The following is a 72,089-nucleotide window of genomic DNA, read 5'->3' on the forward strand; positions in this document are numbered from 1 at the left end:
CAATCGCATAGATATGGGCTTCCCAATGTTCAAATTATTGAATTTGTGGGTTCAAAAACCAAATGTGGGTAACTTTTCAAACTTGTTCCATTTGTTAAACAGTTGAAAAACTACATTACCCATGATGAAGAAGAAAACCTGAATATTAAATGTCACAAATGTATATTTAATTTGTAGACGAGGAAAAAAAAAGGGAAATAGCACGTATTGTGTTTTTTTCTTCTTCATTCATAATGTGGGTAACTTTTCAAACTTGTTCCACTTGTTTAACAGTGGAATTTCCATTGAAAAACTACATTACAGTTTATATTGATGCAGTTCAGATAAATTCAAGACTCATGGCGAGCAAATGACATAATCTGGTAATATTTGTGTGTATATACAGTGTAAATATATATATTTGTAATAAACTTAAAGGCAACTTTAAATGGATAGTTTTATATTCCTCCATCATTTTTTATTTGATTGTCATTTGCAATGCACCATGGGATTGTAGTTAATAAAGCTGTTAAGTACACAGTCTTGTACCTTTGTCTGATTTTCAAATGCTTTTTTGCTTCAAATAAAAGTTTGTAATGTTGTGATTCGCCTAGTAGCTGGTTGGTTTGGTTCAGGGCTTATAACACTTTAACAAAGTTTTTTTTATTTATTTTAAGCCACTGAAAAAGTGGGTGGGTACTAATGCACTCTACACTACTAATGGAAGTGACTTAATCTGTAATTCATGGACTGGCCACTAGAGACAGACTCCAGAAGGAGCAGAATCTCATTGAGCTCATGTTAAAATGCCCAACTTTACAGCAGAAGAACACATGTTTACAGTGCTTTTGGTCTATACGGCTAATTTTGCCCTTCATGACGACTGTGAGGGGGGGGAATTATTTTATAACTCATCTGTTTAAATTATATTAAGCCTTAAAGATCTGCATAATTAAGGGCGTGGCCACTTTGAGTGACAGGTTGATTGCCACTATGGTCGAGCTAGGTGGGTGTGGTTTCAGCAACCAGGCACCTCAGCTCCACCCACGTCCCGCCTCTTTGCCCATTTTCGGTTATCGTGCGATGACGCGCTTCAAAACAGCTCTTCGGAAACCTACGGGTGACGTCACAGACACTACATCCATATTTATTTTACAGTCTATAATTGGAAGAGCTGCCGCTTTTGCATAGTTTGTGCTGTTTAATAATCATTTGAAACTTTCAGAACTGGCAGCTCCAGTAGTAACGAAAATATTTATCTTCAACTCTGTCATGGAAACTGTATAAACCTTAATTAAACAATTTAGGTCATTTAAAAAATAAAAAAAACCCTGGTTACAAGCATTCAAACACAAATATTTTATGTCACCATGAAACAGGAAGTGAAACTGACATTATAAGCATGCAAATGTTTTTTTACCATAAAGTGCAACAGCATGTCAGAGCATTCACATCCTTCCTTCATAACCTCATAAATGTACATTTAAAGACTCAACCACAACAATGCAAATCCTGTCATCATTTCCTCACCCTTCCAAACCCATATGGCTTTATTCTTCTGTGAAAGAGGATGTTTAGGGAAGTGTCCATGCAGAACCTTCCTTTTCATAATGGCGTCTGAAATCTGAAATTGACAAAAACCATAATCATAAAAACACATTTTAAGGGTCTATGATATCTTGCTTGTGAATAACCCTTTCACCAATAGAGGTTACTACACTGGAGAACTATTAAAAAAGACATGTCTTGCGTATGCATGGGTTTTGATGGCATAGTTGCACATTAACCCCTACAGTGGACTCATCATCCTATACATTGCCATCAAATGCCAAGCCTTTGTGGAAAACCAAGATAATGCCAAGAAATGCCAAGTTGCTCTGGAATATCTATCCATTCCTCCCAAATATCCAACATCTAGTAACATCTAAGAAGTCACATCATGAGGAGGAAATTCTGATTAATCATCTGTCCACTAAACTGGACATCATGCATCAGCTATATTTCAGCTACAATTCATACTCTTACTGTGACTGTTGTTCTTGATACTTCATCTGCAGTAACTTTTTTGGCTGTAAATAAATGTGTATATATATTATTAGATTGCAATTTGCAGTTACTTCAAAAAAGTAATGTGATTATGTAATGCAAGTTACCAGTACTTCACTCATTACATCAAAAAGTAATCTGATTACATTATGCACATTACTTGTAACGCGTTACTTTACTTGTTACATCAAAAAATTAATCTGACTACATTAGGCAAGTTACCTGTACTTCACTCGTTACATCAGAAAAGTAATCTGATTACATTATGCACATTACTTGTAATGTGTTACTTTACTCGATACATCCGAAAAGTAATCTGAAAACATTATGCAAGTTACCTGTAATTTATGCATGACGTCAAAAAGTAATCTGATTACATTATGCACATTACTTGTAATGCGTTACTTTACTTGTTACATCAAAAAAGTAATCTGATTACATTATGCAAGTTACTTGTACTTTACTCATTACATCAGAAAGTAATCTGATTACGTTATGCAAGTTACTTGTACTTTACTCATTACATCAGAAAGTAATCTGATTACATTATGCAAGTTACTTGTACTTTACTCATTACATCAGAAAGTAATCTGATTACGTTATGCAAGTTACCAGTACTTTACTCGTTACATCAAAAAGTAATCTGATTACATTATGCAAGTTACCAGTACTTTACTCGTTACATCAGAAAGTAATCTGATTACGTTATGCAAGTTACCAGTACTTTACTCGTTACATCAGAAAGTAATCTGATTACGTTATGCAAGTTACTTGTACTTTACTCATTACATCAGAAAGTAATCTGATTACATTATGCAAGTTACTTGTACTTTACTCATTACATCAGAAAGTAATCTGATTACGTTATGCAAGTTACCAGTACTTTACTCGTTACATCAGAAAGTAATCTGATTACGTTATGCAAGTTACTTGTACTTTACTCATTACATCAGAAAGTAATCTGATTACATTATGCAAGTTACTTGTACTTTACTCATTACATCAGAAAGTAATCTGATTACGTTATGCAAGTTACCAGTACTTTACTCGTTACATAAAAAAGTAATCTGATTACATTATGCAAGTTACCAGTACTTTACTCATTACATCAGAAAGTAATCTGATTACATTATGCAAGTTACCAGTACTTTACTCGTTACATCAGAAAGTAATCTGATTACGTTATGCAAGTTACTTGTACTTTACTCATTACATCAGAAAGTAATCTGATTACATTATGCAAGTTACTTGTACTTTACTCATTACATCAGAAAGTAATCTGATTACGTTATGCAAGTTACCAGTACTTTACTCGTTACATAAAAAAGTAATCTGATTACATTATGCAAGTTACCAGTACTTTACTTGTTACATCAGAAAAGTAATCTGATTACGTTATGCAAGTTACCAGTACTTTACTCGTTACATCAAAAAGTAATCTGATTACATTATGCAAGTTACCAGTACTTTACTCGTTACATCAGAAAAGTAATCTGATTACATAATGCACATGACTTGTAATGCGTTACTTTACTCGATACATCAGAAAAGTAATCTGAAAACATTATGCAAGTTACCTGTACTTTACTCATTACATCAAAAAGTAATCTGATTACATAATGCACATTACTTGTAATGCGTTACTTTACTCGATACATCAGAAAAGTAATCTGAAAACATTATGCAAGTTACCAGTACTTTACTCATTACATCAGAAAAGTAATCTGATTACATTATGCAAGTTACCAGGACTTTACTCGTTACATCAGAAAAGTAATCTGAAAACTAGGGCTGTAATCAACGAAAGAAAATCTTGGTCGACTGAAGTCCTGAAATTTTAGACTAAAAATCGACTAAACATGACGTTAGGAAAAAAAACGTTAAATGAATTAGCTGCGCACTGTGCGCAGTACTTGGTAGCCTTGTTGTCTGCCTAAATTAATTATAAATAAACATAAAAACTAGTAGGCTATTTGCAGTATATTAAAGAGTTTTTGAGCTGATTATTTTGCACTGAAATGAGTCTGACACACGAGTCTGTCGGCTCTGACAGCGTTGCATCACGTGCACCTGTGCAATATCACAGCCTATGATTTCCAAAAATATAGTACTATGTTGTCAACTAGATATCATCACAAGAACTTTTGAGGAATAAGCAACATAATTTAGACAATTGTTTTTGTCATATGTATTATAATAACTGACAGACAGTATCATTTCAGCCGCTCTGTGCAGCTCGAACTAACGTTAGGAGCTCAGCTTCGCGGCTGAGACACGAATAGACTATTAACTTAAAGCTTTTACTCTTAAACACAAAAGGCACGTCCACTTTAATAAAAAAGGAATATTTATTAAACAAGCCAGATCAAGAGCAGAAAAAAACGCTCTCACAATTAAATAAATAATATACTGCAAACTAGCCTTCTTCAATCTGTCTCTCTTCGCCAGTGGGTTGGGCTAATCCAAAAGAAGTGAAAACAATGGGGGTGTTCTGAAGGCAGACTGTTACCTGTGAAACAGGGCTGCTCTCAAAACACCCCCATTAGCAATTAGTGCTTTCCACCTGATGAAATGAACGCGGCAAAACTGACAGTACAGATCCACTTAGCGCGGTGTTGTGGCGCTTCCCCTCGTGTGTATGTTGATGGCCGTTCCTCAAGTTTACCGCTATGGGCTTGCGTTTGAGCCAGCGGGGAATGAAAAACGAAGGACCAGCGAGAGACTTCTCTTCTCCAGTTGGTTGGGCTAATCCAAAAGAAGTGAAAACAATGGTGGTGTTCTGAAGGCAGACTGTTACCTGTGAAACAGGTGTGCTCTGAAAACACCCCCATTAGCATCGAAATGAACGCAGCAAAACTAATGAAATGAACGCTGCAAAAGAATCAACCAATCAGAATTTTGGTCGAGCCAGAACGTATCGACTAATAATAATCGACTAATCGACTGGGAGATTACAGCCGTACTGAAAACATTAAGCAAGTTACCAGTATTTTACTCGTTACATCAGAAAAGTAATCTGATTACATCAGAAAAGTAATCTGATCACATTATGTAAGTTACCAGTATTTTACTCGTTACATCAGAAAAGTAATCTGATTACATCAGAAAAGTAATCTGATCACATTATGTAAGTTACCAGTACTTTACTCGTTACCAGAAAAGTAATCTGATTACAATATGTAAGTTACCAGTACTTTACTCGTTACATCAGAAAAGTAATCTGATTACATCAGATAAGTAATCTGATTACATTATGCAAGTTACCAGTACTTTACTCGTTACATCAGAAAAGTAATCTGATTACATCAGAAAAGTAATCTGATTACATTATGCAAGTTACCAGTACTTTACTTGTTCCATCAGAAAAGTAATCTGATTACATCAGATAAGTAATCTGATTACATTATGCAAGTTACCTGTACTTTACTCATTACATCAGAAAAGTAATTTATTACATTATGCACATTACTTGTAATGTGTTATTTTACTCATTACATCAAAAAGTAATCTGATTACATTATGCAAGTTACCTGTACTTTATTCATTACATCAAAAAGTAATCTGATTACATTATGCACATTACTTGTAATGCGTTACTTTACTTGTTACATCAAAAAATAATCTGATTACATTATGCAAGTTACTTGTACTTTACTCATTACATCAGAAAGTAATCTGATTACATTATGCAAGTTACTTGTACTTTACTTGTTACATCAGAAAGTAATCTGATTACATTATGCAAGTTACTTGTACTTTACTCATTACATCAGAAAGTAATCTGATTACGTTATGCAAGTTACCAGTACTTTACTCGTTACATCAGAAAAGTAATCTGATTACGTTATGCAAGTTACCAGTACTTTACTCGTTACATCAAAAAGTAATCTGATTACATAATGCACATTACTTGTAATGCGTTACTTTACTCGATACATCAGAAAAGTAATCTGAAAACATTATGCAAGTTACCAGTACTTTACTCATTACATCAAAAAGTAATCTGATTACATAATGCACATTACTTGTAATGCGTTACTTTACTCGTTACATCAAAAAGTAATCTGATTACATTATGCAAGTTACCAGTACTTTATTCGTTACATCAGAAAAGTAATCTGATTACGTTATGCAAGTTACCTGTACTTTACTCATTACATCAAAAAGTAATCTGATTACATAATGCACATTACTTGTAATGCGTTACTTTACTCGTTACATCAGAAAAGTAATCTGATTACGTAATCCCCAACACTGCTCATTTCAGATGAGATTTGAAAACACCTGGATGCTAGTTTTCCACAGTCTGAAAACATCAATAGATCACTGTAGATTTCAGTCTGAGGTTTTCTCAGAGAGGAGAGACAAATTTGTCCATTTTGAACATAACCAGAATTATCAGCTAATAAGGGTAAATTAACGTACACTGTAGACTGGAGGGCGTTTTCTACAAATATGTTACATATTAGATTAGTGAGAGAATCCTCACAGTGCAGGATCTTAGATATATTTCTTTCACGTTATGACACTTTTTTAAAAATCCCTTAACTTTCTGTTTACCTCCAGGTTTAAATGAGATTATCGTGGTGTTCTCAGACGCTTGGACTCGCTGTATATTAGACTGGACGTTCCCTCTGTCAGGCGCTTCCCTATAGTCGCTGTAATTGATTTACTGGCATCGGGCCAAGTGGAAGTGAGCAGTGCTGATCCTGAGGGAACGTTTGGAGCACATCTCTGGGAGGAGTAAGCTACAGGATTTTTGAAAGATATGTCACAGGGCATTTTGTTCTTTCCCTGTACAGCGTAATATCGGCCTCAGTCCAAACTGGGTGAGCAGAACAAGCAGGATTTATGATGTTCATCTTCTACGTTATTACTTTTCCTGACATCGCTCGAGTTCATTCTGCTGATTGAAGTTGAAAAATGCCCAATATACCTTTTGGCACTGCATTGAAAAGCATTATCCAAATCATTTCTCATCAGTGGCTCGAAAACCAGGGGTTTTGAAACCACACATATAAACGCCATATATAATTCGATGCAAATGACAACAGCTGTGAGGGAGAGATGTATAGCTGCTCGATATGCTGTGCGATGGTTCAGACAATCTGATGTAATATACAAAAATATTACGCTTTTTTTTTTAATTAAAGAAACCTTATGTGTTAAACACAACTACATTTTTACAGAAAATGTTTGCTGTTTGCCCACAAAAATCTTGCCATGATGGTAATCTTTGCCATGAAATTCTGTGTTGTTGCTAGGGTGGTTGCTTACTTGCTCAAATCTTGCCACCACATAGCAACACCCTAGCAACCACACAGCAACAACCTAACAACTACCCACAATTCCCCAGCAACCATTCACAACACTATGACCGTGGCAGCAAGATTTGAGCAAGCATCCAACCACATAGCAACACCCTAGCAACTACCCAGAACACCCTAGCAACTACACAGCAAAGCCCTAACAACTACCCACAATTCCCCAGCAACCATTCACAATACTAGCATTGTGACTCTGAGATTAGAGCAAGCCCTTAGCAACCACCTAGATAACCCTAACAAGCATATAGCAACACCCTAGCAACTACACAGCAATACCTTAGCAACTACCCAAGATTTCCTAGAAACCATTAGCATCACGGTGGCAAGATTTGTGCAAACAAGCAACCACATAGCTTCACCTTAGCAACTACCCAGAACACCCTAGCAACCAAACAGCAATGCCCAAACAACTACCCACAATTCAGCAGCAACCATTCACAGTACTAGTATTGTGACTGTGAGATTAGAGCAAGCTCTTAGCAACCACCTAGATAACCATAACAACCACATAGCAACACCCTAGAAACTACATAGCAACACCTTAGCAACTACCAAAGATTCCCTAGTAACTATTAACAACAATAGCATCATGGTGGCAAGATTTGAGCAAGATCTTCCCACCATGATGCTTTTGTTGTTAATAGTTGCTAGGGAATCATGGGTAGTTGCTAAGGGGTTGCTATGTAGTTTCTAGGGTGTTACTATGTGGTTGCTTACTTGCTCAAATCTTGCCACCATGTTGCTAGAGTTGTGAATGGTTCCTGAAGAATTGTGGGTAGTTGTTAAGGTGTTGCTATATGGTTGCTAGGGTGTTCTGGGTGGTTGCTAGGGTGGTTGCTTACCTGCTCAAATCTTGCCACCATGATGCTATTGTTGTTATTAGTTGCAAGGCAATCTTGGGTAGTTGCTAAGGTGTTGCTATGTAGTTTCTAGGGTGTTGCTATGTGGTTGTTAGGGTTATCTAGTTGGTTGCTAAGGGCTTGCTCTAATCTCTCAGTCACAATGATAGAGTTGAATGGTTGCTGGAGATTTGTGGGTAGTTGTTAGGTTGTTGCAAGGGTGTTCTGGGTAGTTACTAGGGTGTTGCTATGTGCTTGCTCCAATCTTGCAGCCACGGTCATGGTGTTGTGAATGGTTGTTGGGGAATTGTGAATAGTTGTTAGGGCATTGTTGTGTGGTTGCTAGGAATTTTGGGTGGTTGCTAGGGTGTTACTATGTAGTTGCTTGCTCAAATATTGCCACCATGATGTTATTGTTGTTATTAGTTGCTAGGGAATCTTGGGTAGTTGCTAAGGTGTTGCTATGTAGTTTCTAGGGTGTTGCTATGTGGTTGTTAGGGTTATCTAGGTGGTTGCTAAGGGCTTACTCTAATCTCACAGTCACAATGCTAGAGTTGTTAATGGTTGCTGGAGAATTGTGGGTAGTTGTTAGGTTGTTGCTGTGTGGTTGCTAGAGTGTTCTTGGTAGTTACTAGGGTGTTGCTATGTGCTTGCTTGCTCCAATCTTGCAGCCACAGTCATAGTGTTGTGAAGGGTTGTTGGGGGATTGTGAGTAGTTGTTAGGGCATTGCTGCGTGAATTCTGGGTAGCTGCTAAGGTGAAGCTATGTGGTTGCTTGTTTGCACAAATCTTGCCACTATGATGCTATTGTTGCTAGGAAATCTTGGGTAGTTGCTAATGTATTGCTGTGTAGTTGCTAGGGTGTTGCTATATGCTTGCTAGGGTTATCTAGGTGGTTGCTAAGGGCTTGGTCTAATCTCACAGTCACAATGCTAGAGTTGTGAATGGTGGCTTGAGAAGTGTGGGTAGTTGTTAGGGTGATGCTGTGCGGTTGCTAGGGTGTTCTGGGTAGTTGCTAGGGTGTTGCTTTGTGGTTGCTTGCTTGCTCCAATCTTGCAGCCACGGTCATAGTGTTGTGAATGGTTGTTGGGGAATTGTGAATAGTTGCTTGCTTGCTCAAATCTTGCCACCATGATGTTATTGTTGTTATTAGTTGCTAGGCAATCTTGGGTAGTTGCTATGTAGTTTCTAGGGTGTTGCTATGTGGTTGTTAGGGTTATCTAGGTGGTTGCTAAGGGCTTGCTCTAATCTCACAGTCACAATGCTGGAGTTGTGAATGGTTGCTGGAGAATTGTGGGTAGTTGTTAGGTTGTTGCTATGTGGTTGCTTGCTTGCTCCAATCTTGCAGCCACGGTCATAGTGTTGTGAATGGTTGTTGGGGAATTGTGAGTAGTTGTTAGGTTGTTGCTGTGTGGTTGCTATGTGGTTGCTTGCTAGTTCCAATCATGCAGCCACGGTCCTAGTGTTGTGACGGGTTGTTGGGGGATTGTGCTTAGTTGTTTGGAAATTGCTGTGTGGTTGCTAGGAATACTGGGTAGTTGCTAAGGTGAAGCTATGTGGTTGCTTGTTTGCACAAATCTTGCCACCATGATGCTATTGTTGCTAGGAAATCTTGGGTAGTTGCTAAGGTATTGCTGTGTAGTTGCTAGGGTGTTGCTATATGCTTGTTAGGGTTATCTAGGTGGTTGCTAAGGGCTTGCTCTAGATCTCACAGGCACAATGCTAGAGTTGTGAATGGTTGCTTGAGAATTGTGGATAGTTGTTAGGGTGTTGCTGTGCGGTTGCTAGGGTGTTCTGGGTAGTTGCTGGGATGTTGCTTGCTTGCTCCAATCTCGCAGCCACGGTCATAGTGTTGTGAATGGTTGTTGGGGAATTGTGGGTGGGTGTTAGGGCGTTGCTGTGTGATTGCTAGGGTGTTCTGGGTAGTTTCTAGGGTGTTGCTATCTGGTTCTTAATGTTATCTAGGTGGTTGCTAAGGGCCTGCTCTGATCTCACAGTTACAATGCTAGAGTTGTGAATGGTTGCTGGGGAATTGTGAGTAGTTGTTAGGGCGTTGCTATGTAGTTTCTAGGGTGTTGCTATGTGGTTGTTAGGGTTATCTAGGTGGCTGCTGCTTATTGGGACATTGAAGTCCCTGTGATATTCAGTGTCTCTATGTCTGGGCTCCTCCTTCAGTGTAAGCTCATGTCATGCCCTTTATATGAGAACAATAGCTTGTATTTAATTGCAGACATTATTAGAGCACTTATCCATCATGGCGTAAACAGATTCATTATTGCTCTATGCATCATGCTGGTTGTGCGAGGCACATTTATTGCTTACCGCTCAAGTCAATAGTCGTATGAGGCAGCCTGAAGCTTTATACACTGATCTCTCTTCAATTAGATGACGGCATACATCAACTCAGGGCTTTATGGTTCTCTAGTCACTCGAAATCTGGAAAGACGATTATGCTTGATAAGAAGACCCTACCAGAAGGTTTGCATGATGCTTTCAGCTTGCATTTGCAATATTACTTACCTGTTTTACCTACTGTAAATTGTCCATCACATGCAAACAATGGTAAAGACTAGTATTAGGGTTCACTGCTTATAAAGTAATAGCACAACATCACTTCAACACAAATGGTGCAGGACTAGACACTAATGCACAGTATGAGCAAATCGGTAAGCCCCTCCCCTCGAACGCAGATGAGCCAATCGCAGTTGAGTATCAGTTGCGCTGGGACCGGAACTCGGACATCTTTAGGTTTCAGCGTCATAGAGAAACAGTGGAAAATCCGAGGCTCTCATCGATTTGATGGTGTTTATGCTACACAAATGCTCAAATGTCGTGCCTGAGGTACTGTAACACTGACTCCAGCGATCCTGAGAGGATTTTCTGTTTGTCAAACTCTTACGATTAAAGTCCCTGCTAACATACAAACTGAAATAACTAACTGTTCTCACGTCATGTGACACTGTAGGTCAAAAACACAAAGGTCTACATTTCAGTGCCTCTCCATATTAAATTAATTTAATTTTAGATATTTTTTAAGGTCTACATTATCTGTCCTACTAATGAGGACTCCTATTTTGATGATCTATTTTGTATTATAGTCTACGGCGCTATGCAATTCTACAAGATGTCCGCGAGACGTGTGTGTGGCGTTCTTTAACGGTCCGCCTAGAACAGGGGTCTCAAACTCGCGGCCCGCGGGCCTGATATTTTGTGGCCCCCTACTTGACATCAAAGTTTAGTGTTAGTGCGGCCCACGCATTGCTCTGAAAAGCACCTTTTTGCGGAGTCGTTGCGTATGCAGCACTTGCCACACTTGCTGCCTCCTTTATGTGTGTGTGTGTGAGAGAGAGAGAGAGAGAGAGAGAGAGAGAGTTGGCCCCTCCCTCATGCATTATAATTGGTTGACACCACGTGATTGACAGGAACAGACGGATGAAGCTGATCTGACAGTAGAAACGAATGCGGTCTAACAGCTCGTCAATGTCAAAATGATTGAGATGGCCAATCAAATCAAAGTGGGCGGGGTTTACGTTGTCTTTTGGCTCAGTCTTCACATACAGACGAGCGCTCAATCTATCGCTTAATGCCGTTACGGAGAGAGACTCGATTCTTTCCGGTGAAAGCACAAAACAAAATACACATAAACGTGTCCATGCTCTGAATATACAATCATCGATGAACATCAATTCTACCACCAGACCACTAGAGAATTCGCAGATCTATGCATTTATTAACTTATGCGAAGAATCTCGGGCCTAATAATATATTTGACGCAAATTAATGCAAATATTGTTTACAAATAGTCCCAAAAAGATTTCCCAACTAGAATTAGACCTAGAATTTCGCTAGGTCTACGGCCTTGCTTTGAATTAGTCTATTATTTAAAATAAAATTTTAATAATTCATTATTTCATATTACATGATTTAATTTCTATAGGCTATATTTAAAAAAATAGAGTAGGCAAGAGAAGCTTATATTCTGAAGAACCGTTCATGTTCAGAAGGAAAGTTCATGTTGAAGAACTGTTAATAATAAAGATTGAGAAGATTAGATCAGTTGTGTAATACTTGATTTTTAATACTTGATATTTGTAAACAATATTTGCATTAATTTGCGTCAAATATATTATTAGGCCACAGCCTGACCCAGAGTCCACCTCCAGCGGCCCCAGGTAAAATGAGTTTGAGAGCCCTGGCCTAGAAACATATCCTGTGAAGAAAAGTATGTGAAGTTTGCGGTTCCATTTTTTCAGTAAACTTGCACAACGTTCTTGACAGTGTTTCTGTCTCTCAAGGAAGTTTTCATTCAAAACCAGTTTCCTTATCGAGAAAATGGATGGATTGTTGCACTCTATTGTGCTGCTTGACTCTATCTAGCTTGAAAATATCATTAATAATAGTAAATCTAAAGTGTTGCTTTTCTTTGGAATGACATTTAGGTGTCTGCAACATCTTAATGGAATGAAACTAATCAAAGAGATTGCCATATTAAGAAAACAAAAGCACAAGAACAGCACTTTCTTCAAACATCACTGCGCTAGACAGTCTTAAAATGCTTGAACATCCAAAAAGAGCATTTGAGAAGATCTTGGCAAGGCGGCGCGCCATTTAATTCCATTATGACACAGCTGTGGGGAATACTTGATTTTGATTGGTCAATCGTTACATTCTAAATCAGGGTTTCCTTGAGTTGATGGAAATTATAGCATAAACATTTAAAAAAAAAAAAAGTAATATAAACAAAAAAATAAAACACTAAAAAGGAAGACATAGTTTGTTAACCTCCATGTTATGTGACCATTAACCAACATTAGAGACCAATCCAAAGCAAATGTGTTGTGTAATTATTGAAATCATTAATGAGACCTCTTTAATGTAGTTGTATCTTCTAGAAAATATTAAATGGAGACTTAAAGGTGTTAGTTCACCCAAAATTAAAACTATCCCATCATGTACTTGTCCTAGGCATATATGACTTTCTTCTTTCAACCAAACACAATCAGAGTTATATTAAAATATCCTGGCTTTTCCAAGCTTTATAATGGGAGTGAATGGAGGCTGAGATCTTTAAGCCCAAAAAAGTGCATCTATCCATCATAAAAGTCAAGTCAAGTCAACTTTATTTATATAGCGCTTTTAACAATACAGATTGTTTCACAGCAGCTTCACAGTGTTAAACAGGAAAATAATGCAGCATAATTTTATTCAGCCGTCTAGCCATTCTGGAGAAAACGGTGATGTCATCAGTTCATTTCAATTATCTTACAGTGACAGTGTGGGCTTTAGAACAATAATTAGATCAGTAATTTAGTTTATATGGTTAATTTAGTTTAATAATTAGATTTATTTCGATATTTAGTTGAAAAATTTAGAAAAATTTAGTGCATTTATCCATCATAAAAATGCCTCCATCCATCATAAAAGTGCATCTATCCAATATAAAAGTGCATCTATCCATCATAAAAATACATCTATCAATTATAAAAGTGCATCTATCCATCATAAAAGTGCATCCATCCATCATAAGAGTGCATCTATCAATTATAAAAGTGCATCTATCCATCATAAAAGTGCATCTATCCATTATAAAATTGCATCCATCCATTATAAAAGTGCATCCATCCATCATAAAAGTGCATCTATCATTATAAAATTGCATCCATCCATTATAAAAGTGCATCCATCCATCATAAAAGTGCATCTATCATTATAAAATTGCATCCATCCATTATAAAAGTGCATCCATCCATCATAAAAGTGCATCTATCATTATAAAATTGCATCCATCCATTATAAAAGTGCATCCATCCACCATAAAAGTGCATCTATCATTATAAAAGTGCATCTGTCCATCATAAAAGTGCATCTGTCCATCATAAAAGTGCATCTGTCCATCATAAAAGTGCATCTGTCCATCATAAAAGTGCATCTGTCCTTCGTAAAAGTGCATCTGTCCATCATAAAAGTGCATGTATCCATTATGAAAGTGCATTTATCATTATAAAAGTGCATCTATCCATCATAAAAGTGCTTCTGTCCATCATAAAAGTGCATCTGTCCATCATAAAAGTGCATCTGTCCATCATAAAAGTGCATCTGTCCTTCGTAAAAGTGCATCTGTCCATCATAAAAGTGCATCTATCCATCATAAAAGTGCATCTATCCATTATAAAAGTGCATCTATCCATCATAAAAGTGCATCTGTCCATCATAAAAGTGCATCTATCATTATAAAAGTGCATCTATCCATTATAAAAGTGCATCTATCCATTATAAAAGTGCATCTATCCATCATAAAAGTGCATCAGTCCCACGTAAAAGTGCATCTATCATCATAAAAGTGCATCAGTCCCACGTAAAAGTGCATCTATCATCATAAAAGTGCATCCATCCATCATAAAAGTGCATCCATCCATCATAAAAGTGCATCTGTCCATCATAAAAGTGCATCTATCCATCATAAAAGTGCATCTATCATCATAAAAGTGCATCTATCATCATAAAAGTGCATCTATCATCATAAAAGTGCATCTATCATTATAAAAGTGCATCTATCCATTATAAAAGTGCATCTATCCATTATAAAAGTGCATCTATCCATCATAAAAGTGCATCAGTCCCACGTAAAAGTGCATCTATCATCATAAAAGTGCATCCATCCATCATAAAAGTGCATCCATCCATCATAAAAGTGCATCTATCCATCATAAAAGTGCATCTATTCATCATAAAAGTGCATCTATCATCATAAAAGTGCATCTATCATCATAAAAGTGCATCTATCATCATAAAAGTGCATCTGTCCATCATAAAAGTGCATCTATCATTATAAAAGTGCATCTATCCATTATAAAAGTGCATCTATCCATTATAAAAGTGCATCTATCCATCATAAAAGTGCATCAGTCCCACGTAAAAGTGCATCTATCATCATAAAATTGCATCCATCCATCATAAAAGTGCATCCATCCATCATAAAAGTGCATCTATCCATCATAAAAGTGCATCCATCCATCATAAAAGTGCATCCATCCATTATAAAAGTGCATCTATCCATCATAAAAGTGCATCCATCCATTATAAAAGTGCATCTATCCATCATAAAAGTGCATCTATCCATTATAAAAGTGCATCTATCCATCATAAAAGTGCATCAGTCCCACGTAAAAGTGCATCTATCATCATAAAATTGCATCCATCCATCATAAAAGTGCATCCATCCATCATAAAAGTGCATCTATCCATCATAAAAGTGCATCCATCCATCATAAAAGTGCATCCATCCATTATAAAAGTGCATCCATCCATCATAAAAGTGCATCCATCCATTATAAAAGTGCATCTATCCATCATAAAAGTGCATCTATCCATTATAAAAGTGCATCTATCCATCATAAAAGTGCATCTATCCATTATAAAAGTGCATCTATCATTATAAAAGTGCATCTATCCATTATAAAAGTGCATCTATCCATCATAAAAGTGCATCTATCATTATAAAAGTGCATCTATCATTATAAAAGTGCATCTATCCATTATAAAAGTGCATCTATCATTATAAAAGTGCATCTATCATTATAAAAGTGCATCTATCATTATAAAAGTGCATCTATCATTATAAAAGTGCATCTATCCATTATAAAAGTGCATCTATCATTATAAAAGTGCATCTATCATTATAAAAGTGCATCTATCATTATAAAAGTGCATCTATCCATCATAAAAGTGCCTCTATCATTATAAAAGTGCATCTATCCATTATAAAAGTGCATCTATCATTATAAAAGTGCATCTATCATTATAAAAGTGCATCTATCCATTATAAAAGTGCATCTATCCATCATAAAAGTGCATCTATCCATCATAAAAGTGCATCTATCATCATAAAAGTGCATCTGTCCATCATAAAAGTGCCTCTATCATTATAAAAGTGCATCTATCCATTATAAAAGTGCATCTATCCATTATAAAAGTGCATCTATCCATCATAAAAGTGCATCAGTCCCACGTAAAAGTGCATCTATCATCATAAAAGTGCATCCATCCATCATAAAAGTGCATCCATCCATCATAAAAGTGCATCTATCATTATAAAAGTGCATCTATCCATCATAAAAGTGCATCTATCCATCATAAAAGTGCATCTGTCCATCATAAAAGTGCATCTATCCATTATAAAAGTGCATCTATCATCATAAAAGTGCATCTGTCCATCATAAAAGTGCATCCATCCATAAAAGTGCATCTATCCATTATAAAAGTGCATCTATCATCATAAAAGTGCATCTGTCCATCATAAAAGTGCATCCATCCATCATAAAAGTGCATCTATCCATCATAAAAGTGCATCAGTCCCACGTAAAAGTGCATCTATCCATCATAAAAGTGCATCTATCCATCATAAAAGTGCATCTGTCCATCATAAAAGTGCATCTATCCATTATAAAAGTGCATCTATCCATCATAAAAGTGCATCTATCCATCATAAAAAGTGCATCCATCATCATAAAAGAGCACCTATCCATTATAAAAGTGCATCTATCCATCATAAAAGTGCATCTGTCCATCATAAAAGTGCATCTATCCATCATAAAAGTGCATCCATCCATCATAAAAGTACATCCATCCATTATAAAAGTGCATCTATCCATCATAAAAGTGCATCTATCCATCATAAAAGTGCATCTATCCATCATAAAAGTGCATCTATCCATTATAAAAGTGCATCTATCCATCATAAAAGTGCATCTATCCATTATAAAAGTGCATCCATCCATCATAAAAGTGTATCTGTCCATAATAAAAGTGCATCTGTCCATCATAAAAGTGCATCTATCATCATAAAAGAGCACCTATCCATCATAAAAGTGCATCTGTCCATCATAAAAGTGCATCTGTCCATCATAAAAGTGCCTCTATCCATTATAAAAGTGCATCCATCCATCATAAAAGTGTATCTGTCCATAATAAAAGTGCATCTGTCCATCATAAAAGTGCATCCATCCATTATAAAAGTGCATCCATCCATCATAAAAGTGTATCTGTCCATAATAAAAGTGCATCCATCCATCATAAAAGTGTATCTGTCCATCATAAAAGTGCATCCATCCATCATAAAAGTGCATCTGTCCATCATAAAAGTGCATCTATCATCATAAAAGAGCACCTATCCATCATAAAAGTGCATCTGTCCATCATAAAAGTGCATCTATCATCATAAAAGTGCATCCATCCATCATAAAAGTGCATCTGTCCATCATAAAAGTGCATCCATCCATCATAAAAGTGCATCCATCCATCATAAAAGTGCATCTGTCCATCATAAAAGTGCATCTGTCCATCATAAAAGTGCATCTATCCATCATAAAAGTGCATCTATCCATCATAAAAGTGCATCTATCATCATAAAAGTGCATCTGTCCATCATAAAAGTGCATCTGTCCATCATAAAAGTGCATCTATCCATCATAAAAGTGCATCTATCATCATAAAAGTGCATCTATCCATCATAAAAGTGCATCTGTCCATCATAAAAGTGCATCTGTCCATCATAAAAGTGCATCTATCCATCATAAAAGTGCATCTGTCCATCATAAAAGTGCATCTATCCATCATAAAAGTGCATCTATCCATCATAAAAGTGCATCTGTCCATCATAAAAGTGCATCTGTCCATCATAAAAGTGCATCTGTCCATCATAAAAGTGCATCTGTCCATCATAAAAGTGCATCTATCCATCATAAAAGTGCATCTATCCATCATAAAAGTGCATCCGTCCATCATAAAAGTGCATCTATCATCATAAAAATGCATCTATCCATCATAAAAGTGCATCTGTCCATCATAAAAGTGCATCTATCCATCATAAAAGTGCATCTGTCCATCATAAAAGTGCATCTGTCCATCATAAAAGTGCATCTATCATCATAAAAGTGCATCTATCCATCATAAAAGTGCAATAACGGGCTTCCAATAACGGCCGAACACGAGTCTACTTCCGGCCGAAAAGTGACCTCTGACCCCACAGTAAATGTGCCTCCTCTTAAATTTGAGAAATCTCAATAACATCAAACACTGTGCTCAGATTTTGCCATATGAACTCATTCATGAACAAATTCTCCCACAAAGAAACAATCTGAGCTATGCTATCCACGTTCATTATGTTTATATTCCCCAAAGAGCATTTTGTAGAAACATGACACAGACAAAGCTGATATTGCAATGAAGCATAAGCGAGAATTCCTCTGAGCTCTGAAAGTGCAATAAGATCTTCCTCTGTGTTATGACTCAAAAAGGAAATCTTAATTCTGCATGAGAGGACTAAAATAGACATGATAAGCACATAATGCTGAGGAGCCCGGGGAGCAAGATAAAACGATCATGGAAGGCAAGTGCTCTCCTCAATACAGAGACGAATCCATTACCACACTACAATGAACATTACTGAAAAATTAATTTGATGAGGATGATGTCTGATTTCCTGGGAAGAAACGTTTGAATAATCAAATTATGTCTCAGGAAACAGGATTCTGGGACAGTTCAAGAGTGTGAATTTGAGTTGAATTAGCCACGACCCACAGGATGTTGACAAGGAATGGAGGAACAGAATATATTTCAATAGAAAACAGCTATTGTTTGTTTTGGTTTCCGCCACTCATCAGTCACCATGGACACATTTAGCTCATCATCTCTGTGTGTTTAGTTCCTGCTGTGTTCTGTGTAGTTGTCCGCTATTGTTTGTGTGTTATGTTGCACGCGGTGTGTATTATAATCATCATCTTCTTCTTCATTAGAGCCTTGGCGCTACAGAATTTCACGGAAAGATTTGGCGTCTCGCCATCACCAGCCCCAATGACGTCGAGGCCCAGAAGTCATTGTTCTGGATACGGGTTAATTACCATTGACCTCCCAGACATCATGGAACTGAACTGGAGAGAAGCCCTGGGGAGCGTCTGGAGAGCGTCCTTCCTCCATCCAGGTCACCACCAGAGCTCGAATCACCACCATTGACCACAGATAATTCGTGTGAGCATGGGCATTAGAAGCCAGAAAAATGTGGGTGGGTCCTCCCACAGAAAAAGATGCCATTTCCTGTATCCTTGTGCCTTTTAGAGTGTTTTTTTATCTGCCCACTGACGTCTGATTGGGCCAGAGAAAATTACAGAAGACACTGATTTTCCCGAACTGGCTGGACTCCCTTATCCCATCACATATAAGATTGTCAATAAAAATGAAGAAAATATTCGACAAGTGGAAATAAAGTGTCTAACGTGTGTAATAATAAAGTGTTTATTGGTTAGGGGTAGGTTTAAGCTTTCAGTGTTTCCCACAGATTAGAAACCAATTTGTGGTGGCGGGCTCGATTGGCACAAATATCGATTTCGATCTTGATTCAGTATCCATTAGTATGTATATATCCTACTGTACATAAGGAAAAATAAGTGTGTCTTTTTAGCACTATTTTAAACTTAAATTACATGCACTCGCATTCATTAATATTCACTCATGTTTGCTTATATAAGTATCATTAAAAATATTAGGATGTAAGTTATTAACTTTTTAAAATTTCACAGTTAAAGAAATCTAGTGTTTAGTCATGTCTAAATATGTATTCAAATGCAAAACCTAAAAATAAGTAAGAAGCAACTAGACTAGTTATATTTATTAAAGAGCCATACAGGCACTTATAGTGGGTAATGGCATTACAAATGAAAATTATTATTTTTCCAGCAACAAAATGACTCTAATTTGCCTCTTTGCATTGGAATTCTCTATTTTAACCTTAATTACTACACTTATTGTAATATAAATAATAAAAAATATTTTAAGTGGTCATTAATGGACCATAATTATTGCACAAATAGTAGGCCTATTTAGTGCTAAAAGATATCCTTCAATAAATATTATTAAAATAAAATATAGAAAATGTATTTAATTGAAAAATAGTTAAGGTGTATGGTCACATTTGACCATTAATGAGTATGAGTGTGACCAATTAATAACCAATGAGGGCTAAATACAAGAAAAACATTAACATTGATGCTAACAAATGTCGCATCTCCATCACTCTACATAATAAAATAATCCTGTAAATATGGTTGACGTAATAAAAAATTGATGCAAATACCTGCTTAGTAAAACTGTTGTGTATCCGCTTAAGCCATTCAAATGCATTTATTGTTTGAATTTCATATTCAATTTTAAAAGCTTAGACTTTCATATCAAAAGCAGGTTTGGCAGTTTGGCGCGAGATTTAAAAAAAGTTAATGAATAACGACACGCAATATGTGGCGGCCGGTGTTGATTCTGTGGCGCACCGCTACAAATTAGTCTGTGTGTGAAACACTGGCTTTGTTGTCAGTAATTATAGGGCATTCCTCAAGTCGAATGGATTTGACTGACTGTGCTCTGAAAAGTGAACACATATGCGCTAGAATTAGAGATGGTTAAAGTGAGTGGGTGGATATCATTGGTCTTAAAAAGTGGGTGGGTCTTTTCCCACTCACATACAATGGTTCCGACGCCCATGAGTGTGAGCCCACCGCAGACGGAGATCAACCACCCGCCGCGACGCATCAGCCAGAGCCAGAGGAGAAGAGGACAGAGCTGACCTTCGCCCCGGAAGTGGAGCTCCATCGTGAGTCTGACCAGGGGTGTGAGCCCGCGACATCAGTGGAGCAGGAATGACTATGGAGAATGAGGACTGGCTGATAGACTTCATCAACTCCCACCCTTTCCCACCCAGTACCTTCATCATCGCTGTTATTGGACAGCACCCAATGACTGTACATGGACTGTGTCATCCTTACCGCTGTCCTATCAAGTATTCTGTCACTGCGAAGTCCTCCAGTCCCAACGGTGCCGGGTGTTTACAGCCCTGTGTCTCCGTGGAAGCCCTGTTATGACACCATCTCGGCCCGTCGACCTGTCTGCTCTGTCTTGGCTCCTCCCACCTTCGGCTTAACTGGAGACACTCGGCCTGGCGGCTCCACCAGGTTCACTCATCCTGCCGGCTCCACTGGGTTCTCTCTTCCTGCCGGCTCCACCGGGTTCCCTCATCCTGCCGGCTCCACCGGGTTACCTCATCCTGCCGGCTCCACCGGGTTCCCTCACCCTGCCAGCTCCACTGGGTTCTCTCTTCCTGCCGGCTCCACCGGGTTCCCTCATCCTGCCGGCTCCACCGGGTTACCTCATCCTGCCGGCTCCACCGGGTTCCCTCATCCTGCCGGCTCCACCGGGTTCCCTCACCCTGCCAGCTCCACCGGGTTCCCTCGTCCTGCCGGCTCCACCGGGTTCCCTCGTCCTGCTGGCTCCACCGGGTTCCCTCACCCTGCCGGCTCCACCGGGTTCCCTCGTCCTGCCGGCTCCACCGGGTTCCCTCATCCTGCCGGCTCCACCGGGTTCCCTCGTCCTGCCGGCTCCACCGGGTTCCCTCACCCTGCCGGCTCCACCGGGTTCCCACATCCTGCCGGCTTCACCAGGTTCCCTTGTCCTGCCGGCTCCACCGGGTTCCCTCACCCTGCCGGCTCCACCGGGTTCCCACATCCTGCCGGCTTCACCAGGTTCCCTTGTCCTGCCGGCTCCACCGGGTTCCCTCGTCCTGCCGGCTCCACCGGGTTCCCTCACCCTGCCGGCTTCACCAGGTTCCCTCGTCCTGCCGGCTCCACCGGGTTCCCTCGTCCTGCCAGCTCCACCGGGTTCCCTCATCCTGCCGGCTTCACCGGGTTCCCTCGTCCTGCCAGCTCCACCGGGTTCCCTCATCCTGCCGGCTTCACCAGGTTCCCTCGTCCTGCCGGCTCCACCGGGTTCCCTCGTCCTGCCGGCTTTACCGGGTTCGACCGGTTACGACCTCACTTCAGATTCAAAATTAGGGGTGCTCCGATTGATCAGCAACCAATCTCTATCGGCCGATAATCGCTTTGGGATGATTGATTGGCGGTCTCTAAAAAGGCGGATCTCATGAACCGATCTCATGCTAACAACACATAAAACCCCGGTAAAATAATTATAATGCTGAAGGTGAGGTACAATTCATATTTCCGTATTAAATAACTTACAAAGTCATTTGAAAACTTTCTGTGAGACGCAAGTTCACAAACAGCGCGAGTGAATCACCGTGTGCGCGCGCTCTCTTTCCCTCTCAAAATGCTCAAATGGCTTCACATCAGCGCATCGCATCTGCACTAAAATCCAGCTGCACAGTTGACACAGGATTTGCCACTTGCACAATCGAGGCAGTGTCGCATCGTCACTAAAGTTTATCATTTGCATTTATTTTTAAGTCTTGCCAGTGTTCAAACCGCTCAGCACACACACACACACACACACACACACAGGCCATCTCACAAAAAGCTTGCAAGTACAAATTGCGCTGAAATGGTCAAATACACACAAATGTATGTACTAAATTACCGTCTTGACGAGTGTGCGCGTAAACCCCGTCGTGACTCGCGAGTGAACGTTTGTGCAGCTGCATGTAACCGTATCCGTGTTCGCTCTTAAAGTGACAGCAGTCGAATAAACTGCTGCTGTCTCTGAGTTTCTCTTTGTCTTGTGTTGTTTGATTAACCTTTATGACACTCACTGCTCTTGAATGACTAACTTTTGCAACCTTAAGTGTAAGGATTAATCTAATTTAATTTATTCAGGGAAGACCAATGTTAATTTACAATTGATTCCTTATTAAATGTCTTTAGTATTTCTTACCTCAATACTAATGTTAGACCTACCTGAAAATGTGTCTTTAAAAACAAAAATGCACTGCATGATCAAATATTTAGGTGAGATAATTATATGAGAAGAGTCACCTAAGGGGGGGATTCCCCCATTGTCAGAAATAAAATTCAGGCCCTGAATGAATGTCTGTAAAATTCCCTATAATTAATTCTACATGATAATAAGAAGGCTTCAAATAGAGCACCCTTATTCAAAAGGCTTTCTAAATTAAATTCTAAATGGCACAACTGGTGTTTCAGATTTGGAAAGTGTGGGAAAAGAGAGAAAGTGAGAGAGAAATGGTGAGCGAGCAGTGGGCAAGAGAATAAACCACCCCTCCCTTCCCAGCCAGCAAAGCCTCGGCGACAGTTTGTGAAGATGCAGAGAGCACAGCACACAGCAGCTCAAAGTAACTCTAGACGACATGGATCTGCTTATGAAGAAACTCTGACTGCTTTTCATGGCATCTATTAACAAGTCCGGCTACAATACGAGTCAGCCATAAAGAAAAAGAAAACAAGACGGAGAAATATAACAAAATGAGAGCACATACTAACATTTGAGGACATTTGAGACCCAATGGAACCACTGCTACAGATGGTGAAGATGTCAACGGTCACAGCAACTGAGAGTTGGGAGAAAGTAGACCTGATGTACATCTCCATCGAGAGCACTATCGCCCTGGCGTCGGTGCTTGGGAACGTGCTGGTGGTCTTAGTGGTGTACATAAACCAGGCTCTCCGAGACCCGACCTTCTGCTTTATTGTCTCTCTGGCGCTGGCCGATATTGCGGTCGGCGCTCTCGTAATTCCGCTCGCGATCGTCATCAGCCTCGGTCTCACCACACAGTTTCACACCTGCCTCTTCATTTCCTGCCTTCTCGTCATCATCACCCAAATCTCCATCCTGTCCCTGCTTGCCATCGCCATTGACCGATTCCTCCGCGTCAAAATCCCGACCAGGTGAGTCTAAAACACTAGGGTTAAGTCTAGCATGTGTGAGCAGTTTTAACCGAAAACAACTTGCAATATCGTAAAATATGTCATTGTTTAGTCTAAAGATGCACACCAGTAATGTTTGTAAATGTTACCTTAATGTCCTAATTGAACTGAGGCCTAATCCTGGCTGAATTTAAGCCCTTTCTGTGAAACTGGGCCTTTCTAAGATTAACAAATTAAACAAATGATACATCATTTATTAGCTTACCTGCATGTCATGTGGCCATTACCCACCATCAGACCATTGAACATGTAAATGTGTCGTTAAATGATCAAAATATTAACTTAAAACATCATGCTGTACATTTGTGAATCCCTCTCTCTCTTAAATAAACATTTATCATGTTTTATGCACTGTTGTAGTATAATGTATAATAGAAAAGAGAAATGACAAATGTTATGCTAGTAGACTAGATTTCTAGTCCACCAGAAAACTACTGATTGTGGTGCATAAAAGACAACTTAAAATGACTGTTAAATGGCACAAAGCAATCATTTAACATAAAATGATTGTCATGCACAGCCTTGAGTAGCTTATTAGCATCATGATGAAAAACACCAATGTTCAATAAATTATTAAATTTTAAATTAACACTAATTGTTTGCCAAGCATGAAGCTTTGAGAGTTTCTGAGTTTCAGAACTACTGTTTTTTATACATTTGCATTTTGTCACTTAGAGATGAAACTTTTCCTTTAATGCATCACTTGTGTTATATCATGTTCCTTGGCCAGGCATCAATATATCTGCTGCTTTCTTTAATGTAAATCAATGGGCTGGTGTAATGCAAAGCTTTTAACTAAATTAAACCCCTGCTGTCAGAGCGAATGATGTTCACTGGTCTGATAGTATCTTGGCAGCGTATCTAACCACTCATTTGCCTTTTGTTGGATGGCTATGCTTATGTAACACATTTGTGAGAAACGGTGAATTGAATATATTCAAATATATGCAAATACATCATTTGTATTTAATAAATAAAGAGTTTATTTTCATTTAGAAAAGTTATTTGTACTGCCTAAGTCAAGAGCAACTCATCCCACACGATTTGTACTGCAGACATAACAATAATAATAACAATTCAAATAAAACAATAACAAATAAAAATTTCAAATCCTTTGGACTTACCTTTTTCGTCTAGAGGACGATATAACATCTGGAAAAATACCCAGAGACTCCATATCTAGAAAGAGAATATTATAGAGATCAGTGAGCAATATGTCAATATCTAGTGTAGTACTGGTACTTCAGTTAGTTCACCCACAAATGAAAATTCTGTCATTATTACTTTCCCTCATGTCGTTCCAAACCTGTAAGATCGTTCATCTTCAGAACACAAATGAAGATCTTTTAGATGAAATCTGAGAGATTTCTGTCCCTCCATTAACAGCTACACAACTGACACTTCAGAAAGATCATAAAACTAATCCATATGAAATGAGTGCTTTAGTCCAAAATTTTCTGAAAAAACTTGATCGCTTTATATGATTAACATATTGAATTTAGGCTTTTATTCACATATAAACATTCATCAAAACACACGTTTGAGCTTCTCTAGAACCAATGAGGTTCATTCTCGTGTTACGCATCACGTTTGAGCTTCTCAAGAACCAATGAGGTTCATTCTGGTGTTACGCATCACATTTGAGCTCCTCAAGAACCAATGAGGTTCATTCTCGTGTTACGCATCACGTTTGAGCTTCTCAAGAACCAATGAGGTTCATTCTGGTGTTACGCATCACGTTTGAGCTTCTCAAGAACCAATGAGGTTCATTCTGGTGTTACGCATCACGTTTGAGCTTCTCAAGAACCAATGAGGTTCATTCTCGTGTTACGCATCACGTTTGAGCTTCTCAAGAACCAATGAGGTTCATTCTCGTGTTACGCATCACGTTTGAGCTCCTCAAGAACCAATGAGGTTCATTCTGGTGTTACGCATCACGTTTGAGCTTCTCAAGAACCAATGAGGTTCATTCTGGTGTTACGCATCACGTTTGAGCTTCTCAAGAACCAATGAGGTTCATTCTGGTGTTACGCATCACGTTTGAGCTTCTCAAGAACCAATGAGGTTCATTCTCGTGTTACGCATCACGTTTGAGCTTCTCAAGAACCAATGAGGTTCATTCTCGTGTTACGCATCACGTTTGAGCTCCTCAAGAACCAATGAGGTTCATTCTCGTGTTACGCAGCACGTTTGAGCTTCTCAAGAACCAATGAGGTTCATTCTGGTGTTACGCATCACGTTTGAGCTTCTCAAGAACCAATGAGGTTCATTCTCGTGTTACGCATCACGTTTGAGCTTCTCAAGAACCAATGAGGTTCATTCTCGTGTTACGCATCACGTTTGAGCTCCTCAAGAACCAATGAGGTTCATTCTGGTTTTACGCATCACGTTTGAGCTTCTCAAGAACCAATGAGATTCATTCTGGTGTTACGCATCACGTTTGAGCTTCTCAAGAACCAATGAGGTTCATTCTCGTGTTACGCATCACGTTTGAGCTTCTCAAGAACCAATGAGGTTCATTCTGGTGTTACGCATCACGTTTGAGCTTCTCAAGAACCAATGAGGTTCATTCTCGTGTTACGCATCACGTTTGAGCTTCTCAAGAACCAATGAGGTTCATTCTGGTGTTACGCATCACGTTTGAGCTTCTCAAGAACCAATGAGGTTCATTCTCGTGTTATGCATCACGTTTGAGCACTTCAAGAACCAATGAGGTTCCTTCTGGTGTTACGCATCACGTTTGAGCTTCTCAAGAACCAATGAGGTTCATTCTCGTGTTACGCATCACGTTTGAGCTTCTCAAGAACCAATGAGATTCATTCTGGTGTTACGCATCACGTTTGAGCTTCTCAAGAACCAATGAGGTTCATTCTGGTGTTACGCATCACGTTTGAGCTTCTCAAGAACCAATGAGGTTCATTCTCGTGTTACGCATCACGTTTGAGCTTCTCAAGAACCAATGAGGTTCATTCTGGTGTTACGCATCACGTTTGAGCTTCTCTAGAACCAATGAGGTTCATTCTAGTGTTACGCTAGCCTAGAAATCTAGATGCACCCTAGCGGCAGAAAATTTATTTTGCAGCGAGTGTAGTCTAGCAACTCTCGGTAGACCTGAGAGCTGGAAAAACCAAACTCTGGTCAAGCCAATCACAGCGTGTGTAGAGTCGGTGGGCGGGCTTAACATAATGACGGCACGTCACGGCAGAGTTGCGGCGGTTCCGCGTGCTACTCGTAAACAAAGAAGCTGATGAACAGTGCTCTTTTGAATCGGCTTTGGCCGCGACTCTGGAAGACTTGGAGTTAAGCTTTTATTTGAGAAAAGAACAAAGAAGGCACTGAAGTCATTCTTAAGAAAAGAAGATATGTTCGAAGTTTTGCCAACCGGATACGGCGAAAGTCTATCAACTAATGTTAGATCGGCTTCACCTTCTTCTTCACTCTGGTTGTTTGTGGCGGTCATTGCGCTATCCTATTGCGTGCAGAGGGAATTTGAAAGACAACTGTTTATCCCGCCCCTCGGATTGAGCCCTGCCAATGGTGAGTTTCCAGACCCAACATCTTGATGCGGGTCTGGCCCGCAGGCTAGTGTTACGCATCACGTTCGAGCTTCTCAAGAACCAATGAGGTTCATTCTCGTGTTACGCATCACGTTTGAGCTTCTTAAGAACCAATGAGGTTCATTCTCGTGTTACACATCACGTTTGAGCTTCTTAAGAACCAATGAGGTTCATTCTCGTGTTACGCATCACGTTTGAGCTTCTCAAGAACCAATGAGGTTCATTCTCGTGTTACGCATCACGTTTGAGCTTCTCAAGAACCAATGAGGTTCATTCTCGTGTTACGCAGCATGTTTGAGCTTCTCAAGAACCAATGAGGTTCATTCTGATGTTACGCAGCACGTTTGAGCTTCTCAAGAACCAATGAGGTTCATTCTCGTGTTACGCAGCACGTTTGAGCTTCTCAAGAACTAATGAGGTTCATTCTCGTGTTACGCATCACGTTTGAGCTTCTCAAGAACCAATGAGGTTCATTCTCGTGTTACGCATCACGTTTGAGCTTCTCAAGAACTAATGAGGTTCATTCTCGTGTTACGCATCACGTTTGAGCTTCTCAAGAACCAATGAGGTTCATTCTCGTGTTACGCATCACGTTTGGGCTTCTCAAGAACCAATGAGGTTCATTCTCGTGTTACGCATCACAGTTGAGCTTCTCAAGAACCAATGAGGTTCATTCTCGTGTTACGCATCACGTTTGAGCTTCTCAAGAACCAATGAGGTTCATTCTCGTGTTACGCATCACGTTTGAGCTTCTCAAGAACCAATGAGGTTCATTCTGGTGTTACGCATCACGTTTGAGCTTCTCAAGAACCAATGAGGTTCATTCTGGTGTTACGCATCACGTTTGAGCTTCTCAAGAACCAATGAGGTTCATTCTCGTGTTACGCATCACAGTTGAGCTTCTCAAGAACCAATGAGGTTCCTTCTCGTGTTACACATCACAGTTGAGCTTCTCAAGAACCAATGAGGTTCATTCTCGTGTTACGTATCACGTTTGGGCTTCTCAAGAACCAATGAGGTTCATTCTCGTGTTACGTATCACGTTTGGGCTTCTCAAGAACCAATGAGGTTCATTCTCGTGTTACGCATCACGTTTGAGCTCCTCAAGAACCAATGAGGTTCATTCTCGTGTTACGCAGCACGTTTGAGCTTCTCAAGAACCAATGAGGTTCATTCTCGTGTTACGCATCACGTTTGGGCTTCTCAAGAACCAATGAGGTTCATTCTCGTGTTACGCATCACGTTTGAGCTTCTCAAGAACCAATGAGGTTCATTCTCGTGTTACGCAGCACGTTTGAGCTCCTCAAGAACCAATGAGGTTCCTTCTCGTGTTACACATCACAGTTGAGCTTCTCAAGAACCAATGAGGTTCATTCTCGTGTTACGTATCACGTTTGGGCTTCTCAAGAACCAATGAGGTTCATTCTCGTGTTACGCATCACGTTTGAGCTTCTCAAGAACCAATGAGGTTCATTCTCGTGTTACGCAGCACGTTTGAGCTCCTCAAGAACCAATGAGGTTCATTCTCGTGTTACGCAGCACGTTTGAGCTTCTCAAGAACCAATGAGGTTCATTCTCGTGTTACGCATCACGTTTGAGCTTCTCAAGAACCAATGAGGTTCCTTCTCGTGTTACACATCACAGTTGAGCTTCTCAAGAACCAATGAGGTTCATTCTCGTGTTACACATCACAGTTGAGCTTCTCTAGAACCAATGAGGTTCATTCTCGTGCTACGCATCACGTTTGGGCTTCTCAAGAACCAATGAGGTTCATTCTCGTGTTACGCATCACGTTTGGGCTTCTCAAGAACCAATGAGGTTCATTCTCGTGTTACGCATCACGTTTGGGCTTCTCAAGAACCAATGAGGTTCATTCTCGTGTTACGCATCACGTTTGAGCTTCTCAAGAACCAATGAGGTTCATTCTCGTGTTACGCATCACGTTTGGGCTTCTCAAGAACCAATGAGGTTCATTCTCGTGTTACGTATCACGTTTGGGCTTCTCAAGAACCAATGAGGTTCATTCTCGTGTTACGCATCACGTTTGAGCTTCTCAAGAACCAATGAGGTTCATTCTCGTGTTACGCAGCACGTTTGAGCTCCTCAAGAACCAATGAGGTTCATTCTCGTGTTACGCAGCACGTTTGAGCTTCTCAAGAACCAATGAGGTTCATTCTCGTGTTACGCATCACGTTTGAGCTTCTCAAGAACCAATGAGGTTCATTCTCGTGTTACGCAGCACGTTTGAGCTTCTCAAGAACCAATGAGGTTCATTCTCGTGTTACGCAGCACGTTTGAGCTTCTCAAGAACCAATGAGGTTCATTCTCGTGTTACGCATCACATTTTAGCTCCTCAAGAACCAATGAGGTTCATTCTCGGTTCATTCTTGTGTCGCGCAAAACGTTTGAGCTTCTCAAGAACCAATGAGGTTCATTCTCGTGTTACGCAGCACGTTTGAGCTTCTCAAGAACCAATGAGGTTCATTCTCGTGTTACGCATCACGTTTGAGCTTCTCAAGAACCAATGAGGTTCCTTCTCGTGTTACACATCACAGTTGAGCTTCTCAAGAACCAATGAGGTTCATTCTCGTGTTACGCATCACGTTTGAGCTTCTCAAGAACAAATGAGGTTCATTCTCGTGTTACGCAGCACGTTTGGGCTTCTCAAGAACCAATGAGGTTCATTCTCGTGTTACGCATCACGTTTGGGCTTCTCAAGAACCAATGAGGTTCATTCTCGTGTTACGCAGCACGTTTGAGCTCCTCAAGAACCAATGAGGTTCATTCTTGTGTTACGCATCACGTTTGAGCTTCTCAAGAACCAATGAGGTTCATTCTCGTGTTACGCATCACGTTTGGGCTTCTTAAGAACCAATGAGGTTCATTCTCGTGTTACGCAGCACGTTTGGGCTTCTCAAGAACCAATGAGGTTCATTCTCGTGTTACGCAGCACGTTTGAGCTTCTCAAGAACCAATGAGGTTCATTCTCGTGTTACGCATCACGTTTGGGCTTCTCAAGAACCAATGAGGTTCATTCTCGTGTTACGCAGCACGTTTGAGCTTCTCTAGAACCAATGAGGTTCATTCTCGTGTTACGCAGCACGTTTGGGCTTCTCAAGAACCAATGAGGTTCATTCTCGTGTTACGCAGCACGTTTGAGCTCCTCAAGAACCAATGAGGTTCATTCTCGTGTTACACAGCATGTTTGAGCTTCTCTAGAACCAATGAGGTTCATTCTCGTGTTACGCAGCACGTTTGGGCTTCTCAAGAACCAATGAGGTTCATTCTCGTGTTACGCAGCACGTTTGAGCTTCTCTAGAACCAATGAGGTTCATTCTCGTGTTACGCATCACGTTTGAGCTCCTCAAGAACCAATGAGGTTCATTTTCGTGTTACACAGCATGTTTGAGCTTCTCAAGAACCAATGAGGTTCATTCTCGTGTTACGCATCACGTTTGAGCTTCTCGATTTATGATCTTTCTGAAGTGTCAGTGGTAGTTGTGTAGCTGTCAATGGAGGGACAGAAATCTCTCAGATTTCATCAAAAAGATCTTAATTTGTGTTTCAAAGATGAACGAAAATCTTACGGGTTTGGAACGACATCAGGGAAAGCAATAATGACAGAATTTTCCTTTTTGGATGAACTAACCCTTTAATTAAATTGCAAATGCCCTAATGAGTGATATTACTAAAATTAGAGAGGTGGGCATTATATAGAACAACAATTGCATCATCATTGGTTTCAAAAAGTAATTTATGTCATTGTATTTGTACTGTTCTGACAGGTACAACGTCATTGTTACGCAGAGGCGGGCATGGGTCGCTGTGGGTTTGTGCTGGCTCATCTCGTTTCTGACTGGCTTAGTGCCAATGGCCGGCTGGCACCAGAGTCCACCCGCAAACGTGACCACGACCTCCTTCCAATGCCAGTTCATCAACGTCATGCGCATGGACTATATGGTGTACTTCAACTTCTTCGTCTGGGTGGTGGTGCCCCTGACCATCATGACTGGACTGTACGCCGAGATCTTCCGCGTGATCCGGTGCCAGCTCAATCGCCGGGCCGAGGCCACCTGTGACTCCAGCAAGTACTACCGCAAAGAGCTGAAACTCGCCAAGTCGCTAGCGCTAGTTCTGTTTCTGTTCGCAGTCTGCTGGCTGCCTCTTCACATCATGAACTGTGTTGTGTTTTTTTGCCCGACATGCCAAGTGCCCAAGAGTGCTTTTTATGTGGGCATCTTTATGTCGCACATCAACTCCGCACTCAACCCGCTGGTGTATGCGTTCCGAATCCAGCGCTTCCATGATACACTGATTCATATCATCCAGCGATTCGTGCTCTGTAAAACCCCCTCAAACAGCCCGAGCCAGCACAGCCCTGGACCAATCACAGAGAAGGCCCAAGTCCAGTAGGACCTGATTTACTGAGAATAGTAGCGTTCGTTTCAGCATCTGATTGACTAACTATGCAAGTAAACACACACAAAACTGTGCAATGCGATTTTTCAGGCTACTCCATGCACCTGAATCAGCTGTTTAAAATGCAGAAAGAGCACTTCTCCACACTGTGAGTTTGGAAATATGCCCAGTTATAATGCTCCTGTCCATCATTTGATGAATTACTGCTGCTGTGATCACATGTACAAAATGTACAAAACATCGCTTTTCAAATGTAATTGCACCAGGCAAATAGTAGTTTTGTAAATATTGTGCATTCCATTTTAAGCCTTACTTGCATTGCAATGAGATGTGTTGCACTGGACAGAATAACAATGACTTTTGTGCGTGACTGGTGAATGTTTTGTTGTGCTGAAATGCCGAATGTAAAAGTGTCGCCGCTGTTCAACTCTGGTCAGGCACTTCAAAGATCTGTGTTTCTTTTGAATGTAATAAAACTATTGTGTGGCCTGATGTGGCTCAGGGTGAGCATGGGGAAGTTGATTTCTCAATTCATGACCTCTTTAATAGTCCTGATTATAGGCTTCATTTGCTTTGTTCAAAACTGTAAGTAAAAAAAAAAAGTTGCTGCCTTAAATTAGCATAAATTATTAAAAAAAAGTTGAAAATTGCTCGACTTATTTTGATGAGATAAAGCAATGTAAACACATACGTGACTAAGATAGATAGATAGATAGATAGATAGATGGATGGATGGATGGATGGATAGATGATGGATAGATGATAGATGATGGATGGATAGATAGATAGATAGATAGATAGATAGATAGATAGATAGATAGATAGATAGATAGATAGATGGATGGATGGATGGATGGATGGATGGATGGATGGATGGATGGATGGATGGATGGATAGATAGATGATGGATAGATGATAGATGATGGATAGATAGATAGATAGATAGATAGATAGATAGATAGATAGATAGATAGATAGATAGATAGATAGATAGATAGATAGATAGATAGATAGATAGATAGATAGATAGATAGATAGATAGATAGATAGATGATGGATGGATGGATGGATGGATGGATGGATGGATGGATGGATGGATGGATGGATGGATGGATGGATGGATGGTTGGATGGATGGATGGATAGATAGATGATGGATAGATGATAGATGATGGATAGATAGATAGATAGATAGATAGATAGATAGATAGATAGATAGATAGATAGATAGATAGATAGATAGATAGATAGATAGATAGATAGATAGATAGATAGATAGATAGATAGATGATGGATGGATGGATGGATGGATGGATGGATGGATGGATGGATGGATGGATGGATGGATGGATGGATGGATGGATGGATGGATGGATAGATAGATGATGGATAGATAGATGATAGATGATGGATGGATGGATGGATGGATGGATGGATAGATAGATGATGGATAGATAGATGATAGATGATGGATGGATGGATGGATGGATGGATGGATGGATGGATGGATGGATAGATGATGGATGGATGGATGGATGGATGGATGGATGGATGGATGGATGGATGGATGGATGGATGGATAGATAGATGATGGATAGATAGATGATAGATGATGGATAGATGATGGATAGATAGATAGATAGATAGATAGATAGATAGATAGATAGATAGATAGATAGATAGATAGATAGATAGATAGATAGATAGATAGATAGATAGATAGATAGATAGATAGATAGATAGATAGATAGATAGATAGATTCCCACGCTCAGGTCTTGTTGAGTAACTGATGAACCGAGAGATATAGTGAGAAAGAAGAAACTCTGGTCAAACGAGAGAAGTGTTGCAGCGTCGAATAAGCCACAGAATAACTGGGAACTTTCACAACGGCAGTAAGTAAGAAAAAATAATATAAAAATAAACCATAATATCAAAGGCATAACCTAAACAGGGCCTATATCTTTCTGGAGTCTTGAAGCTGTAATAATGTTGGCTTGACTAAATAAACCTATAGGCTAAACTGCCAGAATACCACCTTGCAACCATTATGAATATCTCATTAGCATCTGTTTAGTAGCAACCACCCAAAACACCGAACCCACAACCTAGCAACCACACCATAGCATATATAACTGCTCTCAAACTACACAAGAACTTCAACTTTAACTTCATTTCTCCCCGGTTTCAAAGACAAGCCTAGAGCAGACCATAAACAGAAGATATACAACGCACCTTCACTCTCTTCCATTGTAGGAAAGTGAAGCCAATGTCCCAAAATGGCGCTGACATCTCGGAGCCGGAGTCTGGAGTCTGAGATCCTGGCCATGAACAGCTCATTATGTCTGTGTGAAATAAACAGGTGTGGAAATGTAGAAATTAAATTTGAAGCACCAATCTCAGTTAGTCAGAGAGAAGCTGTCAATCATAACATCTGTTTTTATAGCATCAAATATATGATATAATAACTAACTAAAACCAAACTCAATTAATAAACGAACACTTGAACTTACATCCGTGTGATAAAAACTACCTAAAACTACCTTTTTTAAGTGTAAGTTTAGTTTGTCTCACGTCCCATTAGATTGCATGGAGAGGGCGTGGCTTATGAGCTATACTGGATCGGGCCACCAGGGGGCGATCAAGACGCTTTGCCTTCACTTTTCAGGAGTTGGTCCAGGTGACAAAAATGGAAGCAACTTGCACTGGCATATTTTAAAATATGTCAGTGCCATTGTTTTGTCTCAAAATGCACACCAGTAATGTTTTTTTAATGCATGTTTTAAAAAATCAATGTCCTAATTTAATTATAGGCTCAATATGTAATTTCTCGCTGCTTATTCAAAACGTGTCTTGACTCTTGAGTGGGCGGAGCTTTTATTCTGAGCGCTTCTGCTTCTTCTGCCCGTGTGTGTGTGTGTGTGTGTGTGTGTGTGTGTGTGTGTGTGTGTGTGTGTGTGTGTGTGTGTGTGTGTGTGTGTGTAACGCAGCGCTGTTTGATCAAATGGCTAATTTCTTTGGTTTTAAACATTCTTGGAAACATTTGGGATAATGTAAGTACACAAATCAACAAAATATATAACGTTGTTCTAATGGTTTTTGGATGTTTTAATAAAAAAAATCTTACATATTGTGCCTTTAAGGCCTAATCAACCAGGTGAAACCAGGCCATAACCTTTCAAACAGGCTTAAACGTCATTTTTAGAATTAACAAGTTTATCTTTAATATTTAAATACAGCAAAAATGTACAGGCTCCACTGATGATATCAGTAACAGGCTCAAATATAAAACTATATCCAAATGAAAGATAATGGAAATCTAACAATGTTACCTCAGTAACGTTACAGCTCACTGGATGTCAGCAAATGAACCAAACACAGCATTAAATTGAACAAATGTTACAAAACCTTGAAAAGACAACACATAAAGTGACAATTTAGATAACATATGCCAAATATAATGACCCGAATTAAATGTATAGCTCTTACCTTTTCCTTTGAGAACTTCTGCTGGTAGACGACCGTTAAAATGAGGCGCATGCGCAGTAGTCCAACGTCCGTGCGCACAAGTCCTTTTGCGCTCTAGCGGTTAATAAACAGAACTGCACGCGTCTAGCGGAAGAACATTGCAGCCGGATCTACTTCTCTATGTTAATGTCTTTGGCGAGTCACGCAGGGACTGTGCTCCTCCGCAGCGCTTCCTCCCAGACCGGTCTGAAATAGTCCCAATATAAACACTTATTATAAGTGTACCATAACGATTCAAGGTAAGACAAAAACACGGTTTGGAAAATGGATTCATGTTGCACATTCTCATTATATAATTTTTGTAAATCTTGAACATAAAAAAAGTTTCAGACAGCAGCTTTAACGTCACCATCTAGCGATTTATTTATATTTACATTTTTATTTGATGTACATTTAAATTGTATAATTGTCATGTATCAAAATACAAAAAATAAATAATACAAAAAATAGTTTCTTCTGACTGCATGTTAATCAATCACTCTGTATTCTGGGAATATTTCCTGATCATATGTGGACAAAAGTGGATAACATGCGAAAAACACAGGACATTTGTGTGGTTTTTCCAGTAAGGGTTTAAAATACTTATATATTTTGAATGATGGATACAAAATCTAGTTTAGGTTTTGATCGCTACTATTTTATGTTCCATCCACATTTGAACTATGTAGGCTACTATACGATTGAAAATGTATTTTATTGCCCCTGAAATACATTTTGAAATATATTTTGGTATATGAAGTCTGGAAAAAATATATATTTTCACTTTTAAAAGTATATTTAATCGAACTTCACTGTTTACAACACACATTACCATATATTTAAAATATATTTTGGCCAGAATATATATATATATATATATATATATATATATATATATATATATATATATATATATATATATATATATATATATATATTTTTTTTTTTTTTTTCCCGTATGTGCCAAACCAAAATTCAAACGTTCCGTTTGCAATAATATTGAATTATGAAACGATGAAATAAATCCTTAGATTAAGTTCCACAGACAATTAAATTATAAAACACGTTAAACTGGTACGTAAAATAAGGAGAAATATAATAATAATATCAACTCATGACATTAACGGAATCATTTTCCCACTTATTTCAATCGAAGTGCGGGATTATATGTTCTGAGGTGATCGTTTGACGATGTGGCGAATCTGCGGCGCGGCACACACAGATGATGATGACGTCAGGCTCTGAACTTCGGCTCAAAGTTTCGCATCCGGTTGAGTTTAATGTTATTAGCCTTAACATAACGCGTCGCCTATCCTTAATTTTAAAGTGTCAGCCGCTCGTCCGAGCTCGGGATCACATTACGGATGTGTCTTACTCGGGGTTCGTGTTTCCATTACATTATAAAACTACACAGACGAATGTCAACAAAGTCTCTGGCTAGCGCTGGTTTAGCCAGCTAATGCTAATAAACAGTCGCTGCGGTGATTTACCTATAACGTTACGTGTTTGTTTATAGAAAATGACATTTATAGTAATTATATTTATATAACTATGAAAACATTGAAGGTAACACATTATTATTCTTGACGTTTGAATGCTAACTAGTGCGTATGTTGTCTAGCTATATATTCGATACAATTGATTTAATTTTATCTGTTGGTTTATCTACGTTTTTGTGGTTACTAACAAAAAATACAATGTTTTTGGAGACAAGTATTTGGGTAGTTGACAAATAAGCTGCAAATTGTTATATAGTGTTAAGTCTTATGTTTATGTCTGCGGTGATTTACCTATACGTGTTTGATGGTTTATAGAAAATGACATTATCGTAATTATATTTATATAACTATGAAAACATTGAAGGTAACACATTATTATTCTTGACGTTTGAATGCTAACTAGTGCGTTTGTTGTCTAGCTATAGACTCAATACAATTGATTTAATTTTATCTGTTGGTTTAGCTACGTTTTCGTGGTTACTAACAAAAAATACAATGTTTTTGGAGATAAGTGTTTGGGTAGTTGACAAATAAGCTGCAAATTGTTATATAGTGTTAAGTCTTATGTTTGAGTCGTGTGTCTGTGTCGATTCTTTCACTGTTTTTGAACATTTTGACTGAAATTTGTCCAATGGTGTGACAGAAGAACCCAAGTTCAGTCGCTGGAGGTCTGACAAACTGTGTTATTGTTTTGACAGGTTGAAACCCAAATCTTGGGGCTCCTGTTGACCGTCCCATCCATCCAGCCGGTGTGGGGACGTCTTCTCCTGCGAGATGGCCAGTCATTTCCGCAGCTACATCTGGGACCCGATCCTCATCATCTCTCAGATTGTTCTTATGCAGTGCATCTACTACAGCTTCTTGGGTCTGTGGCTGGCCGGTGTTGATGGCTTGGTCCACGCCAGTAGATCACTTGACCAGATATTCAGCTATGAGGTGATCGAGCTGGATGAAATGGTTGCAATCATTATTAGGGGTGTAAGATTATATCGCGTCAACAAATCGCAATACAAAAATGCGACGATATGTATCGTGGATAGTGACAAAATTAAAGTGTGAGAAATTCAAGTTGACAGAGGTTTAGTGTCAGTGCTACTATATATAGTGTTGGATATAATGTATAATAATGCAGTATTTGCGTGTCCTGATTAGGGATGCAACAATACAGTTAGTCCACGTTTCAATACACACCTCGGTTTTTAACCACGGTTTTCGGCTCGGTTCGGTTCTGATGGCTTGTCACATCAGTTTTTTGTTATTCTATTCTTAGGCGACAGGAACAGCAAGAGGTTAAGGAGAAAAAAGACTAGTTTTTTTACTTAAAATAATTGAAAAACCTTACTTAAACTTAACTTTACTTTTTAAAAAAACCTTGTACACATTCCTAGTGAATTGTATAATATAAAATAAATATATATAAAGATTTACACTGGCAGCTCAGAGCTGTACAGCAGCATTTAAGTATGAAATTAAATGAATAAATGTAAAAATAAAACACTACATAGACAAAAATGAAAATTCTGTCATCGAGCACAATGAACACAGGTTTGGAACAATATTAGAGTAAATAATGACATAACTAGAGGTGAACTGTCCCTTTAAGGACGGCGTGTTCACTATAGGCTGCGCCGCTGTCAATTAAAGACCTGCACACATCTAATATACAGACACACACACGATTTTACTTTCACTTTAGACATAACCGACTGTGTTTATGTTAACCTTGTGTGTATTTGACAGTGTTAGCGCAGTAAGACGACTACTTAGTCCAGTAATCACGTGTTTGACAGGCGTTTAGTGCGCGCGCTCGGAAAAGCGCATGTTAAAACTGCGAATAAGCACGCAAATGAAATGTTTAACCGGCAAGGCTTTAAAACACATGCAAATAATGAACTTTGGTGATTGTGAATAACTCTAGTATAACTCTACCACTAACGTGTGATGTGAATGTATGTCGCGTTGTTCAGTATTGGGATGGAGGCAAATGATTAATAAAATAATTAATTAAATGCAAAAGCGCAATTCACAAGCGCGTATTGAACCGTGAATGCCGTACCGAACGTTTCAATATTATATTGAGAATTGTGGCATCCCTAGTCCTGATAATGCCAAATGTCTTGTTACCAGTAAAAAGTCTCCTACATTATTTTAAATATAATCAGACACAGAGTAAGCGTATTCGTCCAATCCAATTCATTTCCACCGCCAATGCTATAACAAATTTTAGCATTTTTTAGTTTGAATTTGGAGCATTTCTAGCTTTACTAGAGTACTGAAGCATTCCATTCATTCCTATGGGGTTCAAATTGACCCATGGGGGAAAGATTTGTTACTTTTTTTTTAATTTCAGAAGTCCTAGAATCTGAATTTTTTTGTCAAGGTGTTTTTCATACTGTTGTCTGAGGTCAACTTATGACGTTTGCGTGGTTTTTACATTAAAAAACATCATAATGAATAAGTAATAGGCTATTGTCTGCCTTGGTTTTGAGGCTCATGATTCGATACGCTCCGAAAGCTTCATGAAGCAGTGTTTTGAAATCGGCATTATTTTCATTTTTGGGTGAACTAACCCTTTAAATTTCAGTCTTGATTTGGTATCGCGGTCGGTACTTTTGACAACACTAAGCTGAAGTGCGTAGGAGGGCGGAGCCAGGCTACATTGAATATCTTTCCTGTAGGAAATCAGTTACATGGCACTTATTGTTTACAAGATGTTTTGCGTTTGAAACACTCATTGATATCATCAATCCAGCCTTTCAAATAACCCGTTTTCTTTCTTTCAAGGTTCTCGGCTTTGCAACAACACAAGGCCGCTTGTCTATGATGGCATTCATTCTGAATTCTCTCACATGGTAAGTTTATATTAATGTCTCTTAATCCAAACGCTTCTCTTACCTCTTGTCTGCCATCTTGAAGGGTCATGAACTGCATTGTTTTATAATGTTTCCTTATTCGGTTGCTTATTATTCCTTATTATACCACAAGAAAAACAACAAACGGTGCTAATATACACACACACACAATGTGGTGTAATACTACAAAAAAAATATATATATAATACCAAAATTCAGATGGCCAGACCGTGATTAATCTTTTATAAATCGTTAAAATATTAATGTCTGACGCTGTGAGACTGTTATGTAGACTGTAAGTATTTAAAATGTTTAACTTTTTAAAACGTTTGATGTTTAATATGAATAAATATCGCTCATAAACGTCTGTCGATGGCATTTTCAAGTGAAACGAGTTGAGGCTTGGACCAGAAACTCCTTACATCACTTACTTTGCCAGTTATAATAACTGCGACGTTCGTGGATCAATAGTTCTGTGTTGGTAATTTTTATATTTATTTATTTTTTCTGTGGGCGGACATGCAGTAGTTTAACCTATACAATGGCTATTTCAACAGTTGTGATGAATGCGGACGCAAAATTAATTCAATTCATTTATTTTGAAAAACACAAAATTAACAATAAAATGCACACAAATTATTAATAAAAACATAAGGTGAGACATGAATGAAAGCATTCAAGACGTGCTCCGCATCATTACTAGTACTAAACGCATAGATATTTCAGATGATTAAGGAAAGATACCATAATCACAAAGGTATAAATATTAAAGTAGACTGTGGGTAATGCTACTTAACCAATTTGAAGCAGTTGTTGAACTGTTTTTATATATATATTTAACTTACGAGAAACAGAGAGAAATGTCGACATGTCCTCTCCAGCAGCTTGAATGTTCCCCGTTGCCATGGCAACTCTCAACGGCCACCAGGACTTATACAGTTTTATAAAAGCTATTTATTATTTGTTGTAAAGTGTAAAAATCACCTCAGAAAAATAAATTCTTCTGTCAGGCGCAGTTGAAGCCTATAGGACAAACGCTGTCAAGATGAGATGGTGTAGCCAGGCTATGTTTGTGTCATTATTCCAACATTATGTTCATAACATGTTATGAAATAAAAAGTTTAATACCCCAGAAAAATGAACTTTCCTCTCTTGTCAACATTAGCCTGGTGTGAGCGCGGCGCGCGCTCTTCAGTTGAGGCGCGCGCTGTATATCATGCCATAGAAAGACATACACTCACAGAAATCGGATCAGGTCGTTTACATGGTGGAATTTTTCGTTTGATCGGTTCATGAAAAGGTTTATCCCACCCCTCTCAAACCGATTGCAATTTCATTCGGTTTGGGCATTTTTATTCCGATTGAGGTGTTTATATTGAGCATTTTCATTGGGATTGGACTTATAAACCGATGACAGTGCTCCATGTAAACACACCTACTGTTTCTCTTAGTAGATGAAAATAATGTGAAATTGTTTAGTTTAGTCTAAAACAGTTTAGACTAGTTTAGCGTTTAGTCACCGGTTTGATTTACTGACACAGACAAAGAACATCTGACTGTACATGAATCATATCAGAAATCACTGGTCTCAGATCAGGCATTAGATTTAATACGGTTACTCACATGTTGTGGCGTTACTGTCGAGTCCATATCGAAAAAGTCTGTGACTTATTTCCCAACGAATCCACAGTGAAATGTAGCGAACACAAATAAATAATGCTCAACTGAGACATTGTTGAGAATTAATCAGCTCATTCCTAGCATTAGGATCCTTTGGAAGGTGATGTTATTTTTAGGCCCAATCCCAATTCTATTTAATACCCCTTCACATTCCCCTACCTGTTCCCCTTGCCCCTTGAAAGAGAGTGGCAAGGCGTAGGGGTGAAAATATTCCCCTAAGAAATGGGACACCACTACTATACCATTACACGTCGTCATACCTTGTTTCTTTTATAAGTGTCCTGTAATATTTAACCAGTATGAACAGCAATGAAGTGCATAGGCTATATCTAACAGAAATCAGGCACAAACACGTTTAACAAATTATTCACTCCCAACAGAGTTTTGCGCTGTATTTGGACTTAAAGCTACACTGTGTGATATTTTCCCCCATCTAGTGGTGAAAAGGTATATGACCATCCAGAGAATTTTTCTTTCTGTTCCTCTCAATTCCGATTTCGTTTTAACTCCTACGGTGGCCGATTTAGTCCAAGATTAACATGGCTTCCAGTTCGACCTCGTCCAAAACGAAGGGGTAGGGGAAAGGGAAGGGCTAACGGGTAGAAATGGGATTGGGCCTAATGGTGCGTTCACACCGGACGCGATTCGCGCGAGTGATTTACATGTTAAGTCAATGCAGAGACGCGGAATGGCATTCTGCGGCGCGAAGGACGCGATTAGCTCGAGTTTAAAAATCTGAACTTTGGCGGATATTTTGCGCCGGGTTAACCAATCAGGAGCTTGCTCTAGTAGTGACAACAATGAGGAGAAAATCTGTATATTAATATCTGGTTCAGACAATATGATTATCACTGTGATAACATTAAATGACATGAAACACAACAAAGTCTCTTTTTGTTAAATGCAAGTTTATGTATGATCAATAATACAAAGGTATAAGTAAAAGGTATAATAAGCTATACATGAAATGAAGCAAACAATTCAGTCAAACATTCAAAGTCAGTGCTAGTAGGCTAACGTTACTGTAACGTACAGTTATAGCCTAAAAATATAAAGTAATGAAACTTCTCTTTGCCCTCAGCCTAAACGATTTGCCAGGGAACAAATTATAGATCCATGAGAGCAAAGATCGGCCGTTACAAGACGAATTATAGCTGGAGCCGCCACAGAGACATCAGAGCCAGCGGCAGAAGAACTGGCTGAGGAAATGCTGATCTCACCGGGTTAATGAGCGCCGCTGATCCACTGGAGCTCACAACTACACAAACGCCAGATTACATGTTCAAATAGGCACTCTTTATATAAATAAACCACTGATTTGAGCTTTAAACAACTACATTATCGACTGAAAAAGTCTTAAAACTACATTTTGTCACACATTAACAGTAGATTTTAACAATAAAAAGACGTGTAAACACAGCCCATGTCAGCCATTTCTCAACGAGACGAGCTGCTGGCGGAAGCCCCGCCCATTACGCAAATTCACGTCTGTTGTGCAGTGAATGTCACGCGCGATTGGAGCGAGTAAACTCGAAATGTTCAAGCGTCCACCTTTGCGCGAATCGCGTCCGGTGTGAACGCCACATGAGTCTGTTCGTCTCTCCTCGTCATCTCACTAACACTCCAGTGGGCGTGGCCAAAGTAGGCACATTCCACAACGAGTCGTTCTCTGGGCTTGCTTACAATTAGGGATGCACGATATTGGATTTTTGCCGATATCCGATATGCCGATATTTTTCAACTCATTCTGGCCGATATCGATACCGATATGTTTATTTTTTCTATTTGTTTTGAAACCACCATTTTGACCAAAAAAAAACGTTTTTTTTTTTCATTCTGGTTTCAGATTTCTGAGGTCTCCTTACTAAAAGGATACTTGTTAAAAATAAATTAATGTTAATAAAGTTCTTTTTTAAAATAACAGTATATTAAAAGCGCTGAAAATAACAATAATAAAGTCAGTAATTTTTCACCCCAGACAGATGCAGTTGTAACCTAAATATTTTATTTTTGGATTTAATGTTTGTTCACATGAAGTGGGGGTGGCATGGCATCAGTTGATGCTGTATTTAGCTTCAGATAAAAACATTCACAGTTATTTTAGAGCTCCTTGGATTGTTTTTCATCATCCATTTCATACAATTTTATTACAGATTAATAAACTGTATGTAAAAGTATTTTATTTACAAGTGTCATGCTTGTGCTTTGACATCATTACTGCTTTATTTATTGAGAAAAAGAAGTAACTTCTATTTATTTGTGTATTCTACTTTTCATTTTATTACTGTAACAACAGCGCCTCCACTAAAAAGGCTATATAACATTCTCTCGGTCGGGCACTAGGACCTGGAGGAGCTTCAGCTGCTGTAGAGGCTGCGTGCGCTAGAGAGTGTGGAGACGCGATTGTGCTTGTTTTAGGCTAGTTTTGTTGTGAAAACCTGGCAATCCTGCGTTGATTCACAAATTCAAGGCAGCATTTAAAAACTGACAATATAAATCACTATACATGCATTGCATTTGCTTGTTTTCACTTGAAGAATGAGCACACGGCTGACGTGATCTTATCGCTATAGCAGTCCTTGCACATGTGAGTTATTGCAGGCGCATACCAACACGTTATCATATCGGCATAATTTTTTCAGAGGTGGACAAAGTACACAACTCCATTACTCGAGTGAAAGTAAAAGTACTACTGGTCAAATATTACTCTGTTACAAGTGAAAGTTGTTAAAAACTATTTTTACTTAAGTAAAAGTACAGAAGTACTTGCTTTTAAAAGTACTTAAGTATCAAAAGTAAATTTCCTTTTTTATGTCAATGCATTGTTTTATTATTGTTGTATAAATGCACGCTATGCCATGGTGGTTTAAGCCAGTCAGTGATGCTCCATACGACCACCTTAAACTCATTTAAATACTTAAAAGTTACAAAGCTTTTTACAAAGCTGCTGTCACTTTAAGGCTGAATGCACAAATCCTACACACTGATACACATCTGATATTCCCCCAACTGTTTACGTTCACTTAAGACATAATCAACTTTGTTTACGTGAATACTTTCCAAAATGAAAATTTGGACATTTTGTGTGTTTTGGTCTGTTTAAGTGCGAAAAAAACACAAAAGAAAGCTCTATTCAGTCCTCGTGCTCTGGCATCTCAGAGGCACAAAAACCAGACTGAACTGAGCTCTTTCATCAGGCTTTTTCAGATCCATCCATATGTCTGCGCTTCTCTTTCTCACAGACATTTACATTTTGCAAAAATAAAAAAGAAGAAGAAAGAAAATCATCCACTGACTTGCAAAGCTGCTACAGAAACGACTTTTGACTTCGAGGGCCTTGATAGAAATGTAGTGGAGTAAAAAGTACAATATTTGTCTTTCAAATGTAGTGAAGTTGAAGTAAAAGTTTCCCTAAAAAATAATACTTCAGTAAAGTACAGATACTCAAAAAGTGTACGTAAGTACAGTACTCAAGTAAATTTTCTTCGTTACTGTCCACCTCTGAATTTTTTCATACCGATTTTTATATTTTAAGCGTTTATTGGCCGATTCCGATGTTGTGCTGATAATATCGTGCATCCCTACTTACAATTAAAGGGTTAGTTCACCCAAAAATGAAAATTCTGTCATTAATTCCTCACCCTCATGTGGTTGGACACCCGTCAGACCTCCGTTCATCTTCAGACACAAATGAAGATATTTTAGTGTAAAGCTGATGCTGAGAAAGGCTTCAGATAGGCCTCCATTGGCATTCAGTACATTTACACTCACAAGACCCATAAAAGGCACTAAAAACATCGTTACAAAGTCCATCTCACCACAGTGACTCTACAATAATCTTACGATGCGACGACAATAGTTTTTGTGCTCAAAAAAAATCAAAATAACACCTTTATCCAGCTTGTTCTTGTCTTCCGTGTGTGTCTCCACGACGCATGCGTGAGAATATGAGCAGATCCGGCGTTCGGGAATCCATGAAATGCCACTTTAGCCCCATTTTGAGAACTACACCGAGACCTAAAGCACGATCAACGTAGAAGTGCTTTAATATAGAGAATAATTAATATAATATAATAATAATTTAATATAAAGAATAGTGCTCATATTCTCGCGCATGCGTCGTGGAGACACACACGGAAGACAAGAACAAGTTGGATAAAGGTGTTATTTTGATTTTTTTTTGCGCACAAAAATTATTGTAGAGTCACTGTGGTGAGATGGACTTTGTAACGATGTTTTTAGTGCCTTTTATGGGTCTTGTGAGTGTAAATGTACTGAATGCCAATGGAGGCCTATCTGAAGCCTTTCTCAGCATCAGCTTTACACTAAAATATCTTCATTTGTGTCTGAAGATGAACGGAGGTCTGACGGGTGTCCAACCACATGAGGGTGAGGAATTAATGACAGAATTTACATTTTTGGGTGAACTAACCCTTTAAAAGCTGTTTTGGACTAACAAGGACATGTTTCTCTTTCTCAGTGCTCTTGGCCTGTGGTTTTTCATCCGACGGGGAAAGCAGTGCCTGGACTTCACGGTAACCGTGCATTTCTTCCACATGATCGGCTGCTGGATCTATAACGCCCACATCCCAGCCGCCCTGTCCTGGTGGTTGGTCAATGTGGCCTGCATGGCCCTAATGGCGGTCATTGGGGAATACTTGTGCATGCGGACTGAGCTCAGAGCCATCCCTGTCAACACAGCACCCAAGTCCAACCTATGAGGCAGATGTGCAGAGACAGATGTGTAGAGACAGATGTGCAGAGACAGATGTGCCACAGCTGGAGTGGATGAGCTCTGTGGTTCTCCAGAAGGAACTTGGTGATGAATTGGTCAAGTCACTGTATTTCATCCGGATGACATTGAGACACTCGAATGGGTTTTTGCAACGTATGAGGATGATGACTTCCTGCTGCATTCGCATCATTTCAAAGGGACTATTGTAATTATATTTAGTCATTATTTAGGATTAACGGTTTTCAGAGATGGCTACTGAAGATATGGAAGTGCACACCATAACGGCACAGAAAAAGCATCATGTCTTATGTGCAAGTCTATCTAAATAAAATGCAGTGTGATTCTGAGTTCTTGGATAATGATTCTTTGGAGAGATAAAAGTGGTTTTAATGTTTTATCAAGTCATGTATCAAAATGGACCCATTTACTTACTTTTGCATGTGGTTCCAAAGGACAACTTTAAAGCGATAGTTCACCCAAAAATGAAAATTAGCCCATAATTTACTCACCCTCGAGTCATCCGAGGTGTGCATGACATTCTTCTCTCAGACGAATAAAATCTGAGTTATATTATAAAAGTCCAGGCTAATCCAAGCATTTAGAATTGGATTCATAGTTGCTCTATTTTTGAAGTCCATAAAAAAGTGCATCTATCCATCATATAACTGCTCCACACGGAGTGTTAATAAAGGCCTTCTGAAGCGAATCGATGCGTTTGTGTCAGAAAAATATCCATATTTAAAACTTTATAAAGTAAACTTTCGGCCGATCGTCTTCTGTGGAAAAGTGTTGAAAGTGAAACTCCAGATGTGTTCGTGACATCATGACCTGGTCACGTTAGTCTTTCAATCGGCAGGAGAACTTTCAACAATTTTTCCAGATATTGAACCGGGAAGCCGGTCGGACGAAAGTTAACTTGATAAAGTTTTAAATATGGATATTTTTATTACACAAATGCGTTGATTCGCTTCAGAAGGCCTTTATTAACACTCCGCGTGGAGCAGTTATATGATGGATAGATGCACTTTTTATGTACTTAAAACAGAGCAGCTATGAATCCAATTCTAAAGCTTGGATTAGCCTGGACTTTTGTAATATAACTCAGATTTTATTCGTCTGAGAGAAGAATGTCATACACACCTCGGATGACTTGAGGGAGAGTAAATTATGGGCTAATTTTAATTTTTAGGTGAAATATCCCTTTAATATCCTATTTCACTAGGAATGTCACATTAAGGACGTAAAAGGGGTCTCAGATGCTGTTTAATGTTTACATGCCTACTTTAATGTATTTTGCATTCCATTTTGACCCACGTTTGTCTGCTACAGTCAGTGTCCTGTTCAACATGTGTTTGCTTTGAGTAATGCTGTGATGATGCTTTTGTGCAACCGCATATTTTACACACTCTTGCAATAAATCAGAAAATTCAACATCTGTGTAAATGATCAGGCATGTCAGGCTTTCCTTTTTTTTTTTTCAGGCCAACACTGCCAACCACAGAATACTATAGAAAGGCTAAATATGAAGCGTCAGGCTCAAGATATAAATATATATATATATTATATTATACAGTCTGTGGTAGACTCAGTCCTTCCAGAGAAATACAGATTTTTTTTTCTGTGATAGTTGCAGGCAAATATCCTTGATATTGCGGCACGTTTTCTTAAAAACATGTGATGGAATATGTGGGATATTTATAAATTTTTTATGCAGTGAAATTGCGGGAACTTGCAAAAACTGTGGTTTGATGAAAAAGAGTAAAAAAAGTGACTCACTATGGCTACTACCGTAATGTGAAAAGTAATTTCTTATTACTTCCTATGATGCGCAAGCATATACATCACAGAAAGTGCTGGAATAAAAAGAAGTGTGTGAGAGTGTGTGTGTGTGTGTGTGTGTGTGTGTGTGTGTGTGTGTGTGTGTGTGGGCATGTTTTTGTGAAATATCAGGACACAAATGTGTATAATGACATGGGTATTACAAAAAGAGGGTGAAATATTCGTTCCCCATGTCCTCACTTTTCAAAATGCTTATAAATCACACAGAATTAGGTTTTTTTCACAGATAGTGAACTGCACAGTGTGTGTGTGTGTGTGTGTGTGTGTGTGTGTGTGTGTGTGTGTGTGTGTGTGTGTGTGTGTGTGTGTGTGTGTGTGTGATGGGTAGGTTTAGGGTCAGTGTAAGGGGATAGAAAATACGGTTTGTACGGTATAAAAACCATTACGCCTATGGAATGTCCTCACATTTCACAAAAACAAACGTGTGTGTGAGTGAGAGTGAGAAGATATTCGCGCCACGTTAACCAATCAGGAGCTTGCTCTAGTAGTGACAACACGGAGGACACAATCATATGTGGATACCCGGAGCTGTCGATACATCTTCATACTTTATAGAAACAGGTGAGTTGTAAAAAACGCTCTTTACTCAATTTGAGCTGTACATGAGACTAAAAGCTAGCTAAAGTCGGCAAATTGAGCTTATTCGCCATATTTTAAAACAAACATGTCAGCCATTTCACAACCAGACGAGCCGCTGGCAGAAGCTCCTCCCATGAGGAGAACTCACGTCTGTTGTGAACGCACAGTAACAAGATCTCAGAATAAAAGCTCCGCCCAATCAAGAGTCAAGACACGCCTTTGTTTTGAATAAGTGACCTCTAGCGTCTGAAAATTACATATTGTGCCTTTAATGAGAATTATAGATACGGTATGGATACTAATTTAAATATATTGTGCCTAACTGTCATTAGAATAAACCCAAACACACAAATGTATTCATTTATGCGGGACTTTTTGAAGCGTGTACGCGGAGGCAGATCCTCTCCCAAACACGGGGTGGCGCACGTGCACGCGCGTGCTCGCTCCAAACCCAAACAAAGACGCAAAAGGATCCTCGCGTTCTGCTTCCGGTGGTTTTCGCCCCGCGCTGTCCGCTGTGAAGATGCCGAAGTGAGTCTGTCTTTTGTGCTTATTTCATACAAATATATACGATATGTTATAAAAACAAACAAGCTTGTCTTAGTCGCGAAAGGTTAATCGATATATCTGGTGTACATTGAGGCATTTTATAAAACTATAACACAAATAACACAGCGTTTCTCAGACAAGAGCTAGCTCTGTTAGCTAACTCCGCTTTAAATGCGTTCAGATGTTTATTATACACAGTTTAACCGCTTAAAATAACGCTTTCCTCAGCAGAGAATGTCCGAAAACAGCAGATCATTATCTAAAAACCATTGTGTGATCATTTCAGTGCCATGTTATACTAATTATATAGTGCTTAAAATGACTTTCATTGGGTATGCACAATAAAATCATGGTTTTGTAAGTGCTATGGTGTTTATTAAAGAGCTATGATGTTATCACTGTGTGTAATGTGAGTTGTTTTTGTCTCTTTCAGGTTTTATTGTGATTATTGTGACACATACCTGACACACGACTCGGTAAGATCAGCTCTGTCAATCTAACCTGCCTTCATTATCATCAAATGTTCATTATATATTCAATATATATGTAATCTGTGCAGCCATCGGTCAGGAAGACACACTGCAGTGGACGCAAACATAAAGAAAATGTGAAGGATTATTATCAGAAGTGGATGGAGGAGCAGGCTCAGAGTCTCATCGACAAAACCAGTGAGTACTTCATATTCTTACGCATGTTTATCATCACATAATGTGCAGACTTGATGTGATTATCTTGATTTCTCGGGCTCCAGTGTAATGTTGTTGTGTGTGTTCCAGCGGCCGCGTTCCAGCAGGGTAAAATCCCCCCCACCCCGTTCCCAGGAGCACCTCCACCTGGCGGATCTCTGCTTCCTCATCCAAATATCAGTAAGATTCAGAGCTTGGCTCCTTTTGTGGCAGTCGCAAACCTTACCAAGAATTGTATTATTTATTAATTTTATATACACTGATCAGCAGTGTTGGGGAAAGTTACTTTGAAAAGTAATGCATTACAATATTGCGTTACTCCCTTAAAAAGTAACTAATTGAGTTACTTTTTAAGAAAAGTAATGCGTTACGTTACTTTTGCGTTACTTTTTCGCACCTGGGCTGGGCTTGCTTTTTAGTTTTGTTTTTTAATAGCAAAAAAAGTCCTTTTTTGTGCTAATGTAAAGACCTATTCATACCAAAATTGAAATAATAGGCCTCAGGCTGAGGTATAAATGTGCTGCCATTCTGGATAATGGAAGAATAGGACGCAGGAGAAAAACGTTTTACCAATAAAAACAAAATCTAGTAATTTTTGCTCATGGCTTAACTGAATCATCAAAGGCCAGCAGCACGACATTGGTCAATAAAGGTAGATTAAATGCATAACAATATTTGTTCTATTTAACATTTATATATTTGAGGTTTGAGTACTCTGATTTTGCATTTGACTGATTTTATTCATTTTGAGGAGTACAGAATCTTTATTGTGCGAGTTAGTCTAGAACTACAATAACCATCATGTTTACACACACACGCCTTTCCACTTATTTTTCTAAAAATGGGGGCAGGAGAGCTGTCACTCAAATAAATGTGAAAAAGTAACTTACGTTACTTTTTTGAAAAAGTAACTCAGATATTTTGTTGTAAATTTGAAAAGTAATGCGTTACTTTACTAGTTACTTGAAAAAGTAATATTACGTAACTCAAGTTACTTGTAATGCGTTTCCCCCAACACTGCTGATCAGTGATAACACTGATTATCTCACTTGTTAGTGGGTGGGATATATTAGGCAGCAAGTGAACATTTTGTCCTCAGAGTTGATGTGTTAGAAGCAGGAAAAATGGGCAAGCGTAAGAACGATTACCAGTTTCACGATAAAATGTACTGACGGTTAGTAATATTGTTTAAAATGTAATTACCATTAAAACCGCGTGTGATTTATCCCGATTTTGAAAACTCTGGGTAACAGGGTTCCCGCGGGGTCTTAAAATGTCTAAAATAATTTTTTTTTTAATTTAAGGCCTTAAAACGTCTTAAAAACGGTCAGATTTTCACCCGAGGTCTTAGATTTAATTTAGTTAGGTCTTAAAAAAAGTGTTCATTTCCAGAAATGCTGGCTGCAGAAAGTTATTAACGTTACACTGTAGCAAAAAAGTATCGAATGGCGAAAGCGGAGCTCAAGAGTCTTTGCTGCGCCGCCCTCAGAGCGTTCGTTCGGGGTGTTGTAGTTCTTTCTGGGGGTGTTGGTACACGTACTCGGTGATAAAACTACAAATCCCATGATAAATGCAATTACCTGCCCGCAATTTCACTAGGATACTGTTTGGGCTCTTACACAAAATATGCTAGATTTAAATGTGTCATAGCAGAACACTGAGAATGTTGCTTGAGAATATGTTTACAGAGATAATATTATATTTACACCAAAATATTATTTGAGTTATGCGACGACGGCCATTATAAGGAAGGAAATCCCACAGAATAGAATCTAGCTTAAAAAAGTGCATAGAGCTGCTTTAGTTATTTGTTGTTTGTTGATTTTCAAATGTAAAACTTGTTGAAATGTGCGCGATCATATGTTACGCTAACCAAAGGATGACGGAAAAAAACGGATGCTGCGTTAAATGTTTTGTCATTTAATTAGATAATGCCTCATTTGCACATTTAAACAACATTTCAGAAATATTCGAATGCAAAACAATTATTAATTTGTTGTTGATTTATTAACGTTAGTTTACACTCTTAACCCGTGGTGTCTTGCCTTAACATTTTAAATAAAGTGTATTCCACAATAAAGTGTATTAAATACAGTAAACATTGTCATCGTATCAGTTGCCCAGGGGCCGTTCTTCGTACGTCGATAACTCAGTTCGCTGGATTTGATTGTTGACGATTTAACATGATCTCAGATTGTTTGGTTCTTCGAAGCTCATCCTGGACTTGTTGTCATAGTAACAGGTCCGTAAGCTTAAACCAGCTCATGAGCTTATTTCATGTGAACAGGATTAGATTCATCTGAGGTGATACTTAAAATCTGTTCCAGCCACTGCTACTTTATTACAAGAGTTCATTACTGAACCAGGGGCAATAATAATAATTTTAAATAATAATAATAATAATATAAAATGTTATATTTTATATGCATATGAGAATGTATATAATATTATAATGTTGTATATAATAATATAGACACAGCCACTTGATTGAGCGATTTATTTGTGATGGAATAATTGCTTTATAATTTTATTGGAGGTTTACACACATGTTGTACAGTTAATCTGAGCCGTGCATTAATTTAAGTGATGACAGATATTATGGGATGGCTTGATGCAGCGCAAGAGATGCAGATAATTTGATCTTGACCCTTAAGAAACTTTAATACTGTCACGTTACAAATCTGCTCCAAATTGAATTAAAAATTAAATTACAACATTGAAATAAAAATGTAAAGGGTGTACAAATACTGTAAAAAATCGTGAATGTAAATAATTGGTAATCATGTTAAAAAAACATTTATCATTTATCTATTATAACTTTTATGTTGGTTTGGTGGTTTGGCTGTTTCCTTATAAAGGTCCAGAAATTCGTGGGGTTTTTATTGTATAATTTGTCACGTTTTTTGCCAGGTGGCTTTTTTAATTATATGATGTCATTACGTTGCTGTCTTGACGCCAGCCAATCGCTGCATTGCTGATCGTGGTTTCGAGTATCGCTGCATCTGCCCTCTTCAGGGAACACAAGAACGCGCAGTGATCTTAGATCATTTAATCCAGATATTTTAATCCAATCCGCAAATTCGTATGAAGAACCAAATTAGCCAGAGATCAGTTATCACGATTAAAAGATCTGTCAAATCATCTTAGATGTAATAAGCGAGGTACGAAGAACGAGCCCCTGATCTCTGATTCAATTCATGTTTTTACTTTGAAGATTATGCACAAAGAATCAGAGTTTTTCTGTTTTAACCTGCAGGTGGCCCTCCGAGACCTGGCATGTTACCGGCTCCACCAATGGGTGGCCCTCCTATGATGCCCATGATGGGTCCGCCTCCTCATGGCATGATGCCCGGAGGACCAGGTAAGATTCTTCACAGTTAATGTCTCCTCAACAATCTGAATCTAGTGTCTTAATTCCTCTGGCTTGCTTTTGTTTTCAGGTCCAGGTATGCGTCCACCAATGGGCGGACCTATGCAAATGATGCCCGGCCCACATATGATGCGGCCTCCTGCTCGGCCAATGATGCTGTCCGTTAGACCTGGCATGGTGCGACCTGACCGATAAAACCACGCCCGATATCCACGGCCAAATAGCTACACTGGTTTTACAGTCGATTGAGGATTTTTATTGTTTTATGATGCCCGCGGTTCAGGAAACGTTGGTTCGCTCGAGTGACTCGGATCATCACAAATTCCTGTAAAATGTAATGAACCTTCCATTGGCTTTCATTTCATATTTATGACGCGTTACATAATGGGTCTGTGAGTATGATGGTTGTTTTGTTTTTATTTACTGTTGGGATTATTCTCAGCATTTTTGTTTCTTACATTTTGAGAAAATAAAACGAAAAAAACACGTTTTGCTTGTTTTGATTTGCTATACATTTACAGCATTTAAGGGTGAATTGCGGATGAAATAAAATGGGCAATTTTAGGACTTTCTATACTTAGTGTTGTGTATGTAATGCAATGATGTGTACTATATATTTTTGGGGGTAAATCAGATCTTTTTCCCCATGAAAATGCCCTTCCTGGGTAGTGAATTTAGATTAATTACATTTCTACCATTGTCGGCGTATACAAATGTACTGATATCCATAATTGACTTCTGCTACATTTGAATCTCAAATTCTCAATATAATCAATTTGCTATTTCATATAGACATGAGCTCATTTTTAGCTGCTGATAACTCAAAATTCAGAACTAAATCAGGAAAAAATGCTCTATTGACCCGTGAACATCACGAACGTAACAGTAAATGTGTGTGTATATGTCAAAACACATCAGCGTGTTGAAACTTTACATGCATATTCATGACCCTAAATGAGAAAAAGTCACAATTTAAAGAAAAAAACATAGGTAAACTGATATTTCTGACAACTTAAAAATCAAAACGGGTCAAATTGACCCGCCTCATAACACAAGGGTTAAGATTAATGACATTTCTACCATTGTTGGCATGTACAAATGTACTGATATCCATAATTGACTACTGCTACATTTTAATCTCAATTAATATAATCAATTTGGAATTTCATATAGACAAAATTCAGAACTAAATCGAAAAAAAAAGCTCAAATGTTTTCCAATAAAGTAAATAAGACTTGTTTTATCATCAACTGGACAAAAAAAACATTTTGTGTAATTGTGTAATTTAACTTACTTGTCATTGTTAGCCGGAATGACAAACTGCAATATTTTTCAGGATCAGCATAAAAATCATCCTCATGTACACCGATCAGGCATAACATTATGACCAGGTGAAGTGAATAACACTGATCTCTTCATCTCCTGTTAGTGGGTGGGATATATTAGGCAGAAAGTGAACATTTTGTCCTCAAGGCTCATTGATGCCCGTGTGATCAAACAGACGAGCTACTGGAGCTCAAACTGCTCCAGAAGTCAATGCTGGTTCTGATAGAAAGCTGTCAGAATACACAGAGCATCTCAGTTTGTTGTGTATGGGACCAGTCAGGTTTTCAAAATAATATATTAATTTCAAGAACATACATTAACATGACGGTAATTTAAATGTAGCCTTTGTAAAAAAAAAAATACATAAAGCAAAACATTAAATGTGCAAAAAAATAAACGACTAGTATTTTCCAAGTCATCCCTCATAATAACTATGCCTACAAGTTTACAATATTATTTAAAAACTAGATAGTTATACATGTCATTCTGGATAATAGATGACGTCCTGACTAACATTATTATCCAAAGATTACAGATTATCCAGGAAATAATCTTTATAATCAGGCACTAACTGAACCACCTGTGGAAAACGACAACTTCGCTATCACCACTTTAAAATCAAATATATAGTTTTTAAAAAATATAAATACATTAAAAATGTTTTATTAGTGTGTTTATTAGTTACTAAGGTGCAATAGTGACCAAAAAGGTAAAAATATCAGCATTTTAAGAGATGCTTACTGGCTTTTGCACATGTTTTGGGCTCCTATTGATACAATTTTATGTCACATGACATACCAACATACATGCATTATGGTCTGCTATCCAGGAATGACGTTAGAGAAATCACAATTTGGAGTCTTTTAGTCATAAAAATGTAAATAATCTTAGTATCATCACTATTTGTATTTACACTATTATGCCAAAGTAGATTTTGAAATACTTTTGTATTCAGATTATAAACCCAGAATGACATTTTGAGCTCAATAGTAGATGAATTATTTATAATGAATACTCACATGGGGATTTAATGCAGTGTATTGATATATTTTTACTATTATGAATATGCTTTTGACACCAGAAACTCGTAATAATGTAATCAAAGCCAGCTGGTGGTCTAATTCATATATACACAATATGCATTTCAAACAAGACAAAAACGTAGAGCAAAAGTCTTGAATTTATTAGTTCAATGGCATTGATAGTATAATGATTGTTCCTTAAGTAAATGTAATGAACATACAGAATAGTATGAACATTCAGGACAAAAAGTACATGTAATCGACATCTTTTAATCGTAGTTACTTTACCTTCTACATAGGCCAACAGTGGTATTTTTTTCTTGTGTTGTCAAGTGCAAGCATTCAGCCCTGATCCTGGTATGTTTCTGACATCCTCATGCTCTTCCCAAAACAGGGAAAACAGAGGATACACTAATGTGTTCAATTGTTGGTCAATATTTGCTCAAATTATGTGAAGTTCAAAAGAAATTCAAGTGAATTCAAAGAGGAAGCGAGGGAGAAGTGTTGCCTGAGGGATTTGCATTTTTCCTCCTCTTTTTTTTTTCTCATTTTCTGTAAATCATTCCTACTAAGTGCACACAAAACAACCTGCTAACTATAAAAAATAAAACACTCGCTGTGATGCTTAGCTAGGCTTTGTGACGGGTGGCCATAAAGTGTCAGCTCTTTGTTTTCATACTGCAAATCAATAGCCTGGATATGCTACATCTTTGCTATTTCACAGTAAGATCATTGCATCGGCCATTTTAATTTAGCTGGATTCTTCACATACAGTTAAAAATATTTTTGCTGATTTACATTATTTCTTCTCAACTGTAACAGCTCTTTGTTTTACATACCATAAATCTTCAACAAGCAGTTTTACAATGTACACAGAGTTCAAAAAGATCTTTTTTTTTTTAGGTATATGCTGTTAACGTCACTCACAAAAGTCCTTCTGCGTATGAAAATAAACCACAGTTTAAGAGGAAACATTGAACACTAAAATGTTCACACAGTGCTCAGGAAAGAGAATTCCAGTTTTCCAGAAATTCCACAAAGTTATTTGAAGATATAAATGAGTGAATCCCATGGAAAAACTTGAGAAATGCCTGGATCATCCCAAAATCAAACCTATTTTTAGGACCATATTCCCCCATATATAACCAATATGACCACAAAACCAATCATAGGGTCAATTATTGTCAAATTGAGACCTGGAAGCTGAATAAATAAGATTCCCATTGATGTATGATTTGTTGGGATAGGACAATATTTGAAAATCTGCAATCTGAGGGTGCAAAATAATCTAAATATTGAGAAAATCTCCTTTAAAGTTGTCCAAATGAAGTCCTTAGCAATGCATATTACTACTAATAATACATTTATGATATATTTACAGTAGGACATTTACTAAATATCTTCATGGATCATGATCTTAATATTCTAATGATTTTTGGCATAAAAGAAAAATTGATTTTTAGGATAGATTTTTAACATTTTTGAGCCAAATCACAAAATTGTCCTATGGTGCGACTCTCAAGCATGTGTCAATACATTACAACTTTTATAAATTAAAAAGAAAAGCATAAAAATGTTAATAAATAGCTCAGGCATAATTTCTATTTTAGTAAATGACAATCATTTGTGTGACCCTGGACCACAAAACAAATCGTACGGGTAGATTTTGTGAAATTGAGATTTATACATCATCTGAAAGCTGAATAAATAAGATTTTCATTGATTTATGGTGTGTTAGGACAATATTTGGCAGAACTATTTAATAATCTGGAATCTGAGGATGCAAAAAAGTCTAAATATTGAGAAAATCTCCTTTAAAGTTGTCCAAATGAAGTCCTTAGCAATGCATATTACTACATTTATGATATATTTACAGTAGGACATTTACTAAATATCTTCATGGAACATGATCTTAATATCCTAATGATTTTTGGTATAAAAGAAAAATTTATCATTTTGACCCGTACAATGTATTGTTGCCACAGATTTTGTGCTCCAGGGTCACATATTATTGATATTATGATAATGTGTTGTTGACGTGACATGGCATTTTCACTGTCACACAAGATAAAAATGAATATAATTAGTGTTGTCATCATTTAAATGCAGTAAATGGTTAAACATTTCTCTGTCTTACATGATCCTATTGATATAAAAACTGCTTTGTCTTTAGATTTTTAACATGTTAGAGCCGAATCTCAAAATTGTCATATGGTGCGACTCTCAAGCATGGGTCAATACATTTTATAAATTAAAAAGTAATTTCTATTTTAGTAAATGACGACCCTGGACCACAAAACCAGTCATAAGGGTCAATTTTTTGAAATTGAGATTAATACATCATCTGAAAGCTGAATAAATAAGATTTCCATTGATTTATGGTTTGATAGGACAATATTTGGCCGAACTATTTGAAAATCTGGAATCTGAGGGTGCAAAAAAATCTAAATATTGAGAAAATCTCCTTTAAAGTTGTCCAAATGCATATTTTGCATATTACTACTAATAATACATTTATGATATATTTACAGTGGGAAATTTACTAAATATCTTCATGGAACATGATCTTAATATCCTAATGATTTTAGAATTTTGTTATTTTTATAAAGCATAAAGAAACAGAACAGTGAATGAAATTCTAGGTCTAATTCTAGTTGGGAAATAATAATTTTGGGACTATTTGCAGACAATACTTGCATTGATTTGCGTCAAATATATCGTTACTCTCGCGATTCTTCCCATTAGTGAATAAATACATAGATCCGCTGCTATTACTTAAGTTACTCAGTGGTCTGGTGGTAGACCTTTTGTAAACCGTGTCGAAGGTTACAGGTTCTAATCCGCCCTCATATAGTTTTTTTTCTTCGTTAAAATCAAAGATTATTGTATATTAAGAGCATGGACACGTTTGTGTGCATTTTGTTTTGGGATTTCACCGGAAAGAATAGAGTCTCTGCAATGGCATAAAGCGATATCTGTGTGCCAAAAGAGAACGCAAACCCCGCCTACTTTGATTTGATTGGCCATCTCAATCTTTTTTTATATTGACGAGCGCCGTTAGACCTGAGGCAGACCAGACTAAAAATATAACTTTTTAAGTAATTTGGCCATTTCTAATTATTGGGGGGGACTTGTCCTCAATGTCTATGGTGGTTGCGGCCCTGAATTCCACTGAAGAGTTGAATTAGTTGACCGTGAAAAAAATAATAAAGTTAGTGACCCCTTGTATTTTGTCAAACATCAGACTTCATAACAATATGCAGTTTTTCTTCAAAAGTGGTGTTTTACCAACAAAAAAAAGTTCTGCCAAAAATCATTACAATATTAAGATTATGTTCCATGAAGATATTTAGTAAATTTCCTACTGTAAATATATCATAAATGTATTATTAGTACAACGCTATCTCACGACCAATTCGTACATATTTTACGAGGTGGCTAATTCGTACAAATTTGTACGACCTCACTCGTACGAATTTGTACATTTTGTCTAAACCCCAGTGACGGGTAGGTTTAGGGGCGGGGTTTGAGGTAGGTCATTCGTACGAATTCATACGAATTTGTCAACTCTTGGCAACTCGTCAAATACGTACGAATTAGCAAAAAACGTACGAGTGAGGTCGTACAAATTCGTACGAATTAGCCACCTCGTAAAATATGTACGAATTGCCGTTTGTCGGTTGTATTAGTAGTAATATGCATTGCTAAGGACTTTATTTGGACAACTTTAAAGAAGATTTTCTCAATATTTAGACTTTTCTGCACCCTCAGATTCCAGATTTTCAAATAGTTCCGCCAAATATTGTCCTAACACACCATACATCAATGGAAATCTTATTTATTCTGCGTTCAGATGATGTATAAATCTCAATATTAAAAAAAATTGACCCTTATGACTGGTTTTGTGGTCTGGGCTCACAAAAATGATCATTTACTAAAATAGATAATGCCTATAAATAATTATGCCTGAGCTATTTATTAACATTTTTACTGCTTATTTTTCAACTACCCAAATATATTATTAAAATACACTACATTTGTTGAGTACACTGTTGTACTGCATCTCATTTATGCAGACAAGTCAGAAAATAATGTCACAAAAATCATAATAGTCCTAAAAATAGGCTTCATTTGCTATATGCAAAATCTCTCCCGTTGATTTTGGGGTGAAATATGACATTGCTTTGTGAGATTCAATCAAACTGAATATCATGCTGATTCATATTTTAATATTTGACGCGTCACGTCCATTTCCACATCACCAACAAATCAGTGTATGGGTTGAGTAATGTCCGTACTCAAGGTTATTTTTGCAGTAGGAGCAACTTTGGACAGTCCGTTTGGCACGGCAGTTAAGTGCTAATTTTGTATGTCTATTTCTCTCTCGCATACTCACTCAATTTCTTCCTCATTTGGACTCACACATAAAGTTTCACCTGAGTCCCCTTCAAATCACACCTTGGTGTCCGGAAACTTGAAAGGTGGAGTGAGCTACACAAGGAAAAATATATTGGAATTCAGAAATTGGAATGCTCTAGAAATCCCAATCAAGTTGTCATAGCCCAGACAGGACTGCTAATTAAACTAGAAATGTTAAATACGTGACATAATTTCAGAAATATGAACACAGTGTCAAAAAATACACAAAGCTCACGTTACAGGATGTGATGGCATGAGTGAAATCAATCTGGAGTTATAGCCTCTTTGGCAATTTTTCAGTTAGGAAATGGGACAAAACAATGTCAAACGATGGTTATTGATGCGTGAGGATGATAGCGATGACTGGAGGATGTGCAACACAGTCACAAAGAAATTACCACAACTTTAACAGATAATAACTCCATAAAACAGGAGATGAGAGACAAACACTGCCGTTCAAAGGTGAGTAACAGCCAGAACCAAACCGTTCTTTTCCACACAATAATAAACACAGCCATGTACACACTGCAACAACGTGACAATAACATTTAAATGAGAAATAAATTCGCTAAATTATCATTATGTATGTGTATACAGGAGTCACTCGGGAACGCGCAATAGCGACCGTTGCGAGACTGTGCCCGCGACGGCGTCTATGAATCAGAAACATTTGAAAGCCGTTATGTTCGACGATAATAAGCGAACAGACGCGCATTTATGTCCTGTATTTTTAGGGTTGGTGGGAGAATCTACGGTGAAGAGAAACTATCGAAATATGCGAAGAAATCAAGACACGTACCTCCGTTTATGTGGTTTTTCAGTTACCTCAGAGGAGCTGCGGTAGTAGTGTCCGTTAGAATGACGTCACATCATTAATTACTAGTTCGGTTTTTAAAAAATCATTTAATTTAAATGTTTCGTGCGTGAATCAAGTTTAAAACGTTTTACTGCTGTAAATAACGAAACTGAGAGTAAAACAAGTCGTCTTTAGCCACAGTGTGAACATAAAACCAAAGTAAAAAAGCAAATTTCAAGCACCCAATCCACTGAAATATATATATATATATATATATATATATATATATATATATATATATATATATATATATATATATATATATATATATATATATATATAGCCTATATAATTTTTTTTTTTTTTTTGCGTGAATAAACAAAAGTGCGACCGTAGCAACAGCGTCTACCCGGCTATGAACCATATGGACACCGTTACTTTTGATGATAAATATAAGCGAACAGAGGCACATTTATTTCCCTGTATTTTTAGGTTTGATGGGAGAAACTACGGTGAAGAGAAACTATCGAAATATGTGAACAAATCAAGACATAGCTCAGTTTCTGTGGTTTTTCTGTTACCTCAGAGGAGCTGAAGTGTCCGTTAGAATGACGTCATTGCATTAATTGCTTGTATGGTTTGGTCCATATTATGCAGTCACAATTTAAACGTTTTCGTGCGTGAATCTAGTTTCAAAATTGTTACTGCTATAATATAAGGGAACTGAGAGTAAAAAAAAATAGTATTTAGCCAGTGTAAACATAAACCCAAAGTAAAACTGCAGATTTCTAGCATCTAATACACTGAAATATAAACATTGCGTGAATAAAGTGGTGTGCGCAATAGCGACCTGTTGCGAAACGTTCACTGTAGCAGTGTCTTTTGACAATAAATATAAGGGAACAGAGGCGAACACTTATGTCCTGTATGTTTAGGTTTGGTGGAAGAAACTACAGGGAAGAAAAACTATCGAAATATGCGAAGAAATCAAGACACATACCTCAGTTTCTGTGTTTTTATCTATTAACTCTAAATGTTTCACGTGTGAATCTAGTTTCAAAATTGTTACTACTGTAAATAACGGAGTAAAAAATAACAAATCGTCTTTAGCCACAGTGTGAACATAAAACCAAAGTAAGACAGCAGATTTCTACACTGAATATATATATATATATATATATATATATATATATATATATATATATATATATATATATATATATATATATATATATATATATATATATATATATTTTTTTTTTTTTTTTTTTTTTTTTTGCGTGAATAAACAAAGTGGTGCAATAATGACCGTTGCGAAACCGTCACCGCAGAAGCAGCGTCTACCTGCGCGGCTATGAACCAGAAACATGGATACCGTTATTTTTGACGATAAATATAAGTGAACAGAGGCATAATTTATGTCCTGTATTTTTAGGTTTGGTGGGAGAATCGAAATATGCGAAGAAACCAAGACACATAGCTCAGTTTCTGTTTTTTTTCTGTTACCTTAGAATGACGTCACGGCGTTAATTACTAGTTTGTATATTTTATAAAATGCGCACAATTTAAATGTTTTGTGCGTGAATCTAGTTCCAAAACCGTTACTGCTGTAAATAACAAACTGAGAGTAAAACAAATCGTCTTTAGCCGCAGTGTGAACATGGCATATGAACCAAGACAGAACATAAAACCAAAGCAGATTTCTAGCATCTAATACATTGAAATAACAGTTTTTAGTTTTTTTTTTTTGCGTGAATAAACAAAGTGGTGCAAATTTACAGTACATGCCACAATATGCGTAAGGCTGTTTGGAGCTGTTTTTCTCTAGCCTTTTTCTTGGCTTCATTATCCTCTCTCTAAAGATAATTGTCATCATGGGAAATCTTTTACAATTGAAAAAAGTAACATTTACTGTTATCACGTCTATGAAAATAGTGCGTCTTATCTTTCTGCAAATGACTTCTCTCAGGTAACTTAATTTACGGAACAAATCATCAATCACAAAATGAACATAGAGGTTATACACACACTTATTATGTGATGTTAAAGTTTCAAATATAGAACTTTATGAGATAAAATGGATTCCCTTGTTAGATAAAAGGTCATTATTCAAATTGCGTCCCAAAAACGACGAGAATGGGGACGTTGTCTTGGTTTTTCCATTTTCTTGGGGCTGTATTTTACTCTTCCTATTAAATTTGTATTGCATTGCAAACCTCTAAACGCTCTAAACAGGCATAGTCTTTCTTCCGAGGGCCTCAGAGCTGCAGATGCCTGGTAAGAAAAAAGGAAGCACTGGATGTGAATCGAGATTACAGACCAACTCTTTTTGTAAAACTGCTGGGGAGGGGGGGGGACATGGGTCCAACTACAGGGGGGGGGAAAGTGATCTAGTGCTACAGGGTTTGAGGATGTTGCATTCATGATCGTGAACGTACGTAAACTTGAAAAAAACAGTACTAGTATTGCTGTTGCAGTCAGAGAGTTTGTTGATCTACTAATTTCGAATGAAGTTCCGCCAAACGTGTCCATCCGGATGAGGAGATGCTACAAGTGTCAGAGCTACTCTGCGTTTTACAAGTTCGGAGGTTTTGTGATAGAGGACCCTGTGGTACGAGGGGCCAAACCGTAAACATTCAGCGCAATGTATAAAATATGGACGCTTTCACCGGCGCCATGACGGAAGAGTTTGAGGAGGCTGGATATACGGCAAATCCAAGAATTCCAGAAAGCGCTCGACAAAAAAAGGATGGTGTTCGGCTCTCCGAGAGGGCAATGCAGGCAAGGACCGGGATCGGGATTGGCGTGGGAAGTAGTCTTGCCCTGAGGGAGGCTACAAATCACAGTGAGAAGGCACGGGGCACTCGAGTATATGGGGCGTGGGGTTGAAAAGGGGCAGCAGGCAGGATTGGACAAGGGCCGTGCCCTGCTTCAAAATATGGTGGTCTCATACTTGGTGCTACTCGAAGGTCTGGAGGAATCCCGTGGTTCGAAGAGCCAACTGGTGCTGCCCAGGGACTGCAGGTCCGTTTCTGGCTCCAGAGGGTCGATCTGCCGGAGAAGCAGGAGCGAGGAGTGAGACGGCAGGAGAGAATGGCAGCCAACGGAGAACCACATTTCACACAAGTGAGGAGATGGCCGTTGTGGATGAACACCATGTAGGAGAAACCACCGTAGACAGACAACAACACTTATATCTGGACCTGATGCTGGTTTGAGTGCATATACACAAATGCCTGGGAATAGTTGCTCACTGGAGCCATTGCATGAATTTACAAGAAATTGTGAGCGTCTTTAAGGTCGCCTGATACTGTCATTTTGCGTTTTGTCCCCAAAAAAGTTGAGTTAGACAATGTAAATGTCATTAAGTATAGCTTAAAACGCAATACTTTGTTTTTGAAAAGTCCATGACGCAAACTTTTCGTTCCACTATATGAAATAATTTCAAAAGACATTGCTCCAGGCTTGGCAAACCCAATTGAAGAAATGCACAGTGATATGTGAACTATATCGGCACGAATCTCTCGAAAACATGTCTGGGTCACATTTCACCCCTCATCAATTAAATTTTGCTTAAATGAAAATAAGGCCCCATTTACAATGCATGGTTCAAGTGACCCAATTCTGAATTTTCCCTCTCATGTGGCATGGATCGGATATGACGTGTGAACATGTAAGCAGGAAAAAAACGCATGAATTCCGATGTCCTCCGATCGGATTCAGGCCTCACTCATATGTGGTAATAAATCCGATAGGGTTCGGAGACACGCATTTGCGTCTGCCATGTCAAATCGGATATTCCCAAGTAAATGCAAGTCGTGCGTCATTGAAAAAGAGATGGAGGTGAATGACGTCAACTCAGGTGGACACGAACTGCGATCACATGACACTAAAGGCCCTTTTTTCTCTTACGAGAGCAATGTTTTGCTGATCTTTAAAGATAGTCAGGGTTCCCACTCTTTTTCAGCAACCATTTTCCAGTACTTTTCCAGGACATTTTCAATTTTACTACGGTGGGAATAAAAGACAAGGATCATGCCAAATATTGCTTTCTAAGTCTTTTAAAGCCGTACAGTTTATTGCCATTACTTAACAATCCAGCATTTTTCAATATGAGCTCTTAATCATACATTATGACTATGGAAGCTTGTTTACACCACAGAATAGAAAGAAAAGGTAATTGTGACTTTTTATCTCGCTATTCTGACTTTCTCGCAATTGCGAGTTTACATATTTGTGATATAAACGCGAAAATTTTCGCAATTCTTTTTTCCTCAGAATTTGACTTTTTAACTTGCAATTGCAACTTGCTAACTCGCAACTGTGCAAAAAAGTCAATTGTGAAGAAAAGACTTGCGAGTTTATATCACGCAATTCTGACTATATCTTGCAATTCTGACTTAATAACACACAAATGTGACTTTATATCAAAATGATGTGATTATGTAGCAGCTTACGAGTTAACATTCACTGCATACATTTGAGCAGTTATAGCATTAGCATTAGCTAACGGCTGCAAGTGGCACCACAAGACTAAACATCATTATTCAAAATACTACTCACACGTATCAAACTCAGCATTCCTGAACATGTGCTTTCTGTAACTAGCGCTAATTGTTTGGGCCAGCGATAAACTCTTTATACTCGGCTAAAGAAATAACTTTTTTTTAAAGAATTTTCCCAGACGACAACAAGATTTTCCAGGACATTTTATATTTTCTCAAATTTTCCATGTGTTTTCAAGGACTGGAAAATTTGTCATCAATTTTCCAGGTTTTCAAGGTTTTCCAGGACGAGTGGGAACCCTGATAGTGTGGAAAGCAAAACATTGAATAATCATTTCGTCTGCGTCCATTGCATATAACGCCATTTTACTTTCTTTTCCGAGTCAGAACATCTTGGGCTGGTTCGTCAGTGTATAGTGTAAATGCAAATATCGGATACGGGTCACTCTTAAAAGATGATGTAAGTGGGTCATCAAAAAAATATAGTCACCAAATCAGAATTGTGCATCAAGACCTGCAGTGTAAATGTGGTCTAAGTGCCCTCCACTAATATTGGCACCCTTGGTAAATAAGAGAAAAGGTGGCTGTGAAAATAAATCTGCATTTTTTATCCTTTTGATCTTTCATTCAACAAAATTCACAAACCTTTCATTGACGTAAAATTGAAAGTGGAAGGAAATCACACTATGACAAATGTTTGTTGGCCACAATGAGTAAAATATCTCTGAAGTATATCCCATTCATTAGTGACTAGGAGCAAGAAACTGTCCAGCCATGACTTCCTGTTCCACAGGAGTGTAAATATGAGGAAACACAAAGGCCAAATTCCCTCAATCATCATCACAATGAGGAAAACCACAGAATATAGTTCTGATGTGCAGCAAAAGATTGTTGAGCTTCACAAAATTAGAAAACAGCTGAAGCACTGAGAATCCCCATTTCCACCATCAGGCCAATCATGAAGAAGTTCAATCAGCTAAAGATGTGATGAATCTGACGTGTGTGTGTGTGTGTGTGTGTGTGTATATCATCCTAATGCACGAGAGGAGAGTTTGAGTGGACAAAGACTCTTCCAAGATCACAGATATTAGTTGAGTCTTGGGGTCAGAAAGACTTAAAAAATGATCAAACAGGTCCTACATCACCACATGTTGTTTGGGAGGATTTGTCAAGAACAATCCTCCTCGCTCATCCAGAAACAAACTCCAGCATATTCAGTGGTCAGATATGACTGGAGCTTCAGACGGGACCTGGTTCTGTGCTCACATGACACTAAAAAGAGCTTTTTGGCAGTAAACCCACCAAATGGGTTAAAAAAAAAAACATGCCCACGGTTAAATACACCTTTTATGGGCCTATTTTTTTGGTGGAGGTCCTGGACTTCTTGTTCAGATTCATGGCATCACGGATTCTAGCAAATACCAGAAGATAAAACATCAAAACCTGACGACTTCTGCTAGAAATCTGATAATGGGCCGTGGTTGGATCTTCCATCAGGACAATGATCCAAAACAAACATCAAAATCAACACACAAATGTGTGACTGAGCCGTCCCAGTCCCTGACCTGAACCCTATAGAGAACGAGTGATGACCTGAAGAGCTGGAATCTGAAGGATCTGGAGAGATTCTGTGTGGAGGAATGATCTCTGATCTCCAAAACTCATGGGACATTACAGAAGAAGACTCAGAGCCGTTCTCTTGGGGGAAAGGACGATGCAATAATAGTGGCCAACGTTTCATAATGAGATTTTCCTCCACTTTCAAATGTTTGACTCCAATGAGAGACTATGAAATGAAAGATCTAAAAGGACATACAATCCTTTGCTCATATTTACCAAAGGTGCCAATATTAGTGGAGATATTATAATTAGCCAATATTATAATATCTTATTTTTTCCATTTGATTCTGGAGTGAATGATCATCTGGACATGTTCTTGACAGGTTTGGTCAGAGTCACCTAAACAAACTTTATTCTTCCTGACATATCGAGCATATCTTCAGGCAAAAACAAGACCTCAACATATCCTCATACACTTTCATATCATCTTGAATGTAAAAAGATTGCCCTTATACCACATTTTAAAGTTGTGACCTGTTGCTAGTGTCAACCAAAGATGTACATGGGGGAAAAAATAGGTGGATAACAGTGAAAATCGGAAAACGTAAGAGGAAAATTAGTAAAGTGAATAAGTGGCAGGGAAGAGAAAGCCAGAGGAGGAAGAGTGCGGGAGAATGTGAGGAAGAGAGAGAGAGAGAACCTGAACTCCAGGGCTGATAGAGGGCAGCGGGAGGTAGGAGGGGCGGTGGGCGGAGCACGTGTGACAGTAACAGCAGCGGCATTCAAGCACAGGTGCACCCTGGGAAGGAGGAGCGGGCAGAAGCACAGAGACAGATTACAGACAGTTAAGACATGAGAAATATACTGGGACTGGAGGTGACAGCTCTCCACACAATTGACCTATCGGTAAGCCCCTCCCCTCGAACGCAGATGAGCCAATCGCAGTTGAGTATCAGTTGCACTGGGACCGGAACTCGGACATCTTTAGGTTTCAGCGTCATAGAGAAACATTGGAAAATCCGAAGCTCTCATCGGTTTGATGGTGTTTATGCTACACAAATGCTCAAATGTTGTACCTGAGGTTCTGTAGCACTGACTCCAGCGATCCTGAGAGGATTTTCTGTTTGTCAAACTCTCGTTAAATTGCGATTAAAGTCCCTGCTAACATACAAACCGAAATAACTAAATGTTCTCACGTCATGTGACACTGTAGGTCAAAAACACATTTCAGTGCCTCTCCATATTAAACTGGTTATATGTAAATTCATTTAATTTTAGATATGTTTAAGGTCTACATTATCTGTCCTACTAATGAGGGCTCCTATTTTGATGAGAATTATAGTCTACGGGTAGTGAAAGGAAGAGCTCGCACGCAGTTTATCGGAGTTGTTTTGCAGATACAAAGTTAACCAGTTATTAACTGCACCCGCGGAAAGCCATAAGCTCTGTGTGTATGTTTGTTTACTGTTAGTTGTGAGTGTAAGTGTGTAATTTGCTGTGTCTGTTAAAGGGTTAGTTCACCCAAAAATGAAAATTCTGTCATTTATTACTTACCCTCATGTTGTTCGACACCCGTAAGACTTCCGTTCATCTTCAGACACAAATGAAGATATTTAAGTTAATATCTGATAGCTCTGAAAGGCCTCCATTGGCACAATGGCACGGTTCACTCTCAAGACCCTTAAAAGGCACTAAAGACGTCGTTACAAAGTCCATCTCACTACAGTGGTTCTACAATAACTTTATGAATCGGCGACAATAGTTTTTGTGCGCAAAAAAACCCTAAATAACGACTTACATAGTGATGACGATTTCAAAACACGGCATCATGAAGCTTCGAAGCGTTATGAATCAATGAGCCGAATGAAGATTCGGATCGCGTGTCAAACTGCTGAAATTTGGCGATTCAAACCGCTGAATCGATTTACTGATTCATAACGCTTCAAAGCTTCATGATGCCGTGTTTTGAAATCGTCATCTCTATATAAGTCGTTATTTAGGGTTTTTTTGCGCACAAAAACTATTCTCACGATTCATAAAGTTCTTGTAGAACCACTGTAGTGAGATGGACTTTGTAACGACGTCTTTAGTGTCTTTTAAGGGTCTTGAGAGTGAACCGTGCCATTGTGCCAATGGAGGCCTTTCAGAGCATCAGATTTACACTAAAATATCTTCATTTGTGTCTGAAGATGAACGGAGGTCTGACGGGTGTCCAACCACATGAGGGTAAGTCATTAATGACAGAATTTTCATTTTTGGGTGAACTAACCCTTTAATGGTAATGCAACGGAGAGAGAGAGTTTGTGAATGAGATGTTAATGCGCATTTCTTATGCTTTGTTTGTTCAGCTCTTACGATGATTTTCTGGAGTGAAACAGGACATAATAAACTTGATAAACCATCAGTAAAGTTTGTCCATCATTCGGACGGGATATACGCTACAATCTGTGTCCAAAAACATCTTGGGATAAGGTTTTCACACGGACAGCTGTACATTGTAAGATATAGCAACTCCGTTTGTTTGTCCGAGTTAGCAACAGTAACTAAGGGGGGCGGGGCTTACCGATAGGTCAATTAAACCTGTTCCATCCCATCATATATGTCTAAATATATTGGATAAAAAAATGAAACAAACCATTTTTCACTGATGGAAATCATTCGTTTCACAATTAAGTGAACATGAGGGCCTATGTTTTTCAAAACATATTCAAAAATAAGTGTTTTTGAATTTATTATTTTTATGTTTTTGGTTTTATTCAGGGTTCCCACTGTTTCATGAACACCAGATTCAAGGACTTTTTAAAGCACCTTTTATTTGAAATCAAGCACAATAAATATGATAAAGGTGTGTGTGTTACTGCCAATATATCAAACACCTACTGTACCTGTGTCTATCATTAATGCAGTAACGCTAAGGCACACTGACAACTAAAATACAACGTCCAATGAGGAAAAATGTTGAATTTTACAAAATCCAATGAGGAAAGAGGCTGATGTAGAAGATCGAGCGAGTTTTAACGAGAGATCGCTCTTATTCCTGCTTTTAACATTTATTTCACACTAGTTTTAGTTCTCTTTTTATAAATCATTACTTAATTAAAACATCAAAATATAGAGATAATATTGTATCCATTAATTTTCCAATTAAATGAAAAGATACGGACAAGTTAATTGTTAGGCATTAAAAATATGCACAATTATTTATTAAGTCACATGTACCTTTTTAAAGATCAATTTGAAGGCTTTTAAGACCTGCACATATATTATATTTAACATATACAATCGCTGCCGTAATAACGGCCCATTTCAAATGTTTACGTGCTTTTCTTCTTTTTATTTCTTGAGCGGTAAGCGGTGATGAAATATTGCTCTTGTAAATACTTTCCAGCATTTCAGTAATAAAAGTCTAGATCTTTAAAATGCATCCAAATTACAGCAAAGCCTAAACCGTTTTGACAGTAGATGGCGCTTAAGGAACAGCAGAAATATATTGAAATAGCTTCCTCCCGTAATGCGGTTTTGTTCTGGCTTTGGCCAGTTTTTGTAATAGCACACGCTACTCTAACAAAATGTGGTTTATGCTTAATTCAAGCACTTTCAAGGACCTGTGTTTGTTTTCAAGTACTTTCCAGGCCTTGAATCCATGTGTCTGAAATTCAAGTACTTCCAGAAAGCGTGGGAACCCGGTTTATCATATATTTTTGCGGTTCTCGGTCTAAAACATTCCATACAACTACTCAAATTATGTTTGAAACAATATCAAAACGAACTTATAATTGAATAGAATGAGCCTGTTCCTCTTGTTGACACCTATCTATCATCCAACTACCGCTTACTTTAGCTCTTTATTTTGTTCATCATGTTTATAGTCTTGCAACTAATCAAATCGTCTTGGCTTGACCAAAACAAAACAAAACAAAACAGAAATGCTTGCTTCAGCTTTTGTTTTAAGTTGTGGAAAAACCAACACTATAATTCTGCGAAAAAATCAGCAATTCAGAATAAATATAGAATTAGACAGAAATAAGAATGAAGTGTGTGCTGCGGATATATTGTGATTTAAAAATATCCAAATGTAATGGTGCCATATTTAAGCCTGTCGCAATAATCAATATATATTTTGTGATGCAATATATCGGCCATTATGTTTACATGATAATGAATGTCACCAACATTTACTGGATTGTGCGTCATCTTGTATGTTTTCCGTGACGGAGGTCTTTCACACACAGAGCGGTTATCCACAGGTGAGAAAAAGCCGCCATTTGAGACGTTAAGGAACTCTTAATGCTTCACCAAGACATTTTGGACAATTTCATGCTCCCAACTTTGTGGGCCCAGTTTGGGCATGACTGACGAGAGCACAAAGCGTCATAAAGACATGGATGAGGAGTTTGGTGTGGAGGAACCCGATAGAACAGCTTTGGGATGAATTAGAGCGGAGACTGAGAGCCAGGCCTTCTCGTTGTTCTAGTGTTTTCCTACTGACAGTTTGGAAGAATAAGCCCAAATGGACTCGATTTCAAAGCCGCAATCCCCTGATCCGCTGCACATATAAATGCCAACGCAGAATGACGAGTGTTAAAGCCGCTTCACAAGAGAACATTTTTATTTACTATTTATGCAATTTTTATTTTTTTATTTAGGATAATATATTTTTTACCCTTAATTTCCATGATCTAAAGAATCAAAAGGTTGTGATTGGAAAGTGTGTAGGTCTACTTGCATTATTATGCTGTTATATTAGGATTATATATTCAGTGGCGTAAAATAGTCTTAAAATGACAATAATACTGTTTACCGCGATTATTTCGGGGACGATATATCGCGAAACATAAAGTAGTTATCGTGACAGGCCTAGACATATTTAACCCTCTGCTCCTCTTCGTCACACTTGACTCATTCATGGTCAAAAGTGACCGAAGCCTTGAAAATATTATTTTTATTTTTTCCCAGGAAAACCAATGTAATATATTTTTGTTCAATAATATTTTTGGATTATTATTTAGAATGTTAAGGGGATATTTTATGATACTATGCAATATTTATACAGTTTTTATGAGATATTTTTCCCCACTGAAAAGTATATTTTATATTCCATGTTAAAATAGAGACAAGGCATTTAAAATCTGATGTTTGAAGGTAGATTAGAGCAGGACTTTCCAAACTTTTAGATGCCACGGACCCCCAAATATGAACATTATCGTGTGAGGGACCCCATCCTGAAATTTAAAAGACATCTGTCTTTTAAAAACACCCAATTAAACATTAATATCATATATCTA

At 38.1% G+C, this 72,089-nt stretch overlaps 4 protein-coding genes across 10 annotated transcripts in view; 3 read left to right on the forward strand and 1 right to left on the reverse strand.

The window, feature by feature from the left end:
• The first annotated feature begins 23,267 nt into the window (after positions 1-23,267).
• On the forward strand, positions 23,268-32,514 carry LOC307140605 (adenosine receptor A1). Its single transcript, XM_079840215.1, has 2 exons — positions 23,268-23,868; positions 31,250-32,514. The coding sequence occupies exons 1-2, from the start codon at positions 23,486-23,488 to the stop codon at positions 31,875-31,877; spliced, it is 1,011 nt and encodes a 336-aa protein (XP_079696341.1). The 5' UTR covers positions 23,268-23,485; the 3' UTR covers positions 31,878-32,514.
• Positions 32,515-36,599: 4,085 nt separating this feature from the next.
• On the forward strand, positions 36,600-47,605 carry sys1 (SYS1 golgi trafficking protein). 6 transcript variants are annotated; one of them, XR_013818320.1, is made up of 5 exons: positions 36,600-36,767; positions 37,585-37,822; positions 39,671-39,738; positions 45,899-46,645; positions 47,234-47,598. XR_013818320.1 is itself a non-coding variant. In XM_079841036.1 (4 exons), exons 2-4 carry the CDS (start codon positions 37,661-37,663, stop codon positions 46,137-46,139), a joined length of 471 nt encoding a protein of 156 aa, XP_079697162.1. In that variant the 5' UTR covers positions 36,602-36,767; positions 37,585-37,660; the 3' UTR covers positions 46,140-47,597. The 6 variants fall into 6 exon arrangements, 3 of the variants coding, with proteins under 3 accessions (XP_079697162.1, XP_079697164.1, XP_079697163.1); XR_013818321.1 differs by having other exon boundaries at positions 36,602-36,767; positions 45,899-46,768; positions 47,173-47,605; XR_013818322.1 differs by having other exon boundaries at positions 36,602-36,767; positions 45,899-46,737; positions 47,204-47,600.
• Positions 47,606-49,033: 1,428 nt separating this feature from the next.
• snrpc (small nuclear ribonucleoprotein polypeptide C) lies at positions 49,034-53,642 on the forward strand. The gene is made up of 6 exons (XM_079840687.1): positions 49,034-49,102; positions 49,554-49,596; positions 49,680-49,788; positions 49,897-49,986; positions 53,063-53,167; positions 53,247-53,642. The coding sequence occupies exons 1-6, from the start codon at positions 49,095-49,097 to the stop codon at positions 53,369-53,371; spliced, it is 480 nt and encodes a 159-aa protein (XP_079696813.1). The 5' UTR covers positions 49,034-49,094; the 3' UTR covers positions 53,372-53,642.
• An 8,375-nt stretch (positions 53,643-62,017) lies between these two features.
• Positions 62,018-72,089, reverse strand: part of anks1ab (ankyrin repeat and sterile alpha motif domain containing 1Ab) — an 82,412-nt gene continuing 72,340 nt past the window's right edge. The window contains exons 13-14 of one of the 2 annotated variants that reach the window (XM_079841040.1): positions 63,693-63,790; positions 62,018-63,013 (exon numbers count right to left, since the gene is read on the reverse strand). In XM_079841040.1, the coding sequence (XP_079697166.1) occupies positions 62,998-63,013; positions 63,693-63,790 (114 nt within the window). In that variant the 3' untranslated portion in view covers positions 62,018-62,997. The remainder of the gene's footprint in view (positions 63,014-63,692; positions 63,791-72,089) is intronic. The other variant, XM_079841039.1, reaches the window with a different exon arrangement.

Source organism: Gobio gobio (assembly GCF_949357685.1).
Source record: "Gobio gobio genome assembly, chromosome: 17".
NCBI classification, from domain to species: domain Eukaryota; kingdom Metazoa; phylum Chordata; class Actinopteri; order Cypriniformes; family Gobionidae; genus Gobio; species Gobio gobio.

Coding starts and splice junctions, on each gene's coding strand:
- snrpc (XM_079840687.1), top strand. Junction 49,597..49,679: donor CATACCTGACACACGACTCG/GTAAGATCAGCT, acceptor TAATCTGTGCAG/CCATCGGTCAGGAAGACACA. Junction 49,987..53,062: donor GCTTCCTCATCCAAATATCA/GTAAGATTCAGA, acceptor TTTAACCTGCAG/GTGGCCCTCCGAGACCTGGC.
- LOC307140605 (XM_079840215.1), top strand. CDS start 23,486: ATGGAACCACTGCTACAGATGGTGAAGATGTCAACGGTCACAGCAACT. Junction 23,869..31,249: donor CGCGTCAAAATCCCGACCAG/GTGAGTCTAAAA, acceptor CTGTTCTGACAG/GTACAACGTCATTGTTACGC.
- sys1 (XM_079841036.1), top strand. CDS start 37,661: ATGGCCAGTCATTTCCGCAGCTACATCTGGGACCCGATCCTCATCATC. Junction 37,823..39,670: donor ACCAGATATTCAGCTATGAG/GTGATCGAGCTG, acceptor CTTTCTTTCAAG/GTTCTCGGCTTTGCAACAAC. Junction 39,739..45,898: donor ATTCTGAATTCTCTCACATG/GTAAGTTTATAT, acceptor TCTCTTTCTCAG/TGCTCTTGGCCTGTGGTTTT.